The sequence below is a fragment of the Notamacropus eugenii genome, chromosome 1 (assembly GCF_028372415.1).
Source record: "Notamacropus eugenii isolate mMacEug1 chromosome 1, mMacEug1.pri_v2, whole genome shotgun sequence".
NCBI classification, from domain to species: domain Eukaryota; kingdom Metazoa; phylum Chordata; class Mammalia; order Diprotodontia; family Macropodidae; genus Notamacropus; species Notamacropus eugenii.
In genome coordinates, this window is record NC_092872.1 from 458,679,205 (window position 1) to 458,751,293 (window position 72,089).

Sequence of the window (72,089 nt, forward strand, 5' to 3'; positions counted from 1 at the left end):
AGTTTTTTAAAATTATTCATTAATTTATTTATTTTAAGTTTTCAACATTCATTTCCACAAAATTTTGAGTTCTAAATTTTCTCCCCATCTCTCCCCTCCCTCCACCCCATAATGCCTTGCATTCTGATTACCCCTTCCACCTATTTGCCCTCCCTTCTAACACCCCTCCCTTCCCTTATCCTCATCTTCTCTCTTGTCCTGTAGGGCAAGATAAATTTCTATACCCCATTTTTTGTTTCTCAGTCGTATGAAGGAACAATACTCAACATTTGTTCCTAAAACTTTGAGTTCCAACATCTCTCCCTTCCTCCCTCCCTACCCATTCCCACTGAGAAGGCAAGCAATTCAATATAGGCTATATATGTGTAATTTTGCAAATGACTTCCATAATAGTCATGTTGTATAAGACTAATTATATTTTGCTCCATCCTGTCCTGCCCCCCATTTCTTCTATTCTGTCTTTTGACCTTGTCCCTCCCCAAGAGTGTTTATTTCTAATTGCTCCCTCCTCCCATTTGCCCTCCCTTCCATCATCCCCTCCACTCTGCTTATCCCCTTCTCCCCTACTTTCCTGTAGTGTAAGATAGGTTTTCATACCAAATTGAGTGTGCATGTTATTCCTTCCTTGAGCTAAATGTGATGAGAGTAAGCTTCACTTTTTCCCTCTCACCTCCCCCCTTTTCCCCTCCATTGAAAAGGCTCTTTCTTGCCTCTTTTATGAGAGATAATTTGCCCCATTCTATTTCTCCCTTTCTCCTCCCAGTACATTCCTCTCTCATCCCTTAATTTTATTTTTTTAGATGTCATCCCTTCCTATTCAACTCACCCTGTGCTTTCTGTGTGTGTGTGTGTGTGTGTGTGTGTGTGTGTGTGTGTGTAATCCCACCAACTACCCAGATACTGAGAAAAGTTTCAAGAGTTACAAATATTATCTTTCCATGTAGGAATGTAAACAGTTCAACTTTAGTAAATCCCTTATAATTTTTCTTTCCTGTTTACCTTTTCATTCTTCTCTTGATTCTTGTGTTTTAAAGGCAAATTTTCTTTTCAGCTCTGGTCTTTTCATCAAGAATGCTTGAAAGCCAGAGCTATGGGGGGGGGGGGAGGGGGGACCCTGTTCCCTTCTCAGCCAGCTGAAAAAGTCTTCTCACTGACCTTTGGCACCTGTGGGTTGAGGAATCTGTAAACCACCAGCTGTGACAGACCTTTCCCCTGAGCCTTCCAGGTCACCCTGGGGTGGAAGTCTCCTCCACTCCATTGTTCTGTGGCTTCTGCTGCTCTAGAATTTATTGAGAGTCATTCTTTACAGGCATTTTATGTGCTGTGGGGGAAGAGCTAGAGTACATGCATCTTTCTACTCTGCCATCTTGGTTCCACCCCCCCATCTCTGCAGTTCTTAAGGGACCATTTCCTCAGAGTCAGAGGACTGGTTAAGGAGGAAAAAAAACTTCTTAATAATTAGAGCTATCCCAAAGTAGGAATTTGGGAAGCAATAGCTTCCCTAACACTGATGGTCTCTGGAAGGTGTGTATTAACTTGTGAGAGGGGTTGATTACAGTTTAGAGAATGGTTTCCTTGGTCTTTTTCAGTGCTTTCCACCTCTGTTTCCCTTTCCTTCCTTTTCACAATCCCAAGGAATTAATGAGCAGTGAAAAGTACGGCAACTAAAGATAAAAGAAATACCAGGGCCCTGAATAAGTCCATTACTAGCTAGATAATCAGTCCCTAAATAAAAATAAAAGGAGGTTATTTGATCCATTTGGTAAACTGGAAACAAAGAGTACTCCTTAATCATTGCTTCTGAATGGGGCCGAAATGGGAGTATGGTGATAACTCTAACTAGGACCTTTGATCCAAGACCAGTTTGCCAAAGGAAGAATTTTGCTCCAGGGCTAGAGATTTAAAAGGTAGCTGACTGCAAATGTACCTCTGCTAGGAAGGAGTCAGAGTAGAGATATAGCCAAGCAAAGCTGATAACAGTAACAGGCTGTTGACAAGAGAAGCAAGAAAAGGCCCCTGCAGGGGGACCAAGGGATATCTCTTAGGATTTAAGATTGGTACTGGTAGAACCTAACCTCTTGACATACCTTGGGATGGGGAGGGAGGCTAAGGCCTAGGAAAGCCTCCTCCTCTCTCTCCTTCCCAGTCCAGTGAGATCATCCACTCAGTAGCAGGCCTCTGCCTTGTTCCTTCAGACAACTTGCTATGTGGGGAGCTAGGCCAACTCAGTGATTAACATCAGTCTTAGAAAGGTTCTCCCCTTCCTTCTCTTCCTCCCACCCCCACCCCCCCACTCCCCATGGTCATTGACTACTCAAAGAGTGGGGCTGTGACAACAGTGTTTCAGATATGGGCAAGGTAGGGAAAGGAAGGCAGATAATAGCAACTAGCCTTTATATAGTGCCTATTATGTGCCAGGCATTATGCTAAGTACTTTTTTTTAAATGATATTATCTCATTTGATCTTCAAAACAACTCTTTTGAAATAGATGCTATAATTATCCCCATTTCATAGTTGAGAAAACTGAGGCAGAGGTTAAATGACTTGCCCAGGGTCACATAGTTAGTAAATGTTGGAGACTGGATTTGAAATCAGATCTTCCTGACTCCAACCACAGTGCTTTAACCATTATGCAACCTAACTGCCTTTTCTGCTGGATATCTCCACCTTTCTTGAGATCACTTCTGCCTTCTTATCCCAGGCCAGGAACACATCTTTTCCCTATAGTTTTGCATTCCAGGGCAAACTCTACTGGTGCCAGATTTAGAGTGTAGTCTGAAACCCTCTGAGAGGAGAGGGAAAGAGGAGGGAGAACATATTCTCTTTCTGCTGAAAGAGAAATGTCTCCCAAGGCTTAGGAGTTCTCCTTCTTTCAGCATGGTTTGTCCAGGGATGGGCATTAAAGGCCTAGGACAGGAGAGGGGAAAAACCAACCCCTGAGTCCCATATTCTTGAGATTTTTCTTTCTCTCAAAACTTTAAACTTTCCTGGAGAGTGAAGGGGATAGAACTAGAGCACCAGAGTCAGGGTGGCCTGGAAGTGTCTAGACACACCCCAAACCCATCATCTACCACCACTCTTAGCTGTTTGAATTTAGTGAAAAGTCTTAACATGGTTTCAAAAACTCATCTTCACAAGAATAGAATGGGGAAATGTGGTTAGATAATTGTTTGAAAAAAAGATCTAAGAGTTCTAATGGATTGTAATAAGCTCAATATGAGCCAGCAGTGTGATATGGCAACCAACTCCTCCCCCTGGAGCAAAATTCCTCCTTTGGCAAACTGGTCTTGGATCAAAGGTCCTAGTTAGAGTTATCACCATACTCCCATTTAGGCCCCATTCAGAAGCAATGATTAAGGAGTACTCTTTGTTTCCAGTTTACCAAATGGATCAAATAACCTCCTTTTATTTTTATTTAGGGACTGATTATCTATTATGTTCTGTTCTGGGTGCCATGGTTTGATGAGGAAATGAATGAAAAAGCATTTAGTTAGTTTTGTTTTGTTTGTTACAAGGTACTAAGCACTGGGGGAATACAAATGGAAAAGTCCCTGCTCTTCATCAACTTACATCCTAACAGGGGAGATGGTACAGACAAGGTTTGGCTTTAGTGCAGATGGAAAGGCCCTGAAACCCTTAGGATTCAGAGGCTGTGGAACAGATAGCAGTACCCAAGATCTGGAGATCACAGGGCATGATAAGGCATGGTGGTCCAGCATCTAACCAGAAGGATTTTTATTGACGACTCCCAGGTCACCAAAGTGGTGTAAGCAGTCATTCCTGCTCCTACAGCCAGGGGGCCTACAATGGTGGGGAATGGGGGAGTGGACCTTAGCCCCAGAGTAGGCCAATGTTCTAGTTTCTCTCTTGTGGGAGAGATGGGGAAGGTCCTCATCCATCCAGGGAGGGGGAAAAGGAAAAGGATATTGGCATCAAGGTTGTAGGAGAGGCAGGGGCAAAGACAAGGGAAGGTTTCCTCTGCCTGATCCTTTCCCCTTCATTCTTGCTATGATCAATTCATTGGTGTGCCAGAGAATATACAGAAGTCAAGTGAGACTTCCATGTCATATATAAAGAGTATCTGAAGGAATGAGGAATGTTTAGGCTGGAAAAGAAAAGACCCAGGTCAGAGATCACGAAAGCTGTGCTCAAGTAGCTGAAGGGCTTTTGTGTGGAAATAAGATTAGACTTGTTCTGTGTATCCCCAAAGAACAGAAGCAGGAGCAAGTGGGTGGAATTAGACTTGGATGGGGAGGATAGGGATAAGATATATTTGTTTCCAGTCCTTTTCCAGTTTCTCCCAAAGCATCTATCTCTTTGCTAAGGATTACCACTCTACCCCTAGTCAGGCCTTGAATGCCAAGTATGAGGAAGCAACAGATCTTAGCTAGTTCTGAAGAGTGATTAGTTTAAATATCAAGCTACCAAATGATTTCGTTCCTCTGGGGAGTGGAGGAGGACTGTATCCCAGAAGTGATTTCCTAGTATCCTGGGCTTCTCCCCCTGGTAAGCTCACCCCTTCCTTCCCTCCAAATGACGCTGCCTTTGGTGCAGTAGGATGGCTGTTCCTGTCAAATGACCGCATTGTTGAATTAAGAAACAGAAAGTGAGAGTACCGTACAAAGCAAAAACTGTCCTTTAGTAAAAAGCTGTGGCCACCTGGAGAGGTTCTCACCTTGTTCCTCTCTCTTCAGAATGATGAATCTCTTCCCTGGACCAATATTTCAAGACTTACCCATTCTGTGTTCACTTCATTCCCAGCTCTGCTTCACATTCTTCTGACTTCTCTGCCCTCAGATCCACATCATCTACTTTTAAGTGTTATCTTCCTCCATTAGGATGGAAGAAACTCAAACAAACTCCTTGAGGCTAGGCAATATCTTTTTTGCACAGCACAATGCAAACAGCTCCTACCCGGAGCTAAGTAAGTGCTTAATAAATATGTTTAATAAATGTGCTACCTGGAACTAGGTAAGTGATAAATAGATCTGTTATCTGTCCATCCATCCATCCATCTCTAGGGGCAAAGCACATACAAATGTGATTGATGGCAAGAAGAGACCAGTGGAATACCCTGAGGCCACTAGGGGGTGAGTGAGGAGGGAGGGGTTAGGTTGTCTGACAAGGGGTGGTATAAGGGGATGTAGATGGGTAGTCAGACTGTGTGAGCTCCTTGAGGGTGGGACTGTCATGTATCTCCAGCCTTAGCATAGTGGATGGCACATTTGTTGAATCATTTTCAGTTATGTCTGACTCTTTGTGACCCCATTTGATGTTTTCTTGGCAGAGATACTGGGAGTGGTTTGCCATTTCCTTCTTCTCCTCATTTTATAGTTGAGGAAGCTGAGGCAAACAGGGTTAAGTGACTTGCCCAGGGTCACACCGCTAGTAAGTGTCTGAGGCCAGATTTGAACTCACAAAATGAGTCTTCCTGGTCCTGCACTTTTTCCACTGACTGACTAGTCTGGTAGACTTACTATATCTCATCATTCTTGCTAACTAGGTGCCAAAATGAGTTTGTAGCTGCTGTAGTAATCCTAGTAGGGTATGGGCCAATGAATTTCGGTGCCCAAGTGAAAAGCCCCACCCTAATCAGAACTTTGCCTTCATGCTTCTTTAATTAAATTCAACAAACAATTTTTAAAATTTTAATTTAATTTAGTTTTTATTATGAACTTAGAAACCAAAGTAAGTGAGTATTTCTATATACATTGTAGAGCAGAAAGAAAAGATTGTATGTAAATCAGTGAATGTCTATTACATAGAATTTGCTTTTATTTTAAAATATGTAATAAGTTGAACATGTAACTTTCAAAGCTGTCCAGCTCATTTGTGCTTCCTTCTGGTCTTCCTGCTGTTTTCTTTGCTATCCCAGCCCCCTCCCCCCATGCCACCTGCCTCCAAAATGGGATAAAGAAAAAGAAAATCCTGAAACAATGAATAGTCAAACAAAATGGTTTGCCACATTGATGAATCTTGTCCAAAAAATTGTCTTCTTCTTCCTCTTGAGTCCATTACCTTTTTTTTTTTTTGCATTACCTTTCTTTTGAGAGGTGAGCAGCATGCTTCATTGTTCTCTGGAGGGGTGGTTGGTCATTTCATTGATTGGAGTTCTTAAAATCTTCCCAAGTTTAGTCAAATGTCCATTAAGCATAAACTATGTACAAAGATCATAGGATAAAAAAATCTAGATATAGGTAGAAGGGACTTCAGGGCTGACAGTTCAGGTCCCTCGTGTTACAGATGAAGAAACTGAGGGACAGAAAAGTGAGGCAATTTTGCTAAGGTTATATGGCTACTACCAGTTCTCCTTCTATGCACTAGGGGCTAGTACCTATGCCCTTAAGATGTTTGTGTTCTGAGAAGAGGGATACTAATGCACATGTATATGTAAATTCAGGGTCAGATTCCCTGGATGTTTCATCTCTGTCCTAGCACCTATAACAACTGACATGTAACTGACCTAACCTGTATTCCAAAGAATGCTGTGCTTGCTGTCTTCTTTGGTGTGGTCACATTTGATAGTGAGCTTTGTCTGTGATAATGCTCCTTCCTTCTCCCTCCCTTACTCCTTATATTTCACTGCTGCTCCTGTCTACTGGGACCCAACTGCTAAGTGCAGAACTCCTCCCAATGACTCTAACCCAGAGAAGATTCTAGACCCAGCTCTCTGTCTTTTACCATTCTGGTAATGGTAAGCCTGTGAAGGTTACCCAGCTGTTCTGGTCACTGCTTTTTGTTTTGTTTTTTTCTGAGGACTCAGAGAATGGATGTGACAGTTAATCAAAGCAGCTTTGCTACTATTCTAGACAATCTAGAACTAGCTTCAGAAAGCAAGCCAGTTGCTAAAATTTAGGATTCTTAAATGTAGGTTTATGACTGTAAGTAGTTTGTGCTAGAGCCTCCTTCCCAGGGGTCTTTACCCCAGCCTTCTATTCCATAATCTTAGATCCTCATGCAATCACATAATCTCAGAATTTGGAGGAACTTTAGACCCTACCCCATGCAGAGGTCCCCTCTACACCATCCCTGATAAGGCCTTCCAGCCCCTATTTAGACAATGGCTCTAAGGATAGGGCACACCTATAGATGCAGCTGACTTTGTCATTGGACTGCTCTGAGTAGTTAGGGAGTTTTCCTTTTTATTGAACCAAATTCTGACACCCTGTCACTTACCCCCACCCCTCAGTTGGCCCTAGTTGTGCTTCCTGGGATCCAATAGAAAAAGTTTGCTTTACCTTTAAAGAGAGGCAAACTGGTTCTCTATAAAAATTGTTGCATATAAAGTTATAGGACCTTGGTATGATTCCTGGTTCAGCCACTTATTACCTACATGACCAAAGACAAATCACTTCATATCTTTAGACATCCTTGGAAAAGGTACTCATTTTCTTCATCTGTAAAATGAGACTAATAATAGTTATAACACTGACTTTACAGGATTTTTTGAGGATTAAATGTTAAGTACACTGCAGACCCTCTTTCTCTTATTACCTTTGTGACCTTGGGCAAGTCATCTTCTAGGGCCACAGTTTTCTCATCTGTAAATCTATAATCCTGTGGTTTTCCCCATGATTTGTCTTTAGGTTCATGAAGACAGTTATCATATTCCCCATATATCTTTCCTTTAGGCTAAACATCCCCAGTTTCCTCCAATGAATTTCTGAATAGTGTCACAAACAACTGAGAGTATAAATACATCTGGGCCACAACAAAATAATTTAGTGACAGTAATTGTACTCATACCCAATTTACAGAAAAAGCAGCTATTTAAGGCAACTTTGCCTTGTTCTCTGAGTTGATGTTTCCTGGTCAGACCATACTGTCAAGAATCGTAGTGTAATGTGAGGGAGAGCAGGGATGTGAATGACCAGGGCCAAGATGCTGGCAGCAGCTTTATTGTACTGGCTGGTCCTGCTTTTTACCTCCTTTCTGCTTAAGGCTTATGGTGAGAAGCCCTGACTGGTTTGCTTCCTTAGAAAATAGTCAAAAGCTTTGGTGGTACATATGTGTTTATCTTCATCAAGCTTACTTTGCATCATCTATGAAGTTAGACAAAATATATCTGAAAGGGGACAAGTAATGGTGTGTTTCATTGGTTTGTCCTGAAAGCTGTGCCATGACTGAGCTCAACATCCCCCATTCCCTCTACTAGGAAAGACTGTCCTGTGATCAGCTTCTTTGTGACATATGTCATCATTTTGAATCCCCTCTCCCATCCTGATTACCCTTCTTTGGCCACACTCCAAAGTCCCTAGAACTGAACATTATATTTCAGACAGGGCCAGCCCAAAGCAGACTACAGAGGAACAGCTCTTCCCTCCCTCTGGATGCTATACTTCTACCAGTGCAACCTAGCTTTACACCAGCTTTCTCAGCTGCCCTACCACATTGTTGATTGACATCAAGCTAATAGTCAACTAAAAATCTCCCTCATTTGATGGAAGCCTGAGGATCCTTCACCTCACATCCAGACCCAGGCACAAACTCATGTTGGCACTTAACAATTGGGAGATAGACCTGTAACAGGTTCTATCCTACTTTCTGCCACCCAAGTTTCCTTTTTTCATACTCTGAAATGCCTCCAAGTTCTTTCCCTTGACACCTACCCTTTCTTTCTTTGCCTGCTTCTTTCCTGCCCCACCCTATCCAAGGTATGGAGTGAGGTCTGATTCTCCACTCCCCAATACATTTCATAACCTTGGTTTCTCATGTAGGTCTACTCTTGTACATTTCTTTACCAAAAGAAGCACTAATACTATATTGATTTCAAGAAATTTACCAAGGTGATGTTGATTCTTTACTTGTTCATAATTGAACAAGGGAAGTAATGGGAAGATAAAAAAAGATCACACTATGAGAGATTTGTTCAAGAAAAGAATCATTTTTGTATCTTAACCCCAGAGAGCAGCAGTCTGGCAGGTTGCATGATATGATCATTGGCAAAGGACTTCACCAAGAAAAGCCGAGTTTATCCCCTGTCTGAGGTCCCTTAAATCAAAGATGAGTCATTCCGCCAGACAATCATTCAATAAGCATTTATTGAGTATATACTATTTGTAAGGTATACATAGTCATTGCCTAGCTTATTCTTACAATCTAGTTGGAGAAATAAGATATACGCACAAAATAACAATATAGATAACACCACAGCGTGATATACTAATACATAAAGTGCTAAATTACATGATAAAAGCAACTAGAAAAGAACAATGATAATAGTAACAATAATAGCACGCACACAGTGTTTTATAGTATGTGAAGCTCTTTGCTTTTCTCAAAATAATGCTACAAGATATAACAGGATAATATATAATAAGGTGCTAATCGTGCAGTACAGGCATCCTAACAGAGTGCTAGGAAGCATTGACAAGGAAACAATTGTACTCAAATCAAAAATTAAACATTGATTAAGCGAATACAGTAGTATTTATGTAGCAGAGCAATTTGGTGGGTACTAAGATAGATAGTTCTTGCCCTCAAGAAGTTTACAATCTAATAAAAATGTGATAGATATATGATTATGATATGATACATTTATGATTTTAAAAAGACAGCAAGAATTGTGAAAGAAGTGAAAACAAAGTGCGATGTGAGGTACTACGAGGGAAAGATCGATCATGGACGATGTTTTTCTCTCAATTTAACAAACACTGATTAAGCACCTACTCTGTGCAATTTATTAAATGCCTACGATGTGCAATATTTGAAAGCACCTACTCCGTGCAATGTTTATTAAGTACCTACTATGTGCAACCCAATAAGCGCGTACTACATTGCCACATGCAAAAGCTAGAAAGGAAGGCTTTCTCAACTATATTCCATATTGATCAGGCCTTATTCAGAGATGAAAATTACTTTTTTTTTGTGGGCCTTTGTTTTAAAAGAGTATGAGAACATGAGGAGTATAGCACCGGGTTGAAAAAAAATGGACCTTACTTAGTCTGGAAATTAGCAAGAAAATGCTGAGGAATAATTTGCTCATTGAATTCAAATCTAGGAAGACATAATTCACAAATCTACATTTCTGTTTTGGTGAATAATCTGAAGGTATGAGCTTATTTAAAACAAAAGGTGATATTATTAACAATTAAGGCTTTAAAACATTGGGGAAAAAGTTTTTCTGAGAGGTTGTAAAGCCTTATGCCCAATAAGATGACAGAGGACTGGCATGGCTTAGATGCGTTCTTTCTGAGGAAGGGCTATTTGTATGACATAGCTGAGCTCATAGAACTTAGATCTCAGGAAACTTTATTGGAATGATGACATGCCAAAGTTTCCCAATTCCATTTTTCTAGGCTCCCAATGAAATGAATAACCCTAAAGCATTTCTTTCTACCAGTCCAACAAAATTTTGGACCTCTCAACATTTGAAATTTATTATCTGTAAAATAGGGGTATCAGAAATGGTTCCTGTTAAATTGAACTAGGGGAGGTAAATATACTTTGTAGCAAAGAAAAGGAAACAACCCAAGTGCCCTTTAGCTCAGATGTGGCTAAACAAATCAGTGTCAATACTATGCTAATGAAATTGTTCTGAATTAAAGGATATGTTGTATTGAAATAAAGGATATATTGTACTGAAATAAAGAATTCTGAGCACCATGAAAAGATGTATATGAGATGATGTATGGTGAATTTAGCAGAAGTTAAAAAACAGGAAAAATAAAAAAACACAAAAGACAGAACTAAATTAAGAGAATTGAAATGAACAAAAACAGAGTTCCCGAGTTGAAAGAATTAAACATGCCTCTTATATTGTCCTGAGAAGATGAAGAACCTTTGAGTAAAGGGGATATTGGTATCACTTTAACATTGGGAGTGGATTGTAAAATTTCAAACTGTAAGGATATGTGATTCTGCCATCAGTAAAGTACAAATCAGATATTGTTTTAATATTCTTTTGAACAAAGAAAGTTATAAAGAAATGGGTAATAGAAAAGATAAACACTTGAAGTACATAATTTTCTTTTAATTTATTTTTGAAATAGGGATGGTTAAGTGACTTGCCCAGGGTCACACATCTAATAAGAGTCTGAAGCTGGATTTGAAGAAAAGTTCTCCTGACTCCTGTGGCTGAGCTCTATCTACAAAGTATGCAATTTTAAAGAACCAATTGCTAAGCATTTAAAAGCAAACTCATAATTTGACTCCAGTGTTGAACCACGAGCCAGACAGTGATATACAACTGGAAAACCAATACCTAATTATATTTGTGTATGAAAAGGCATGGTTCAATGTGAGTGAAAGAAAAAAGCCAAATTGTGATACTGAGATAGTACATGCATGATAAAAAATGTAAAATAACAACGGAAAATGATGTCCAAGAAAGAGTAAAGAAAGGAGGTAACATGTAATGAAGAATACCATATAGAAGAATTAATTCGAGTCCTAAAAAACAACAAAAATAACAACAAAAAATGTGCAAAATGAAAATCTCCCAGGCAATCAGGGTTACTATTAAGCAGCTTGTTGTTGTAGTGAACTTTTTTTGACTACAGAGTTCCAGGAAGGAGCAAGGTACGTTGGGCTGCAACCCAGTGCTCCTTCACCCTTACCCTGGGTGGAATGGATACCCTGGCTAACCAAATATTGGAAATAAACCAGGAGGACTGTTGAGGGTAAATGGTTGAACAACCAAGAACCATATATATATATATATACTGCTGATATACCAGTCACTGACCAAAGGAGACAGAAAACCTGCCCTCTGATTGGATTTCAAGACCCTCCTTGGCCTCAGAGAGCAGGTTAGCATGTTGGGCCCATCTCTGTGCTCAGAGCTGGGACACTCAGGGTGAAAGGTGGTGACTTCCCTGGTGGACAGGGTCAGCTTGGAACTCACTGGTGATCTCTGTCTGGTCTTTGCTGTAGAGCCAATGCAAAGAGGAACTTACATGGAGGTGGACCCCATATTCATCCCACCTTGATCACAATGTAAGACCTGCCCTCATTAGAAAAGCCTGAAAAACAAACAGGGACATCCTTTTTGTGGAGAATGGCAGACCAACCCTTGACTATACAGCAATGGAAACCCTGCAAGTGAGAAATGGTGTGAGAAGCCCTGCCCCCTGACTCGATATCATGACCCTGCTTGGTCTCCAAAGAGCAGGGTAGCAAATGGGTTTCCAGACAACTGTACTTAAAAGGAGGGCAATAATGAGTGAAATGGGGTGCCTCTGCAGACAGACAGGTTCACCTTTGAGCTAGCTCTGGATTAAGTAGGTTTTCTCAGTTAGAAGGCCCAGGCAAGGGGCAAAATAGATGGGGGTGATATCCCATGCCCATTCTACCTGCATGGCAGTAGAATGGAAGCTGTCCCTAGCAAAGAACTGGTGAAAGAAATGGGGCCTATTCTGGGACTGGAATGTCTAACAAACCAGGGTCTGTACAGAGGACTTTGTTCTGTGTCACTGTTTTTTTCTGATCCTTTCTGAGAGTTTCTGTGTATTTTAATGTGTATCTGTATTTCATAACTGAAATCAGAAAGATAAAATTGATGTTTTGGCCTGAGATTGAGTGAGCACTAAGAATGTCCACTCCTGGGCTGTGAGGAGGGGAATGAGGGTGCAGTGTGGTACCTGCCCTGACAGAGAGGGTTCCCTTTTATCTGACTGTTGGGAAAGTGAGTTTTCTTTGGTGCAGGGCTGGGTCAAGGAGCACCATACATGAGGGCAGGCACTCATGTGGATTTACCCTTGATCCAGGTGGAACAGAAGCCTTATGTAACAAAGAAGTTGAAAGAAACCAGAGGCCCTGCAGATGGAGAATGGTTGAGAAACTTTCATAATGAGGCTGAGGATTTTGTGTTGAAGGCCAAAGCAGAGAAAGAAAGTTTCTTTAAGAATCACTGCAAGGACTTGTAAGGATATGACAAAGATGATTAGAAAGTATACCCAAATACCTGGAAAGTGAGATGAGGAACTACAGGTGCATGATAGTCTTTACCCTATCACAGAGGGCCTTTTTATATTTAATTACTGTGAGAGTGAATTTTATTTCAAAGAGAGCTAGCTCAAGGAGGATCACATAAGGTGGCAGATGCCTGCCAAATACTGGGAGAATGGAAAGCCCAGTATATCAAGGAAGTGAGTACAAATCAGTGGCTGTGGAGGTGAAAAATGGTTGAGAAACCTTTCTCTCCATGCAAGGAATAGTCTGTTGGAGGCCAAAGAACAGAGAAAGAAAAACTGCATGAATCAACATAGGTACACTTTAGGATAGCAGAAAGGTGATAGCATACATCAACATCTGGGCTGCCTGGAGGAACACTATAGTTGCTGTATGGGATTTACCCAGTCAGAAAGGGTTCGCTTTACATTAACCATTGAGAAAGAATTTTCTATGCAACAGGACTGCCTTAAGGAAGATCACACATGGTAGCAAACCACCAGCGGATTCCTACTTGATCCCAGTGGAAACGAAGGAAGTTATAACAAAGAAGTGGGAACAACTGGGAGGCCCTAGGGGTGGGAAATGGGTGAGAAACCTTTATTAGGGTGCTGAGGGTTCTGTGTTGCTGGGCAAAGTAGATTAAAAGGATGCCTCCACATAAATTCCACAATATTGGGAAGAGTTACTGTAGCACAAAAGTGATTTGAAAACATGCCTGTACCCTAGGGCTGCAGGGTGGGGTCTACAGGTGCTTGGTGGTATTCCCTGTCAGACAGATTCCCTTTTGGTTAACTGTTAGGAGAGTGAATTTTCTTTCCTACAGCGCTGGTTTAAGAAGGATCCCTAAAGGGGTAGAGAGGCATGTGGACTCTCTCTCCATGCTGGTGGAATGGAATGCTCTTGTAATAAACAAGTGGGTACAAACTAGGGGTCCTATGGGTGGAGAATGGGTGAGAATCTTTTACAGGGGAACTGAGGGTTTTCTTTTGGAAGCTAATGAAGAGAGAAAGCCATTTACCTGAGTCAGTAAAAAGACTGGTAAAGACAGCAGAAAAGTAAATGGAAAACATACCCCTACCCCTGGGCTGCAAAGTGGGGCACTGCCAATGCTTGGTGGTATTCCCTGTCAGACCGGGTTCCCTTTTGGTTAACTTTTAGGAGAGTAACTTTTCTTTCTTAACAGTCTTGCTTAAGAAGGATCCCACATGGGGCAGACAGGCATGGGGTGTCCCTCTTTGTCCCCCTAGAATGGAATGCCTTTGTAATAAAGAAGTGGGTACAATTAGAGGGGAATACAGGTAGAGAATAGCTGAGAAACCTTTACTGGGGTACTGAGGGTTCTGTGTTATAAGCCAAAGTATAGTCAAAAGAAACCTCTACTTGCATCAATAGAATGAGTAGTTAGAATAGCAGAAACCTGATCCAAGAGATGCCCCTACCCCTGGGCTTTGAGGTGCGGTTTTACAGATGCTTAGGTGTTTACCTGGTTAGACAGGGATCTCTTTTTGTTATCTGTTGGGAAAGTGAATTTTCTTTGCTACTGGGCCGACTTAAGAAGAATCTCACATGGAGCACACTGCCACTTGGACTCACCCTATGTACAGATGGAATGTACAGTCCTTGTAACAAAAAGATGGGTACAAACAGGGACCCTATGGGTGGAAAATGGGTGAGAAACCTTTGTTAGAGTGCCGGAGATTCTGTGTTGGTGCATGAAGTAGAATAAAGAATGGCTCTGCATGAATCAAGAGTGGGAAGAGTTAGGGTAGCAAAAAAGTGAATTGAAAAAAATGACCCTACCCGGAGCTTCAAGTTGGAGGTCTTTAAGTACGTGGTAGCATTTACCCTGTGACACAGGATTCCCTTTTGGTTAGGACATCAGAAAGGTGAGTGGAAAATATGCCTTGTCCCCTGGGCTGCCAGGTGGAAGACTACAAATGCTTGATGGCATTTACCCAATGAGACAGAGTTCCCTTTTGTTTAACTGTTAGGAGAATGAATTGTCTTCATTAGGAGACTGGTTTAAAAGAATCCCATCTGGGTCAGAGGGGCATGGGGATAATCTCTTTGTGCTGCTCGAATGGAATGCCCTTATAATAAAGAAGTAGGTACAAACCAGGAACCCTACAGGTCGAGAATGGGTGAGAAACCTACACTGGAGGACTGAGGATTTTCTTTTGGAGGTGATGAAGAGAAAAAAGAAAGTCACTACATGAGGCACAAGAAAGATGGGTCAGGACGATACAAAGTGGAGTGGAAAAATGCCCCTGGGCTGCCAAGTGGGGAACCACAGATGCTTGATGGTCATGGAGTTCCCTTCTGCTTAACTTTATGGCAGGACTAGCTCAAGAAGGATCCCACATGGAGCACACAGCCATGTGGATGCCCTCTTGGTCCCTGTGTTGTGGAAGGTCTTTGTATCAATGAAGTGGGTTCAAACCTGGAACCCTACAGGTACAGAATGGGTAAGAAACTGTTACTTGGGAAGTGAGGGTTTTGTTTTCATGGCCAGTGAACAGAGAAAGAAAGCCACTACATGACTCAGTTAAAAGATTACTGAGGACAGGAGAAAGGTGAGTGGAAAAGAGGGCTGGGCTGCCAGTTGGGAGACTACAGATATTTGATTATGATTACCCTATCAGACAGGGTTTCCTTTTGCTTAACTATTAGGTAAATGAAGTGTCTTTGTTACAGAGCTGGCTTAAGAAGGATCTCAGAAGGGGCAGACAGACATGTGGACTCCCTCCCAGTCCCAGTGTTGTGGAAGGTCCTTGTATCAAAGAAATGGATACAAACCAGGGGCCCTATGGGTGGAGAATGGTTGAAAACGTTTTACGGGGGAACTGAGGGTGTTCTTTTGGATGCCGATGGAGACAGAAAGGAAGCCATTACATGAGTGAGTAAAAATATTGTTGAGTAGAGGAGATAGGTGAGTGGAAAAGAGGCCCCTACCCCTGGGCTGCAGGGTGGGGGACTACAGATGCTCGGTAGTCACTACCCTATGGGAGAAGGTCCCCCTTGGCTTAACTGTTAGGAGAGTGAATATTCTTTGACACAGGGCTGACTGAAGAAGGATCCTACATGGGGCAGACAGGCATGGGGACTCCCTCTCAGTCCTGTGGTGTTGTGGGAGGCCTTTGTATCAAAGAAGTGGGTACAACCAGTAGCCCTACAGGTGGAGAATGGGTGACAACCTTTTACTGGGGAACTGAGAGTTTTATTTTGGAAGCCAATGAAGAAAGAAGAAAACCACTAGATGTGTCAGTAGTATAACAGGTCAGGAAAGCAGAAAAGTAAGTAAAGAACAGGCCCCTACCCCTGGGCTGCAAGGTGGGGGACTACAGTTGATTAATTGTGTTCACACTATCAGACAGGGTTCCCTTTTGCTTAACTGTTAGGAGAGTGAAATATCTTTGACAAAGGGCTGACTTAAGAAGGACCCCATATGGGGCAGACAGCCATGTGGACTCCCTCTCAGTCCTGGTGTTCTGGGAGGCCCTTGTATCAAAGAAGTGGGTACAACCAGTGGCCCTGCAGGTGGAAAATGGATGAAAACCTTTTACTGGGGAACTGAGGATTTTCTTTTGGATGCCAATGGAGACAGAAAGGAAGCCATTACATGAGTGAGTAAAAATATTGTTGAGTAAAGGAGATAGGTGAGTGGAAAAGACGCCCCTATCCCTGGGCTGCAAGGTGGGGGACTACAGATGCTTTGTGCTCACTACCCTGTAGGACAGGGTTCCCTTTGGCTTGACTGTTAGGAGAGTGAATTTTCTTTGACACAGGGCTGACTTAAGAAGGATGCCATATGGGGCAGACAGGCATGTGGACTCCCTCTCAGTCCTGGTGTTCTGGGAGGCCCTTGTATCAAAGAAGTGGGTACAACAAGTGGCCCTACAGGTGGAGAATGGGTGACAACCTTTTACTGGGGAACTGAGGGTTTTCTTTTGGAAGTCAATGAAGAAAGAAGGAAAGCTACTACATGAGGAAGTAGAAAGAGAGGTCAGAAAAGCATAAAAGTCAGTAGAAAACAGGCCTCTACACCTGGGCTGCAAGGTAGGGGACTACAGTTGATTAATTGTGTTCACCCTGTCAGACAGGGTTCCATTTTGTTTATTTGTTAGGAGAGTGAATTATCGTTGACACAAGGGTGAGTTAAGGAGGATCCAACATGGGGCAGACAGGCATGTGGACTCCCTCTCAGTTCTGTTGTTGTGGAAGGCCCTTGTGTCAAAGAAGTGGGTACAAACCAGTTGCCCTGCAGGTGGAATATGGGTGAAAACCTTTTACTGGGGAACTGAGGGTTTTCTTTTGGATGCCAGTGGAGACAGAAAGGAAGCCATTACATGAGTGAGTAAAAATATTGTTGAATAGAGGAGATAGGTGAGTGGAAAAGAGACCCCTACCCCTGGGCTGCAAGGTAGGGGACTACAGAGGCTTGGTAGCCACTACCCTATGGAACAGGGTTCGCTTTGGCTTAACTCTTAGGAGAGTGAATTTTCTTTGACATAGGGCTGACTTAAGAAGGATCCAACATGGGGCAGACAGGCATGTTTACTCCCTCTCAGTCCTGGTGTTGTGGAAGGCCCTTGTATCAAAGAAGTGGGTACAACCAGTGGCCCTACAGGAGGAGAATGGGTGACAACCTTTTACTGGGGAACTGAGGGTTTTCTTTTGGAAGCCAATGAAGAGAGAACATCACTAGATGTGTCAGTAGAAAGACAGGTCAGGAAAGCAGAAAAGTAAGTAGAAAATAGGCCCCTACCCCTGGGCTGCAAGGTGGGGGACTACAGTTGATTAATTGTGTTCACCCTGTCAGACAGGGTTCCCTTTTGCTTAATTGTTAGGAGAGTGAAATATCTTTGACAAAGGGCTGACTTAAGAAGGATCCAACATGGGGCAGACAGGCATGTTTACTCCCTCTCAGTCCTGATGTTGTGGAAGGCCCTTGTATCAAAGAAGTGGGTACAACCAGTGGCCCTACAGGTGGAGAATGGGTGACAACCTTTTACTGGGGAACTGAGGGTTTTCTTTTGGAAGCCAATGAAGAGAGAACATCACTAGATGTGTCAGTAGAAAGACAGGTCAGGAAAGCAGAAAAGTAATTAGAAAAGAGGCCCCTACCCCTGGGCTGCAAGGTGGGGGACTACAGCTGATTCATTGTGTTCACCCTGTCAGACAGGGTTCCCTTTTGCTTAACTGTTAGGAGAATGAAATATCTTTGACAAAGGGCTGACTTAAGAAGGATCCAACATGGGGCAGACAGGCATGTTTACTCCCTCTCAGTCCTGGTGTTGTGGAAGGCCCTTGTATCAAAGAAGTGGGTACAACCAGTGGCCCTACAGGTGGAGAATGGGTGACAACCTTTTACTGGGGAACTGAGGGTTTTCTTTTGGAAGCCAATGAAGAGAGAACATCACTAGATGTGTTAGTAGAAAGACAGGTCAGGAAAGCAGAAAAGTGAATAGAAAATAGGCCCCTACCCCTGGGCTGCAAGGTGGGGGACTACAGTTGATTAATTGTGTTCACCCTGTCAGACAGGGTTCCCTTTTGCTTAATTGTTAGGAGAGTGAAATATCTTTGACAAAGGGCTGACTTAAGAAGGATCCAACATGGGGCAGACAGGCATGTTTACTCCCTCTCAGTCCTGGTGTTGTGGAAGGCCCTTGTATCAAAGAAGTGGGTACAACCAGTGGCCCTACAGGTGGAGAATGGGTGACAACCTTTTACTGGGGAACTGAGGGTTTTCTTTTGGAAGCCAATGAAGAGAGAACATCACTAGATGTGTCAGTAGAAAGACAGGTCAGGAAAGCAGAAAAGTAATTAGAAAAGAGGCCCCTACCCCTGGGCTGCAAGGTGGGGGACTACAGCTGATTCATTGTGTTCACCCTGTCAGACAGGGTTCCTTTTAGCTTAACTGTTAGGAGAATGAAATATCTTTGACAAAAGGCTGACTTAAGAAGGATCCAACATGGGGCAGACAGGCATGTTTACTCCCTCTCAGTCCTGGTGTTGTGGAAGGCCCTTGTATCAAAGAAGTGGGTACAACCAGTGGCCCTACAGGTGGAGAATGGGTGACAACCTTTTACTGGGGAACTGAGGGTTTTCTTTTGGAAGCCAATGAAGAGAGAACATCACTAGATGTGTCAGTAGAAAGACAGGTCAGGAAAGCAGAAAAGTAATTAGAAAAGAGGCCCCTACCCCTGGGCTGCAAGGTGGGGGACTACAGTTGATTCATTGTGTTCACCCTGTCAGACAGGGTTCCCTTTTGCTTAACTGTTAGGAGAATGAAATATCTTTGACAAAGGGCTGACTTAAGAAGGATCCAACATGGGGCAGACAGGCATGTTTACTCCCTCTCAGTCCTGGTGTTGTGGAAGGCCCTTGTATCAAAGAAGTGGGTACAACCAGTGGCCCTACAGGTGGAGAATGGGTGACAACCTTTTACTGGGGAACTGAGGGTTTTCTTTTGGAAGCCAATGAAGAGAGAACATCACTAGATGTGTTAGTAGAAAGACAGGTCAGGAAAGCAGAAAAGTGAATAGAAAATAGGCCCCTACCCCTGGGCTGCAAGGTGGGGGACTACAGTTGATTAATTGTGTTCACCCTGTCAGACAGGGTTCCCTTTTGCTTAATTGTTAGGAGAGTGAAATATCTTTGACAAAGGGCTGACTTAAGAAGGATCCAACATGGGGCAGACAGGCATGTTTACTCCCTCTCAGTCCTGGTGTTGTGGAAGGCCCTTGTATCAAAGAAGTGGGTACAACCAGTGGCCCTACAGATGGAGAATGGGTGACAACCTTTTACTGGGGAACTGAGGGTTTTCTTTTGGAAGCCAATGAAGAGAGAACATCACTAGATGTGTCAGTAGAAAGACAGGTCAGGAAAGCAGAAAAGTAAGTAGAAAATAGGCCCCTACCCCTGGGCTGCAAGGTGGGGGACTACAGCTGATTAATTGTGTTCACCCTGTCAGACAGGGTTCCCTTTTGCTTAACTGTTAGGAGAATGAAATATCTTTGACAAAGGGCTGACTTAAGAAGGATCCAACATGGGGCAGACAGGCATGTTTACTCCCTCTCAGTCCTGGTGTTGTGGAAGGCCCTTGTATCAAAGAAGTGGGTACAACCAGTGGCCCTACAGGTGGAGAATGGGTGACAACCTTTTACTGGGGAACTGAGGGTTTTCTTTTGGAAGCCAATGAAGAGAGAACATCACTAGATGTGTCAGTAGAAAGACAGGTCAGGAAAGCAGAAAAGTAATTAGAAAAGAGGCCCCTACCCCTGGGCTGCAAGGTGGGGGACTACAGCTGATTCATTGTGTTCACCCTGTCAGACAGGGTTCCTTTTAGCTTAACTGTTAGGAGAATGAAATATCTTTGACAAAGGGCTGACTTAAGAAGGATCCAACATGGGGCAGACAGGCATGTTTACTCCCTCTCAGTCCTGGTGTTGTGGAAGGCCCTTGTATCAAAGAAGTGGGTACAACCAGTGGCCCTACAGGTGGAGAATGGGTGACAACCTTTTACTGGGGAACTGAGGGTTTTCTTTTGGAAGCCAATGAAGAGAGAACATCACTAGATGTGTCAGTAGAAAGACAGGTCAGGAAAGCAGAAAAATAATTAGAAAAGAGGCCCCTACCCCTGGGCTGCCAGGTGGGGGACTACAGCTGATTCATTGTGTTCACCCTGTCAGACAGGGTTCCCTTTTGCTTAACTGTTAGGAGAATGAAATATCTTTGACAAAGGGCTGACTTAAGAAGGATCCAACATGGGGCAGACAGGCATGTTTACTCCCTCTCAGTCCTGGTGTTGTGGAAGGCCCTTGTATCAAAGAAGTGGGTACAACCAGTGGCCCTACAGGTGGAGAATGGGTGACAACCTTTTACTGGGGAACTGAGGGTTTTCTTTTGGAAGCCAATGAAGAGAGAACATCACTAGATGTGTTAGTAGAAAGACAGGTCAGGAAAGCAGAAAAGTGAATAGAAAATAGGCCCCTACCCCTGGGCTGCAAGGTGGGGGACTACAGTTGATTAATTGTGTTCACCCTGTCAGACAGGGTTCCCTTTTGCTTAATTGTTAGGAGAGTGAAATATCTTTGACAAAGGGCTGACTTAAGAAGGATCCAACATGGGGCAGACAGGCATGTTTACTCCCTCTCAGTCCTGGTGTTGTGGAAGGCCCTTGTATCAAAGAAGTGGGTACAACCAGTGGCCCTACAGATGGAGAATGGGTGACAACATTTTACTGGGGAACTGAGGGTTTTCTTTTGGAAGCCAACGAAGAGAGAACATCACTAGATGTGTCAGTAGAAAGACAGGTCAGGAAAGCAGAAAAGTAATTAGAAAAGAGGCCCCTACCCCTGGGCTGCAAGGTGGGGGACTACAGCTGATTCATTGTGTTCACCCTGTCAGACAGGGTTCCCTTTTGCTTAACTGTTAGGAGAATGAAATATCTTTGACAAAGGGCTGACTTAAGAAGGATCCAACATGGGGCAGACAGGCATGTTTACTCCCTCTCAGTCCTGGTGTTGTGGAAGGCCCTTGTATCAAAGAAGTGGGTACAACCAGTGGCCCTACAGGTGGAGAATGGGTGACAACCTTTTACTGGGGAACTGAGGGTTTTCTTTTGGAAGCCAATGAAGAGAGAACATCACTAGATGTGTTAGTAGAAAGACAGGTCAGGAAAGCAGAAAAGTAATTAGAAAAGAGGCCCCTACCCCTGGGCTGCAAGGTGGGGGACTACAGTTGATTAATTGTGTTCACCCTGTCAGACAGGGTTCCCTTTTGCTTAATTGTTAGGAGAGTGAAATATCTTTGACAAAGGGCTGACTTAAGAAGGATCCAACATGGGGCAGACAGGAATGTTTACTCCCTCTCAGTCCTGATGTTGTGGAAGGCCCTTGTATCAAAGAAGTGGGTACAACCAGTGGCCCTACAGATGGAGAATGGGTGACAACCTTTTACTGGGGAACTGAGGGTTTTCTTTTGGAAGCCAATGAAGAGAGAACATCACTAGATGTGTCAGTAGAAAGACAGGTCAGGAAAGCAGAAAAGTAAGTAGAAAAGAGGCCCCTACCCCTGGGCTGCAAGGTAGGGGACTACAGCTGATTCATTGTGTTCACCCTGTCAGACAGGGTTCCTTTTTGCTTAACTGTTAGGAGAATGAAATATCTTTGACAAAGGGCTGACTTAAGAAGGATCCAACATGGGGCAGACAGGCATGTTTACTCCCTCTCAGTCCTGGTGTTGTGGAAGGCCCTTGTATCAAAGAAGTGGGTACAACCAGTGGCCCTACAGGTGGAGAATGGGTGACAGCCTTACTGGGGAACTGAGGGTTTTCTTTTGGATGCCAGTGGAGACAGAAAGGAAGTCATTACCTGAATGAGTAAAAATATTGTTGAGTACAGGAGATAGGTGAGTGGAAAAGAGGCCCCTACCCCTGGGCTGCAAGGTGGGGGACTGCAGATGCTTGGTGGTCACTGCCCTGTGGAACAGGGTTCCCTGTAGCTTAACTTTTACGAGAGTGAAACATCTTTGACACAGGGCTGACTTAAGAAAGATCCCACATGGGGCAGACAGGCATGTGGACTCCCTCTCAGTCCTGGTGTTGTGGAAGGCCCTTGTATCAAAGAAGTGGGTACAACCAGGGGCCTTGCAGGTGGATAATGGGTGAAAACCTTTTATTGGGGAACTGAGAGTTTTATTTTGGAAGCCAATGAAGAGAGAACATCACTAGATGTGTCAGTAGAAAGACAGGTCAGGAAAGCAGAAAAGTAAGTAGAAAAGAGGCCCCTACCCCTGGGCTGCAAGGTAGGGGACTACAGTTGATTAATTGTGTTCACCCTGTCAGACAGGGTTCCCTTTTGCTTAACTGTTAGGAGAATGAAATATCTGTGACAAAGGACTGACTTAAGAAGGATCCAACATGGGGCAGACAGGCATGTGGACTCCCTCTCAGTCCTGGTGTTCTGGGAGGCCCTTGTATCAAAGAAGTGGGTACAAACCAGTGGCCCTGCAGGTGGAAAATGGGTGAAAACCTTTTACTGGGGAACTGAGGGTTTTCTTTTGGATGCCAGTGGAGACAGAAAGGAAGCCATTACGTGAGTGAGTAAAAATATTGTTGAATAGAGGAAATAGGTGAGTGGAAAAGAGGCCCCTACCCCTGGGCTGCAGGGTGGGGAACTACAGATGTTCGGTAGTCACTACCCCGTGGGAGAAGGTTCCCCTTGGCTTAACTGTTAGGAGAGTGAATTTTCTTTGACACAGGGCTGACTTAAGAAGGATCCCACATGAGGCAGGCAGGCATGTGGACTCCCTCTTAGTCCTGGTGTTGTGGAAAGCCCTTGTATCAAAGAAGTGGGTACAATCAGGGGCCCTACAGGTGGAGAATCTGTGAGAACCTTTTATTGGGGAACTGAGGGTTTTCCTTTGGAAGCCAGTGAAGGGAGAATATCACTAGATGTGTCAGTAGAAAGACAGATCAGGAAAGCAGAAAAGTGAGTAGAAAACAGGCCCCTACCCCTGGGCTTCAAGGTGGGGGACTACAGTTGATTAATTGTGTTCACCCTGTCAGACAGGGTTCCCTTTTGCTTAACTGTTAGGAGAATGAAATATCTTTGACAAAGGGCTGACTTAAGAAGGATCCAACATGGGGCAGACAGGCATGTTAGTCCCTCTCAGGCCTGTTATTGTGGAAGGCCTTTGTGTCAAAGAAGTGGGTACAAACCAGTTGCCCTGCAGGTGGAATATGGGTGAAAACCTTTTACTGGGGAACTGAGGGTTTTCATTTGGATGCCAGTAGAGATAGAAAGGAAGCCATTACATGAGTGAGTGAAAATACTGTTGAATAGAGGAGATAGGTGAGTGAAAAAGAGACCCTGAGCCCTGGGCTGCAAGGTGGGGGACTACAGATGCTTGGTGGTCACTACCCTGTCAGACAGGGTTCCCTTTGGCTTGACTGTTAGGAGAGTGAATTTTCTTTGACACAGGGCTGACTTAAGAAGGATGCCATATGGGGCAGACAGGCATGTGGACTCCCTCTCAGTCCTGGTGTTGTGGAAGGCCCTTGTATCAAAGAAGTGGTTACAACCAGTGGCCCTACAGGTGGAGCGTGTGTGAGAACCCTTTATCTGGAGAACTGAGGGTTTTCTTTTGGGAGTCAATGAAGACAAAAAGACACCACTAGATGTGTCAGTAGAAAGACAGGTCAAGAAAGCAGAAAAGTGAAAAGCAAACAGGTCCCTGCCCCTGGGCTGCAAGGTGGGGGGCTACAGTTGATTAATTGTGTTCACCCTGTCAGACAGGGTTCCCTTTTGCTTATCTGTTAGGAGAGTGAAATATCTTTGACCCAGGGCTGACTTAAGAAGGATCCAACACGGGGCAGACAGGCATGTGGACTCCCTCTCAGTCCTGGTGTTGTGGAAGGCCCTTGTATCAAAGAAGTGGGTGCAAACCAAGGGCCCTACAGGTGAAGAATTGATGAGAACCTTTCACTGGATACTGAGAGTTTTCTTTTGGAAGTCAGTGAAGACAGAAGGACACCACTGGATGTGTCAGTAGAAAGACAGGTCAAGGAAGCAGAAAAGTGAGAAGAAAACAGGTCCCTACCCCTGGGCTGCAAGGTAAGGGACTACACTTGATTTATTATGTTCACCCTGTCGGACAGGGTTCCCTTTTGCTTAACTGTTAGGAGAATGAAATATCTGTGACATAGGGGTGACTTGAGGAGGATCCAACATGAGGCAGACAGGCATGTGTACTCCCTCTCAGTCCCATTGTTGTGGAAGGCCCTTGTGTCAAAGAAGTGGGTACAAACCAGTGGCCCTGCAGGTGGAAAATGGGTGAAAACCTTTTCCTGGGGTACTGAGGGTTTTCTTTTGGATGCCAGTGGAGACAGAAAGGAAGCCATTACGTGAGTGAGTAAAAATATTGTTGAATAGAGGAAATAGGTGCGTGGAAAAGAGGCCCCTACTCCTGGGCTGCAAGGTAGGGGACTACAGATGCTTGGTGATCACTACCCTGTGGGAGAAGGTTCCCTTTGGCTTAACTGTTGAGAGAGTGAATTTTCTTTGACCCAGGGCTGACTTAAGAAGGATCCAACATGGGGCAGACAGGCATGTTTACTCCCTCTCAGTCCTGTGGTGTTGTGGAAGGCCCTTGTATCAAAGAAGTGGGTACAACCAGTGGCCCTACAGGTGGAGAATGGGTGACAACCTTTTACTGGGGAACTGAGGGTTTTCTTTTGGAAGCCAATGAAGAGAGAACATCACTAGATGTGTTAGTAGAAAGACAGGTCAGGAAAGCAGAAAAGTGAATAGAAAATAGGCCCCTACCCCTGGGCTGCAAGGTAGGGGACTACAGTTGATTAATTGTGTTCACCCTGTCAGACAGGGTTCCATTTTGTTTATCTGTTAGGAGAGTGAATTATCTGTCACAAGGATGAGTTAAGGAGGATCCAACATGGGGCAGACAGGCATGTGGACCCTTTCAGGCCCATTGTTGTGGAAGGCCCTTGTGTCAAAGAAGTAGGTACAAACCAGTGGCCCTGCAGGTGGAATATGGGTGAAAACCATTTACTGGGGAACTGAAGGTTTTCTTTTGGATGCCAGTGGAGACCGAAAGGAAACCATTACATGAGTGAGTAAAAATATTGTTGAACAGAGGAGATAGGTGAGTGAAAAAGAGACCCCTAGCCCTGGGCTGCAAGGTGGGGGACTACAGATGCTTGGTGGTCACTACCCTGTCAGACAGGGTTCCCTTTGGCTTAACTGTTAGGAGAGTGAATTTTCTTTGACACAGGGCTGACTTAAGAAGAATCCAACATGGGGCAGACAGGCATGTTTACTCCCTCTCAGTCCTGGTGTTGTGGAAGGCCCTTGTATCAAAGAAGTGGGTACAACCAGTGGCCCTACAGGAGGAGAATGGGTGACAACCTTTTACTGGGGAACTGAGGGTTTTCTTTTGGAAGCCAATGAAGAGAGAACATCACTAGATGTGTCAGTAGAAAGACAGGTCAGGAAAGCAGAAAAGTAAGTAGAAAATAGGCCCCTACCCCTGGGCTGCAAAGTGGGGGACTACAGTTGATTAAATGTGTTCATCCTGTCAGACAGGGTTCCCTTTTGCTTAACTGTTAGGAGAGTGAAATATCTTTGACACAGGGCTGACTGAAGAAGGATCCAACATGGGGCAGACAGGCATATGGATTCCTTCTCTTTCCTGGTGTTGTGGAAGGCCCTTATATCAAAGAAATGGGTATAAATCAGGGGCCCTGCAGGTGCAGAATTGGTATGAACCTTTTCCTGGGAAACTGAGGGTTTTGTTTCATGGCCACTGAAGAGAGAATGAAAGCCGCTACAGTAATCAATAAAAATATTGTTGAGTACAGGAGGATGATGGGTGGAAAACAGGTGCCTACCTGTGGGTTGCAACTTTGTTGGACTAGAGATAGTTGGGGGTCAGTCACTTGTTGGATAGGGTTCCCTGTTGCTTAACTGCTAGGAGAGTGATTTATCTTTGTTACAGGGCTGACTTAAGAAGGATCCCACATGGGGCAGAAAGGCAGATGGACTCCTTCTCAGTCCCGGTGCTATGGGAGGCCCTTGTCTCAAAGAAATTGGTAGAAATCTGGGGCCCTGTGTGTGTAGAATGGGTGAGTGGAAACTGAATGTTTTCTTTTGGAGACTAATGATGAGAGAAAGAGAGCCACTATATGAGTCAGTACATAGATTATTGCGTACAGGAGAAAGCTGAGTGGAAAACAGGCCCCTTTCCCTGGGCTACAAGGTAGGTGACTATAGATGCTTCATGATCACTACTCTGTGAGACAGTTCCATTTTGCTTAACTGTAAGGAGATTGAATTATCTTTGTTACAGGACTACTGGCTTAAGAAGGATCCCACATGAGGCAGACAGTCATTTGGACTCCCTCTCAGTCCCGATGTTTTGGAAGACCTTTGTGTCAAAGAAGTGTATACAAACTACTAAAGAGTGGTTGAGAACCTTTTAGTAGGGAACTGTGGGTTTTCTTTTGGAGGTCAATGAAGAGAGAAAGAAACCCACTACATGGGTAGTAGAAAGCCTTGTCAGGACAGCAGAAAGATGAGTGGAAAACAGGCCCCTCCCCCTGTGCTTTGAGGTGGGGTACTCCACGTTTGATGGTGTTTACCCTGTCAGACAGGGTTCCTTTTCCTTCACCATTAGGACAGTGGATTTTCTTTCCTGCAGAGGTGGTTTAAGAAGGATCCCCCATGAGGTATGCAGACCTGGGGATTCTCCCTTTGTCCTGTTGGGATGGAATGCTCTTGTAATTAAGAAGTGAGTACAAACTGAGGCCCCTGATTGTGAAGCATGGCTGAGAAACCTTTGCTAGGATATTGAGGATTTTGTTTGGAGGAAATGTAGAGAGAGAAAAAGGCACTACCTGAGTCAGTAGATAGACTGGTCAAGATAGCAGAAAAGTAAATGCAAAACATGCTCCTACCCTTGGGCTGAGAAGTGGGGGACTACAGCTGCTTGATAGTGTTTACCCTGTCAGACAGGGTTCCCTTTAGCTTTAGTTTTAGGCGAATGAATTTTCTTTGTCACAAGGCTGGTTTAAAAAGTATCCCACATGGAAAAGACTGCCATGTGGATTCCCCCTATGTCATTGGATGGACAGCCTTTGTGACAAAGAGGTGATTTCAAACCGGGGAATCTACAGGTGGACAATGGATGAGAAACCATTACTGGGGTATTAAGGGTTTTCTTATTGAGGCCAAGAAAGAGAGAAAGAAAGCCACTCCATGAGTTAGTAGAAAGACTTGTCAGGACAGCAGAATTGTGTGTGAAAAACATGCCCCTACTTCTGGGCTGCAGGGTTGGTGTCTACAAGTGCTTGGTGGTTAAGTGTTTGGAGATTGAATTTTTTTTTTGCTACAGAGTTGGCTTAAGAATCCCATATTGGGCAGACGGGTGTGTGGACTCTTCCTCTATCCTGGTGTTATGGAAGGCCCATGTAATAAAGATATGGGTATACCCTGGTGCCTTATAGGTGGAAAATGGCTGCGAAAGCTTCATTAGGGTTCTGAGGATTCTAGGATGGATGCCAAAGAAGGAAGAAAAAATATTCTGCGTGGCTTCATGGAGAAACTGGTTTGTGCAACAGAAAGATGATTTGAAAAAATGTTGGTACTATTGGACTGTAAGGCAGAGGACAATAGGTTCATGATCATATTTACTCTGTAAGATTGCATTCTTTTTTACTTAACTCTTCGACCCCAACCCCTGAGCTGCGTGGTCCTGTATTACAGGTACATTATGCTGTTTACCATATCAGACAGGGTTCCCTCTAGTGCAATTTTTATGAGTCTGAATTTTCTTTGGTCCTGGGATGATTCAAGTATGATTATTCATCTTGGCAGCTAGCTAAGTATACTCCCTCTTTGTCCAAGTGGAATAAAAGTCCCATGTAACACAATAGGGCATACAGTCTGGGAACTCTACAGGTGAGAATGGTTGAGAAACCTTTGCCTTTACTCTGAAGATTATATGATAGAGCAAAAGAGCAGCTCGAGCAAGGCTCTGATAACTCCAGAAGAGCCTTAGGGCAAATAGATAGATGGTTATACCTGTTGACCTGTTTGGCAGAGAGGTGAGGTGGGACTCCAATCGTAATGTGGTACCTTCCCTAACAATAGGGGTTAATGTTGGGTAGATTGTGGTTGCAGTAAGTTTTTTGGGCTACAAGGTCCCAGCATGGAACAAGGTATATTGGGTTGCAATTCAGTGATCCTTCACCCTTGCCCTGGGTGGAATTGATGCCCTGATTAGTCACGTATTACAAACTAGAGGGACTGCTGCTGGTAAATTGCTGAACAACCAAGGACCATCACTGCTGAAATCCTGGCCACTGTCCAATGGAGAGACCTGCCAGAACCTATGACTGTATATCACAACCCAGCTTGGTCTCCAGAGAGCAGATTAGTAAGTGAGTTTCCAGACATCTGTGCTTAAGGGAGGGCAGTGATGAGTGAAATGGGGTACCTCCTCAGACAGACAGGTTCACCTTTGAGCTAGCTCTGGATTAAGTAGGTTTTCTCAGTTAGAAGGCCCAGGCAAGGAACAAAATAGATGGGGGTGATATCCCATGCCCATTCTACCTGCATGGCAGTAGAATGGAAGCTGTCCCTAGCAAAGAACTGGTGAAAGAAATGGGGCCTATTCTGGGACTGGAATGTCTAACAAACCAGGGTCTGTACAGAGGACTTTGTTCTGTGTCACTGTTTTTTTCTGATCCTTTCTGAGAGTTTCTGTGTATTTTAATGTGTATCTGTATTTCATAACTGAAATCAGAAAGATAAAATTGATGTTTTGGCCTGAGATTGAGTGAGCACTAAGAATGTCCACTCCTGGGCTGTGAGGAGGGGAATGAGGGTGCAGTGTGGTACCTGCCCTGACAGAGAAGGTTCCCTTTTATCTGACTGTTGGGAAAGTGAGTTTTCTTTGGTGCAGGGCTGGGTCAAGGAGCACCATACATGAGGGCAGGCACTCATGTGGATTTACCCTTGATCCAGGTGGAACAGAAGCCTTATGTAACAAAGAAGTTGAAAGAAACCAGAGGCCCTGCAGATGGAGAATGGTTGAGAAACTTTCATAATGAGGCTGAGGATTTTGTGTTGAAGGCCAAAGCAGAGAAAGAAAGTTTCTTTAAGAATCACTGCAAGGACTTGTAAGGATATGAGAAAAGTGATTAGAAAGTATGTACCCACCCCTGGGCTGCTAGGTGGGGGCTACAGGTACATGATGGTGTTTACCCCATCAGACAGGGTTTCCCTTTGGCTAGCTATTGGGCAAGTGAATTTTCTTTGCTACAGAGCTGGGTTAAAGTGGATCAACATGGTGGCCATGTGGACTTCCCCTCAATCCCAGTGGATTGGAAGCCATGTAAAGCAGAGAAATGGATGCAAATCAGGGGCCCTCTGGGTGTTGAATGACTGAGAAACCTTTGTCTCTACTCTGTGGATTATGTGATGGTAGCAAAAGAGCAGAAGGAACAAGGATCTGCTTGAGTCTTTGGAGTGAGCAGTAGGGCAGAGAGCCAGCTGGTTAGGATACCTCCTGCCCCTGCTTGGCAGAGGGGGGCAGGACTCCAGGTGCAATGCCGCACCTCCCCCTTGTGTTTTCCACTCTCATTCTTATGGAAGAGAAGTGCTTTTCATGAAGAAATGGAAACATATTATTGGATGTTCTGAGGTAGAATGACTGAGGAATCTTCATCTCTACACAGACAACTGTGTGATAGAGGTAGGAGAGTTTTAAGAGAAGCCTTTAAATGATATATTAGAGTTAGTAATATGCCAGTGAGGAAAGTGTTTAGAGTATTTGCTGCCTGGTTCTTGTTTGATTTGTGGGGAACTTAGGTTCAATAAAGTTTACCCTCTAGGACAGGGTTACTTTTTCCCTTGTTATTTTTGAAATGAATTTTTGTTGTTAGAGAACTAATTCAAGGAATATTATATAGGAGTTCAGACCTCTCTTTTCCTTATTCCTTGAGCTAGACTTAATTGAATGTCCTCACTATCAAGGAGACTACTTCTATCTAGTGACTTTCTATATTTATTTTTGTTTGATAAATAAGATCAGAGAGTTGCTGGATTTCATTGTTTATAGTTACCAATATGGTTGTGTATGAGTAAATTAGGAATCATTTTTCCTTCTATGTCCAGAGAGCTAAGGCAATATGAATCCAAATAATGCCTTCTCTTTCACACATGGTCACTTTTTGTTGAGTTAATCGATTATTCTTTTTCCATCTTTTTCTATTCATGCTCAAGGTGTCACTTACATAAGTATAAACCACCATGCTCATTTTACTTTTTTATGTCAGAATTGATATAATATCTAGTTACAATGTGGAATGGAGCTGGAGGCCCTACAACTGAATAATTCTGGACAGCCAATTTTTATTGTCTCTACAGTGGTTGCTTTTGTCAGTGGATAAAGAGAGGAAAGAGCAAACTGCTGTCTGAGTAATTGTGATGATCTCTAGTTACCAATATAGTGACCCGTTCATATATGATAGAACAGATAAAAAGTAACCAGGGTCCCTCCTCTAGAATGACAACTGGGGTTCTGTCATTTTAAATTGTGGCACCTTTTCACTTCCATTTAGCTGTGATCTTTTCTCACATTTTTTATTTGTTTTGCTAAAGTGCAGGTTCGTGGTAGTACTTACATAAAAGTGGCCAACCATGTTCTCTCTTGCCTGAATCAAAGTTTTGTTAATGTACGCTCAATCATAGAAATGGAAACAAAGCAGTAAGTCTTTCAGATGAGACATGACGGACAGATTTCTGACCATATACTGACCACAGTCTTGAAGAGAAAAAGAGAAGAAAGAAGAATTTCTTATCTGTGTATTTACAAAGAATAAATAAGAAAACATGACACCTCCCTCCCTAGACGTTGAGACTTAGGTGGATTTTTGTTCACTTTTTTTCTAAAACTATTGTCAGTTCAGTGAATACAGTAAGTATGTAAAGGAAGAGAACATTTTGAGGAAGACTTTCTTTATGATTATAACTCAACACTGTTTTATAAGAAGAATATGTAAAGGTCAGGAATTCTGAGAATCCTTGGAAGATTTTTAACAAATTTATGTAAAGAAAATCTGTCTAAAATAAAAACATATTCACCATTTACAGTATGTATAAGAAAAAAGAAACTAAACTCTGAATAATTTTCAAGACCAATTTTTTTCCCCAACAATAGATACTGAACCATGCCTTTTTCTTTTGGTCTTAGAGTTTGGGCTCTACAATTTCACTCTTTTTACATTCGTTGCCTGACAGGGTCACCCTTTGGGTTGTTGTTGCTTCAGTTTTTCTTTGCTACAAGGCATGTTCAAGGTGGATTTCCAGTGGGGACGACCATACCTGCTCTTTCTACCTTTTTATAGGTGCTGTCAATATACTTTGTAGTAAAGAATTGGAAACAACCCGGGTGCCTTCCCCTAGAGGAATGGGTGAGTAAATCATGTCCTCACGTACGAACGTAACATATTATTGTACAGGAATAAAGGAGTAATATTAAGAAATTAAGAAACATTTAAAGACGTTTTCGATCTTATGAGTGAAGTAAGCTCAATCAGGAGCAGAATATATACAATGACTACAATAATCTAAATGAAAAAACAAAAAAATGCTAAAAAAGAAGCTAACCTCTGGCTAATTGTAATGATCTGTCTTGACTGTAGAAAGCAGATGATGCATTATACTTCCCCTCCTTGGGATGAGAGGTTTGGGTCTATGGCTGCACATTGTTGCCTGCACTGTCAGCCAGGGTGATCTTGGAGTTGCTAACACCTGACTGTTTTCCCCTACTACAAGGCAGACTTATTGTGGAACTGCACTGGTTCTGATCATACCTGTTTCACCTAAACCTGATATAGGTGCTATATGTGTGTGTATGTATATATGTACATGCATGTGTGTATATATGTATATGCGTGTGTGTGTGTGTGTATTTTAGCAAGGAATGGAAAATAAACCAGGTGTCCTTCATTTGGGGAATGACTGAACAGATTCTTTTCCAGTACCCATGTAAGGTAGTATTATTATTGTGTCATATGAAGGGATAAAGGTGAGGAATTCAGAGAAATATGGGAAGGCCTATATAAACTGATGCAATCAAGTAAGCATATTCAAGAGAAGAATATATATGTATGTGTGTGTGTATATATATATATATATATGTATATACAATAAATGAAAAGAATGAAAAAAGGATCCCAAACTCTGCATAGTTATAAATGACTCTTCTGGTTCCAAAGACCAGCTAATGAAACAGGCCTTCCTCTCTTGGCTGAGAGTTGGGCACCTACAGACACAACATGTTGCATTCCCTCTCTGAGTCACCAAATTAGTGCCTATTGTTTGTTTCTCTTTCTTACAAGGAATTGTTTAACACTGAAACAGAACAAGACTGACTGTTCCTGCTTCTTCTACCTTGAAGCAGGTGTTGTGACTATCCCTAAGGTGGTAGGTATGAACTTGATGCATTCCCTGGATAAAAGAAACTCTTTGAATACAAGTTGCAATACTATTGGTGTATACAACAAAACCCCTATATAATGCTAGTGTGGTAAAGGAAGGATAGGCTAAAACCAGCAGTATAAAGGGGGGAGGCACCAAGCTAATACTTAAGTTCTATACTAATCCTATCTTACCAAATTTTTTCCCATTGCTGGCACCAGGAGGCATAGTTTGACTTGCAGTTTTTGAAATAATGAGCTCTTCCATAATGGGTTCTGTCCTTGTCACCATCAGATTGCCTTTCAGGGCCAGGGGAGGGCTCTTTACTAGACAGGAGAGTTTCCTGCTCCTCCCTCTTCTTTGCTACTCATACTCCTGGCCCAAGAAATCTTGCTGCCTTTTCAGTCACCTGGAAAGTCACACATGCTGGTGCCACAATATTCCCAAAGAGGGGCAAGAATCACATCTCTAATTGCAGAGGCTTGGTTACAGGTGCCTTGGGCCACATTCTAGCCAGTGCCTTTTCAAGCACAGCCTCTGAACAAATTGGAAAGTCCTTCCAAAAAAGGAGCTCATCCAGGGAAGAGCGAGCAAAGAGGAGGAGGGAAGAAGGAGAGAGAGAGACCTCCGGCTGTCAGCGCTCAGGCAACAGCAGCAAACTTGGTGCTGTTAGAGAGATTTTTTTTGTCCTCCTAAAATGTGATCCCCTTCCCTTATGTTAGAGTCTAAGCAAAGCCCTTGGCCCATGAACTTTCCTTCCTATGATGGCCCACAACCACTAAATTACACTCTGTAATGGGTCCCTTATTATAAAATCTGAGACTCTCAGGACAGGCTCCTGCGCAGTACCATAGGTCTGTTGATGGAGAAACATCTTACAAATTTCCCCACAGCAACTCTCTAAAGACCCGTTTCTAAGTTTGTAGAGGGGTCACAACCTGTGTTTGGAATATCTACAATGTTCCTGAAGTGTTTAAGTAAAGACTCAGAAACAGGAGGGATTTTTGAAGTGATCTCATCCACCCCCCCACTCTGTGATATTGCTGTGGGGAGAATGGGTGGAGGGGCAGTTTCTCTGAGTCTCTGTTGAACACATCCAGTCAGGAAACTCTCACTCCCTTCTGAGGCCTACTGATCCATTGCAGGACAGTTCTGATTGTCAGGAATGTTGTTCCTTGTGCTAGGCTACAATTTTTCTCCCTGTGACTTCCACTCAATGGCACTCATTCACTAGACACAGTTATCCCACTGCCATTTTCCCTCCATTGTATATGCCTCTCTTGCTGTGAAGGAAGGACTCAATCCCAAAGGGGAATACAATTGAGCAATGTTGAAAATTCCGAAGGCTGAGATGTTTGTGAGCTTCTCTAAGGTCCAGAAGAAAGTATTTTACTTTTAGGACCTTAACCAAAGAAATAATAACCCAGCCTAAAAAAAACAAAAAACAATAAGTACCAACCCAAGAGAACTATGTGCCTAGCCCAATGCTAGACTACATTCACCCTGGGAGCTACAAAGACATATAAAGCACATTCCCGGCCCTCAACACAAGCTCGAGCTCACCATTTGGCAAGGGAGCCCAGGCTAACACATAGGTTAAGCTGAGTAACAATACAAAACAACAACAGAAGAACACTCACTGGACACTATATGACGTGAGTGCCAATCAAACAATACAGTACAGACAAGTGCTGTTTGAGTTCAGAAGAGGGAGAGGTCCCCTGAGACTGTGTGGGTCAGGGAAGGCATCATGGAGGATGTAGGGCTTGGGCTAAGCCTTGGAAAGATGACAAGGTTCAAGTCTCATCTCCTGTGTGAAGCTCAGCTCAAGTGACCCTCTTCAGAGGTCTCATTGTGGTGTGGAGAAGGTGACTGGGAATCCTTGAAGTCTGTGCCCCAGGGGGTAGGAGAACAAGCTCCCTTGCCAGGTCTCCAAGGATGGGTCAAGGATGGACTGTTGTATGAGGACCAACCAAGCTAAGTTCATAAAGACTTAGGGCCAGGTTGACCTCAGGTGATGAAAGTTTTTGGAAACAGTACCTCTCAAAGAATATCAGCTAAGCCACAGAAGGGGTTACAACCTCTATCAGTGAAATGAGTTCCCACACCAGTAAAATTACAGATCCTTGAAGTGTTGAATCATTTGAAGAATGGGAGATAGGGTTGGAAAAGGTAGTATGGGACTGGAATGTGGTCACCAGCCTAATGAATCTGGATTTGATCCTATCAGGAGTAGGGAACCACTGGAAAGTTTTTGAACAGGGAAGTGACATAATGAATGAAATCAGTAGTCTAGTGACAGCTCTGGCATAATCCCTCCCTCTCCCTGAGCAACCGACTCTTTAACAGGCTTCACTCAGCCATCCTAAGAGGGAGTTCAGCCTACAGTGTCTGTGGCTCCAGAGCCCCTCCAGGAGCGTACCTGGAGCCACTCGGAGCCAATGCTCCGTTAGGCACAATGGTTTCTAGGAGCCAATGCCCCATTAAGCACAATAGTTTCTAGGAGCCAATGCCCCATTAAGTACAATGGTTTCCAGGAGCCAATGCTCCGTTTAGGAAAATGGTCTTGGGCCAAAAAATAGGGTGTGGTTCCCCAGAGAGACCACATCGCTCCATGGTTCTGATTACTTTCACTGCCTGGCAGCTGCCTGAGCCCAGAGCAGCAGTTACAACAAAGCTGCTCACACAGTTTGGACAAAATGATCTATCTCTGTCTATTATTTCCTCTTTAGAAATGCCAGGAAATAAGATGTATTAGACCCAGGTACATGAATTATTTGCAAGCATGCTGGGATGCTTACTTCTTCTACATTATAGCTAATTAGTAGTAGACCAGGAGCTCAGGCAATTTGCCCTCAAGGCCTCAGTTTCACCAGCTGCAAATTTACAGAGCAGGACCAGAGTATCTCTAAGGTCCCTTCAAAAGAACCTTGGACTTGAAGTCAGAAGACTGAATTCAAATCTCATCTTTGCTTCTTTTGTGATTTTGGGCAAGTACTTCCCAAGATGGATTCTCCATCTGTTAAATGTAGGGGTGGACTGGATAGTTTTGTAAGAACTACAGAACAGCTCTCTAACTCTGAGGTTTGCTGGCCATATTCTCCTGAGGGGTTACAGAATTCACCCCTCAACTTGTCAGTGTAGAAATCACCTGCTAAGTTTTTGTAGGATTGTAGGGATGCTTCCCCAAATCCTCCTTATATTTCTCGTCCTCCTTTTGATCTTCTCTCAAGACCCCAGATGAGATAAGGCTATACGCTAGGCATTGATTAACGCAACCGAGGGGCTGTTACTGCAGAATATTTGACCGACCTTTGTAACCATCTTCGAAGAATGTTCTTCCAGTTGGGCTTCCTTTTCCGCTTCCTCTTCCGCTTCTTCTTCCTCTTTCTTCTGCTTTTCCTTTTACGCATTCTGATCTGGATGACCTGGTCTCTCACATTGTTGACTTACTTCTGGTCCTGAAAGAAGAAGAGCAAATCATCAAAACAAAGTCTAACTGTACTGTTCTTGTATTGCCCAAGAGGCACAGCTCTTACTTTTCACAAGGTGATCATTTGTCCTGTGATTCTGGGGGTGGGGCTGTCACCCTTCATTAGGGAAAGTATAGACTGGAAGAAAAACGGAAATTTCTACAGTAATGACAACCTTACAGACAATGGCTTGGGACTGTTGGACTTTAGCATTCATTCTCACGAACACAGCTAAGCATGTTTATGAACTTCAAGGGAAAGAGATAGAATTGGGTTCAATAAAGGGACCTACATTACAGTTTAGCTAGAGCTGAGTTTTTCCTTTCCTCACACCCACAAAGGCAGATCTTTTGATCCTTGATAGAAAAAAGGAGGGCCAGGGTTCAGGGCTAGACATGTGGACCTAGATGACGTTACAAGTTGGAGGCTTTCTGTCCTTCAAGGAAGAGGTCCCTTTTGCCTGATAGGAGGGAGATGTGAGATTGATTCTAAATGGTCCTCATCAGTGATGGCAGGGCACTCCACAGGTGAACTTCACTTTGTGTGATCTCCACATTCCAAGAGAGTTATGAGTAAATAAATCTATAGTGGTGGAAGCAGCTATAGATTTTTCCAAATGAGTATTTTAAAAATAGGATCCTGTTTTACATGTGTGAGTGGAACTGATTATCTAAGGAGAACTTGCAGTGTAGAATTTGGCAAAAGAGGGGAATTTTGGAAACATTTTCTCCAAAATGTTGCTAAAAATTGGCAGCTTATTATCTAGATATTGGACTCCTAAAGATCTTAGGATTCAGTTTCCACATGGTCTGAGAACGAGGCAAGCTGGAAAACCATTTTTAAATGTAGTCTTGGGGCAGCTACGTGGAACAGTGGCTAGAGCTGGTCCTGGAATCAGGAGGACCTTAGTTCAAATCCAGCCTCAGATACTTATTAGTGGTGTGACTCTGGGCAAGTCACTTAACCCCAACTGCCTTCCCCCCCAAAAAAAAATTGTCCTCCATTAGGTTATTAGAGGAAGGGGCTGCCCTTGAAGACCTCACTGGGGTACACATTATCCCCAAAGAATGGTTTCCTGGACCTATGAGAGTCAATCCCACTGTTTTTTCTTGCCACTATCATTTTATAAAATGGATGGTTTGTCACCAAACACTTGAGTGGCTTCTTCATATGCTCTGTAGCTGCTTCTATATTTTGTAAAATTTGTTTCTCTTAAAAATCTGAGCTAGTCTGTATACAGTTAATAGTGAGAAAAAGCCAGGTTCAGAATATTTTTTTTCAGTTGTGCTGCATGATTTTTAGTTGTACAACAGGAAGGACCTCTGAAGGGGAGTTCCTGGCATTTTTCCCTTTAATAATAAGTGTGAATGCTAGACATAGAATGTAGTATTTTAGAGCTGGTGGAGACCTTAAAGGTCAAGGTATCCAAAGTCCTCTTTTTACAACTTGAGAAACGGAGGCCCGAGAGGGAAAATGATTTGCCCAAAGCCAATAAGTGGCTATACTAGCCAACAGGTGTGCTTACTCTAAAGTCCAGCACTCTTTCCATACCACATTAATTCTCTTTCCAGCCCAAGGGGACAGAAATCTAGTCTAAGCCCTTTCTTCTTTTCAGAAATGAAACCACTTAAAGTTTTTGACTTTTTAAAAAAATAAATACATTGTTCCAAAATGGGCAAGGGAAATATCAGGAGACCTAAGGATTTTTTTTGCATATTTTCTTTTCCAGCATGAAAATGTTGTCTTCTCTTGCCTTTCTTGTTCTCTTGCTCCACCCCAATTACTGTAAATAATTTTATGAGGAAGTTGATTATTTTTCTGAAATCACCTTTAAAAACATCTTAAAAACAAAGTAAACAAGTCTACACATGTCACAAGTCAGTGTGTCTCCTTGCAACCCACCCCCCACCCCCAGTGATAACAAAAACAAGCTTCACAAAATGTGAATGAGTAGTAGAAAATGCACTTTCAAACCAACTTTTTAAAGACAAATTCAGTTAGGGCATAATGGCTGGGACATATTCAATCTTTTGAAGGAGGAAAACGGAACATGAAAGGAACTTACCTAGCATCCAGCAGCTGGGGGGAGTAAAGGAGTACCTTATGATAACTTTCTAGTTTGGGTTGTGCTTACAGTTAACTAGATGGTAAACTCAGTCATATCTATGGTGCTGAAGGAGCACAAATGCTATTGGTGCCCTCTAAATGTTACCTCTATAGAGCAAAGCTCAGACTGTCCCATCCTAGTTATGTCTCTGAAATCCATTCTCCTTTTCTAATACTGTTTTGTTTTTGTTTATTTGCTAAAATACTAGACTGCTTTAGGTTCTCCTTGATTACAGGAAAGGGCCTGAAAATGACCTTAGATAAGAAAAGCTTTCCTTCCTTCAATGAATAAACAGGATTTTAGGATCAGGGCTCTTCAGGATTTCACTTTGAGGTTATCATACAATAGTGAAAAATGCCTTGGATTTGGCTTCATTTTTGTTTTTGAATCCTCAATGTCCAGCCTAGTGCCTGGCACTGAGTGCCTAGATTTAATATATTCTTCTTAATATATCAGTTGTTGGAGTCCAAAGACCTAGATTAGAATCCCACTTTAATCAGGTTATTCTCTGGACTTCAATTTCCATGTCTGGAAAAACAGGAGGTTGGACTGAATCTATAAGGGTCCCTCCCTATAATGAAGGAGCAATCAAAGAAGAATGAAAATATTCTAACAGAGGTGGGGAACCTGCATTCTCGAGGCCACATGTGGCCATCTAGGTACTCAAGTGTGGCCCTTTGACTCAATCCCAAGTTTTCCAGAACAAATCCTTTTATTAAGGGGATTTGTTCTGTGAAGTTTGGATTCAGTCAAAAGGCTGCACTTGAGGAATTAGAAGACTACATGTGGCCTTGAGGACACAGATTTCCCCAGCCCTGTCATCTCAGAGGAGGCCCATTTTAAATTTCCACTACAAAAGAAGAACAAATTTGTTCTGGGATGATTGGATATAGAGTTGTACCCACCAATATGGGGTGCCTGTTCCTGGTGATTCTTCATCCTGTGAAGTCTGTAGTGCTAAGACAAAGGTCCTGTTTCTTAAAACTTACTATAGTGTCTGTAGAACCTAGTTTACACTGATGAGGAAAATTTTCTAGGAGAAGTATTAGCCCTTGAAGAGAGTGAAAGAGCTGAAGACTGGAGAATTAGTAGAACTAGGTTGTAATCCCTACCCTACCACTAATCTACTGTGCATCCTTGGATGAATGAGTCTCTTCCTTTCTCTGGGCCTTAGTTTTCCCAAACTGTAAAAGAAGCAAGGATTGGACTAAATCATTTCTAAGCCCTCTTGGGGCTCCAGCATACTATGACTATTAATCTGAATTTTCCTCTTAACATACTCGCCCTGCATCTACTTCACAAGGTTGGTCTAAGAAGCAAATGAGACCATGGTTTCCAAAGTGGTTTGTAAATATTCCTGACCCACATTTAAATAGTGCTTTAAAGTTTGCAAAGTACATAGAGCAGTGCAAATGTAAGATATGTTATTATTTTTCTAAAAATCTGACTTTCAAAGCAAGTGACCACCTAGCCCAGAAACTTTGATCAAAAAATGATTGCAAGTTTGTGATCCACCCCTCCCCCAATCAGATTGCTTTAGCTTTGCTGCGGGGGGGCCTTGCTCTCCACCCCGCTCCCCATCACCTCCTGGTAACTATTGAGGTTGGGGTGAGAGTTTGGAGGATATAATTTGCTGTTTGGTCAAGGGGTGTTCCCTTCAATTAGGTTTCACCCACAAAATAGTTACAGATTGACACTGGCCAAAGTAGCATTTTACTTTCCATCCGTTAGCTCACCACCCAGGGGAACACTGGAGGAGTAGTTTCTTTTGATATTTGGGGCATTGTTTACATTTTTGACCCTTGTATACAAGTAGCAACTACAAGTAGTTATGTATTCCTGTTTCTATCATCATTCATCGCAACCTTTCTAGGAAGTTTCTGGAAGAATTTAAGGACACTGTAGAAAATAACTGTGGGCTCCTTGAGAACAAGGCTTATTTGGAGGGGCAGTTTTTTTGGGGGGTCTTTCTTTGTATTCCAAGGGCTTAGAACAGTGCCTGGCACATAGATGGTGCTTAATAAATTCTTCTTGATTTAAATTAACTTGGAAGGAGAGGAGGATAAAGAACCATAAGGGAAATAGAAAAATTACTGCTTCCTTTTGAAAAAAACAAAAACAAATAAGGGAAAACAAGTGGAACAGATATCCTATTCCTTGTTTCTACTCCCTTAGATAGAGATGTTGCAAGATTCATAATGGAATATATGATAGGGGATTAGGGCAAGATATCCTAATACATGTACCCTTAGAAGGGATGAAAAGCTTGTCCTATGAAGAATATTTGGGAAATAACTATTATCTTAATGAAATTAATTAATCTTCTTATTTCTTTTTTAATTATTTATTTCTTATGTGCATATGAGTTATAAACTCTAGCATTTATTTCTTTTCACATTGAAAAGGGGGTTCAGGAAGAGTTGCTAAAAGCCAAGGGGGTATCCAAGTAAAAAAGGTGGGAATCTCTTACATAAATTAGCAGAGACAGAAGAGTGATTAGTGATCTTTGGGTTGCATGGTGCACATTGGGCTTTGGGACTGGTTGGATCCTTGGGAACCTTTTTCATTGAAAGCACCTCTGGTGCTTGGGGACCAGAGGGTCCAGGGTGTGGTCCGCTTGATGAATGTCAGGCATTGGCTCTTAGGGCTAATTTTTGGCTCTAGGCCTTGGTGGGGGAGGAGTGTGTGTGTGTGTGTGTGTGTGTGTGTATGTGTGTGTGTGTGTGTGTGTGTGTGTGTGTGTGTGTGGAGGGGGAGTGGGAGTCATGCTTATATTTCCATTCTTAATTTGTAAATTAAGATTTACAAAGTTCTTTTTCTGGAAATCATCTATTTAGGTGGACAGAAGTAAACGATTATTATCCTGATTTTACATAAGAAGAAACAAAGATTCAGAGAAATATTCAGGGTCTCGTAACTAGTCATGGCCAAGATTCAAACTCAAATATTTTCCAGAATCTAAATCTAGAACTCTTTGCACCATGCTAAAAGGGATATTTTGTTTCTTTCTGGGTTTTTCAGTCCAGTCCCCCAGGATAGGAAAGGAAAAGGGAATTGGGAACAGACTGACTAAAACTGTGTCCCTCAGGAACCTGAGCTCAGTGGATTAAGTGTGAAAGAGTGAGAAGTCCTTCCAGTGGCCAAAATACCTACCCCACCATCCTATTATGGATATCTGAAACTCCATAATTAAAAATCCAGTTGACCGAAGAAACTGTCCCCTGTTAAAATGCATGTTAAGCTCTTACCAGATCTTATTTATCATTCATAACTTAGCATGAATTAGTCCAAAAGATTCTTTTCCAAAGTGAGAACTGATTCATGACAATGCCCTGCTGGAATGAGATACTGTATAGTTTAGTTTTAAAAAAGGAGATTGTGGTGAGCTAGGTCTAGAATATGGGTATGGTACAGGTAAGGTAAGTGGATACCAAAGAGACAGCTGGGCAGCTTTGCCGATGACCACACCCTAGTTGGCCATACTCTTAGATCTGACCAAAAGGAGAACTATTACCTTTGAGTCCCTTGTGTCCCAAGAATAGACTTGGCAGCTCAAAGATGGCCAGAGCTGGGCAGTGGTAGGGGTAGGGTGGAAAGGGAGGAGATTTGACTTGGAACAAGCTCAGGGAGTCAGTCCTTTGTTCGGTGCTACTTCTCACTTCACCAACATTTCTAACAGAACTATGTACAAAATGGGGAAGCCTTAGCAGGTATCCCATGCCCTGAATTCACTGCCTCTTTCTCAGGGATTTCTTGACTTCTGCTCATAGAGCCAAGGGGGCTAGTTGTAGCTCACCTGAACTGCTGAGCTAGGTGGGGCAGATGTTTCTATGCAGTTTCAACACTCATTTTCAGAGCAGCCGCTCTAATTTTATCTGCCAACGTGGATGATTTACTCTGCCAACGTATATGATTTTCTGTGTCAAAATAGATGATTTTCTCCATTCAGGAGACCTGAAGTTCCTATGAAGAAGAAGAAGAAAAAAGACCTTTAAAATCCTCAGGATAATAGCCCCTTCCTCTGTCCCTTTGTGAGTTATCATTAAAAACATAGAGATTCAACAACGATCAAGTCATCTGTACACACAATGGAGAAAATATTGTCTTTATTTAATGTATACATCACCAACTGCTAGAATTATTCACATTATCAGTCCTTCTCATAAGATATCTCACTTAGCTTCAGGTTATTTAGAACAATCATTTTAGCCATACTACATGTACAGAACACCAGGACCTACTATAGGTCTCTATAGCGTGACCTTGTATTTTTTCAGACGTGGACTTCTCTTTGTATTTTACTCTCTAACTCAATGTCAGTCGCCTGATAGAAAAGTTACATATTATTCCCGTGCTTAACAGAATTCAAGGGCTCCAGTTATGAACTCTACAGAGTCAAAGGGCAAAACTTTTTTTTTTCAAAAAGTGTATTGTATTGACCTAACTCTGGGAGCTTTCTGACCTTCTCTGCACATTTATTATCCATGGTATTGTTGCAGTCCACACAATCTATCATGATATGTAAAAACGGCTATGGAAATGCATTTCCCACATTTCTCTTCTTCTGTTTATGTAAGACATTTCTAAGAAGATGGAACTCCACACCCTCAGATGAACTCAGAAAACATAACAGAATCTGTGAGGGGGAGCCAGAAGACAGGAGCATTTCAAAATAAGATTTATGCCCCTTTTGCAGATGAGGAAAACTGAGGGCACTGCCACATTGAATGATTTGTTTGCCAAATGGGTAAGCAACCTCTAATGTTTCTTCAAACAGAAGAGACCAAGGTTCTGTGTGGGCAAGTCTTCCCGCATATTACTCTGTAATTCCTAACGAGTTTGGACATCTGGACTAGAACATTTCTGTTATATTGTGGCACCCCGCTATTGTCCAGGAAATTGCCAAGATTATTCTACAGATGACATTAACTGACTTCGTTAAGGATGCTTGCTACACAGTATTATACGGCACAAATTTTACATAGAAAATAAGTTTCAGACCCACTCCCTACTAAAAGAATATTGTATTTTTTAAAACCAAATTTAAACTTTATGCACTTTATGAGAACTAAAAGGCCTGGCTTCTAATTCTATCAGAGATTTCTCTTTTTAACCACTCCGAACTCATTGAAATAACTATTTACTTTAGAGCGGATTTGGTGGGTTCATCTTGGATCCCATCCAAGAGTTTAGTTACTAAAGTAATTTTAAAACACTCTCTTATAAATATGTCTTTGCTGTAAAGTTCAGTACCTGGACCCCTACCTCTAAAACAATGGGATTATAAACTCCCCAAGGGCAGGGACCTTGCCTCCTCCTTCCCTTCCTCTACTTTCCCCCACAGCGCCTAGCACAGCCAGCGCTCCGTACATACTTATTGACGGGTTGACCGCGTCTCCGATGCATAGCACATCAGTTTCGCGAAGTTCCTGGAGTGTCCCACGAAGTCACAACTCGCCGAGGAAGAGAGGGGAATTCGGCCGTGGTCTAGATGTTCTTCTGTAGAGTGAGCTGCAGCCGAGTCACTGCACTCTTTGCAGCCAGAGGGTCTCTGCAGAGATGAAACAGGAGACTTTGGGAGAGTCAGGGGCTGGTGTTCGCCCCGTGAAATAACTCATCCATCCTAGCGTCTCCGCAGACGCAGGAGTTGCTCCTGATCTCAGCAGTGGCGATTCTGCTCTGTGCGCAGCCCCTTTTAAATGCTGGGTCCTGACTCACCTTCCCTCTTTCCTCCCACAATGTCCAATGAGAGACTGTTAACAAGACGAGATCCCAGGGTCTGTTTTCCGAGCAGATGGAAGCCTGCCAAACACGGAGGAGAGACTCGGCTTGCCTCCCAGCTCCACACAAGCTCACTGTCCCGGCAGAGCCAAACACCAACAGCAAACTCCGGCATCCTCCCTCCTCCAAACTCCTCGAACTTCCAGCCCTAGTCTCGCAGCAAATTGGACCCCAGGTGAGTTCTCCAGTCCCCACAGCAGCAACAAGTCAGGCCCTTAGAGGTCAACTCCTCTATTCAGAACCTGCTGGGGAAATGTATGAGCCTCCCTTTGCTAAGAGAGGCCTCCATCTGGCTGGAAAAGAGGGGGGATCTGTTTTTTAAAAATTAACTTAGGCTTTATTGTTGATTAAACGATAGTATATTAGAGAGAGTGCTTGCAGAAGAAAAACCAAGCCCTGTTGCAGTCACAGGCTATCTGCCCAAAGATGCTGAAGTAGCCCCTCTGTGTCATTAGTCTCTTACAGGGTCCTCACACACAACAAAGAGGATGTATGTTGCCTTAAAAGGTATATAGCTGTATACACTGGGAGATGCACCTTAATAGAGGAAGGACCACAAAACCAGGAATCAGGAGATACAAGTTCATTAGAAGTTCTGCCCCTAACTTATGTGATTCCCTACTTGCTCCTAACTCACAGTGCCTTGGACAAATCACTTCCCTTCGTTTGCCCTCAGTTTCCCATTATGCAAAATAGGACATTGAACTAGATAATCTCTCTATTCCCTTCCAGTTCTCTGACATATGATTCAAAGAGTCAAAGCCATTTCATTCTTCTGAGCCTCAGTTTCTTCACCTGTCAAATGGGGATCATATGACTTCCTGCACAGTTTTTGGGAGGATCAAAAGAAATGATAAATGAGAAAATGCTTTACAAAACCCTTTGCACTTTGTATAGACCTATGTAGGTATACACAGCCATCATTTCTAAGTCCTTTTCAAGCAGAAGAAAGACCCCTAATAAACGGCTGATCCAACTAGTAGCTGCCTAGTTCTAAGTTCCTTCTTAGTTTTATGCCCTGGTGATGGAGAACCAGAGATGAAGGATAACTTTATCCTTCATAAAATCTTAGTAAATGAAACGATGGGAAGATTATTACCCAGTACTACTTCCTTCCCCTGTGATCAGAGACGCTCCCTTGGGGCTGCAGCTGCAGTGGGGTGTTTCCCAAACTTTTTCAATTGGAGCCCCACCTGTGAACATGCTGGGACACACTATGCCCCTGCCCACCTGTCCCAACGTGTCCATCCTTCACCATTCCCTGACACCTATCTATCCACACTTCTTACTGATCACACATATAAGGCCATCCTCAATCCTCTCCTCAAAATAGCTGCTATCATTCTTCTGTCCTCCCACCCCTCACCACCACCATTCCCCAACCACTCAAAAGCTGACAGATGGATACAAGGACATAAACCTTACCCGTCCTTCAAGGACCAAGAATTCTCGATGCCTCTATGAAGGCTTTCCACTCTAACTCCCACTAATTTCTCAGTGTAGACTACTCATAATATTTAGAGTCCCTGACACACAGCAGGACTCTTAATTATGTTCTGTCTGTATTGCTTTCTGTTGTTTAAGGTTACAAGTCCTGTCCCTACAACTATATTCAATGATCCTTGAGGACACTGACTATCCCTTATATTTCTGTCTTCACAAATATAGGCTAGCACAGGGCTAGATGCATGGTGGGTACCCCTCTTCCCACAAAAAAAAAAAAAACCAAAACCCAACTTATTGGATTGATTCATTATAATAAACCAAAGTGTCCTAGCACCCTCTTTTATCTTTTTCAGGTCATGTCCCTAATCTAAAATGAAATAAGTTTTTCAGATTAATTTCTTCCCTGATAAGATAGGTGAGGCAGGAACCTAGAGAAGAAAAGTGTTGAAATAGAAGGGTGGGGTGGGTGATTAAATTGGTAAAAACAAATTTATGGATTTTCCATAATGTCCATAATTTAAGTATTGCTACAGCTTCAGGACTAGAAAAATCGCAAGATTTGCCATTTTGCATTTTGTGGTGGGGGAAGTTGGGGTGTAGAAGGTATCTGATTTGAAATGAATTTTTAGAGAGTAGTGATGACATTGGCATTTCAAGGTTCTGAGAAACTTGGTTGAGAGTGCCTGCTTTTATCCCAGCCTGAGGGTATGGTCAGATTTGGATCAACTCATCTAGACAGTTTCCTCAAACCTACTTCTTCAACTGTTACCTCAGAGAAGTGGTTCTTAACTTTTTTGATGTTTCACGAACCCCTTTGCACGCCCGATGAAGCCTGTAGACCCCCTTTGCAAGCCCGATGAAGCCTGTAGACCCCCTTCTCAGAATGATGCTTACAAATGCATATAAATGAATAAAATAAAATAGGATAACAAAGGACACCAATTATGATTAAATATAATGGTCAACATATTTTAAAAACAAGCTCAGGGATCCCGTGCTAGGGAAAGTGCTGCCTCTAACAGAATGCGAAGCACCACGGGCGTGCCAGGTTGACTATAAGAGAGTTAGGTATGTGAGTCCAAAACTGACCCTTACAAGATTACATGTTCAACATATTAGTTTTATTAAGTTCCCCTGAGCCATATTTCTACCTTTACAACCCACCTAGTTCCTCTTAATGAAGCCTGCAGGACTCGCAATCAGGCAGTCAAGTCGGGAAATGCCCACCTTATTAGAAATTTTCTTTTGGATTTGATTGAATGATAAGTCTATGAGTCTACGAACTGACCTCTTGGATCTGATGAAAAAGACTAATATTCATTACCCTAGTAAGGTCCCCGTGAGCAGAATGGAATGAACACACTTGTAATCTCTGAACATCTTATACTAAGTGTCAGGCTATGATCAGCTCTGGTTTCCCCATTGAGGCAGGGTCCCTATTGCCAGAGAAACCGGCTAGTATGTATGTCCTTGGGAAGAGTGAGAAGAAGAACAGAAAAATCAAAGGAAGCTCAGTTTTCTTGCCTCTTCAGTGGAAAAGCACTGGAAGGGTGGTGTCGGGAATCAGCACATCAGCCGACTTAGCAAGTCCAAGCTTCAGCTATGATTTTCAAAGACTAAGGTTCCCAATCTTTCATAAAGATGAGCATGCGGAAGAGTCAGAAAACAGATTTTTTTTAAAAGCACTTAAATACAAAAGTACAAATATAGGGTCATGAATATGGAAAATCATCTTATTTGAATGAACTGAATGATTGATTATGGAAGTTTTAATTTCCTGTATATGAATTTACGTGAAGACCGAAAATTCAGGGAATCCTGTTTAAATCTTTTAGGGGAGCTGATCCCTTTTAAAAAAAAAAAAAGCTAACTCATTTTTTAAAGTGACTTAACCCATAATTTTAGGTTTTAAACTCTAAGTATAGATTTTGTAAATATCCCATACATTTTCTATTAAAAATTTTAAAAATCATATCTACAGTACTTTAGTACCTGACTTGTATATTTATGTGACTATTGTTAGAAGTGACTAATTGGGTTTGATTAGCTTCATCATTAATATTCTGTCCATAATTTAACATGCTTCAATAAAATACCCTAAAGCAGTATAATGATTAGATTTCAGGAATATGTGTTTTGCAATTAAGTTGCTCTTGATTTTGATATGCAGATTAAGAAATGGTGGTCTCATTTAAAAAAAAACTGCCCTTATTAACTCAGCAGTATACTCTGAAGATTAGGTAAGAAATCCAAGATTTTCTCTTTGTATATGCTAGTTAAAATGTATTTCAATCAAGCGTATGTGGGCAAATCAGATTTGATTAGTTTAAGTTCACAGTCATTCTATCTAAATGAATAATGTGTCACCTAACATTGCAAAAATTTGATTAATAGTTTATCAGTTAATTAAAAACGAGGTTTAATTTTTCTTTTTTAGGAAAATGCAAGGTAGATATTCCTTGTGTTCATCATAAATGCAAATTATTTCAGCTCGAATCTATTGTTCCTTGTTCCCTCCTAAGCCAACTAGCAAGAAAAATAGAGCTCTTCAAATTATCTCTTGCAGGGAGTAGTAAAACTTTGTTTGCTTCCACATATGGTTGCCACTTGTCTCAGGCTCAGAAAAGATTTTCATTGTGGGCTGAGTCCGAGCAACCTCAACTTTTTCCTCGAGCTTTTCCCAGTCCCAGCCCCATAGCTCCTTCTGTCTCCTTGCCTTTCCTTGTTACCACCAGTTTTTGTTTGTTTTTGTTTTAGAAAGACATTTTCATCAAGCTATTTTGTTTGCCTACTAGTATTGCAACCCTCTCACACTTCACCAGTTCATGGGATGAACTTTACCTCTTAGAAACAGCAAAGAATGACACCTTGACCCACCAAAATATATATATATATGTATGTATGTATGTATGTATGTATGTATGTATGTATGTATATGTATATATGTATGTTTATATATATTGATACCTTCTGAATTTGGAGGCTGATTTTTCACTATTTGGCATCAGAGAACAAGTCACTAAATCTTCTCCATTTTTTCATTTGTCAGATGAGATTATTCATTTCCTTCCAGCTCAGATTCTGTGCTCTACCTGGGCTATTCCTAAAATCATCCAACTGGATCAACCAGAACTAGTCATTTGACTAAGAGGCTTTGTGAATTGTAATAGCTTAGCACAAATGTGGTATCCTTCTAGTTACTGGTTATTGATTTGCACATGATCCAAGGCATCTGTGAGTAAATTATATTTGATTTTGTCAATGAGGTGATCTGAAACAGTCAACATTAATTTTTACTTAAGCCTTTGGTATCTGAAATCTGTGCTCAGGGAGGGATATACAAAAACAAAGTAAAACAAAGAACCCAGCAAGATGAGCCCTCAACCCTCATGCTAGAATGTAAGCTCCTTGAGGTCAGGGATTGTTTAATTTTTTTTAAAAATTCATATAGCCAGTACAGTGCCTGGCACATAGTGGGTGCTGTGTAAATGTTTGTGGAATTGAAGTGAATTAAATTAGGGGAGATTGGATATGGGCATGAATAACTATAATAAAAGGTGCCATAAAAAGAGGTAGAAACAGTTATGGATGAGGATTCAGAGATGGGAGAAAAAAATGGGGTGGGGTGGGAATAATTGTTTAAAGCCCTTAACTTCCTTCCATCTACCCTCTGGGCTATTTTTCCATTAGTTAGGTTAGTTAGATGAAGCATATTGGAACAACACAGAATTGGGATTTTTAGAGTCCTTTAGATGAAGGAGGTCATTTAATAAGCAGTAAAAGAGCTGTGACCACTGGGATGGTGCCATGGCAGAGAAAGGCTGGATCCTCAGGTAATTACCGAAGGGACAGACAACAGAGCTCAGGAACAAAAGAGAATGTCCTTCTTCCACTGAGAGCTGGTCTCAATAAATACTTAAGTGAATTTAATTTCAAATAAAAGAGGTGATGCCTAATCCTCTCCCTTGAAGTCAGGGAAGAGGCTACAAAGATCTACAAAGATCCTTCTGCCCATCTTGGAGTCTCTCCGTGGCCACAGTAGCCACCCACAGCCTCTTGATATCATTTCAAAACCAGATGACTGAATCCTTTCACACACACACACACACACACACACACACACACACACACACACACACACACACACACACACACCTCTGCCCCTTCTCCCTCTACCACACCTTCCAGGTCTTCTTACTGGATCAAGACACAGGCAGAATCTGTGGGATATTTCCCTGCCTACCTCAAGCATGAAGCTGCACCTCTCCACTTAGCAAAATCTATCCTTCAAGGCCCAGTTCATCTCACACCTGCCAGAAAGTCTTCCCTGATTTATAGCATCATAGAATTAAATCTGGAAAGGACATTAGAAGCCAATGAGTCTACTCCTCTCACTTTACAGATACAGAAACTGAGACCCAGAGAAGGTTAAGCAACTTGACCAGAATCACACAGCTAGTAAGTATCTGAGACACAATATGAACCCACTTCTTCACTCCAAGTCTAGCGCCCTATCCATTATGACACACTACCTTTCCAATCCACCTTTATTTCTTATAATCAGTATCCCACAACCCAGGTGATATCCTTCCTTGTATTGTGCTCTAATTGCTTTTGTGAGAATCTTATGCCCTAGTTAAACATCACTGAGAGCAGGACTCTACCTTCTATTCCTGCTTTCCAGACTGAGCACTCAGTGGGGGATTAGGAAAGACTTGTTGCCTTAACTTGAATTGATTTGTACAATTGCCCTGCCCCCAACCTCCCTGTAAACTAATGATGCATAGAAGCCTGATTTTCCTGCTGAGGAAGAGAGAGGGTTAGAAGGTTGAAGGGAAGAAAGAAGAAAATAAATTTCAGAGTAAAACAAATCATTCATTTTAAAATTGTTTGTAAAAGCGTATTCAAGGATAAGTCTCCAACCTGCTGTGAGATAAAAGATGCCCACATAGTTTTGTTTTCTTTTGGGTCCCAACCTGTAATTTTCATCAATGTAGGCAACTCCTCTATAACTCCCAGTCTTAGAGATTTTTTTGGGCCACCGAGAGTTGAAGGGCCAGCATGTTTCAGAGGCAAGATTTAAGTCTAGGTGTTTCTGATTCTGAGGCTGCCTTTCTCCAGGTCAGTGGCCAAAGAGTATCATTTTTAAAAGTCATCAAAAACTTCCACAAGATCTTTTGCCCACTACCACCCCCTCAAACAAAAACATTCCATACCAAGATTAGGGACATACTTGTGTCACCTTTTGGAATTTAGAACTTCCGAGCAAATATTTCTTTTTTCCCCTAGAGAATGAATATCCATTTTTAAAAAAATAATGTGGGAAAATTGACCCAAAGCCTTAGAAAAGAACTTCTAAAATTTCTGGTGTTATTAGGTGCATTTCTGATGAAATTTCTATAAAGATTTCAGAGTATAAAACCCATCACCTTAATATAGAATATTATAGAATATCTATAGAATAGATAATGTAGAATAATATAGAATATCTATAGAATAGATAAATTCCGTAAGTTGTTTTTTAATTTGCATTTAGCCACAGCACTCAAAGAAAACCATTCCTGGTCTCACTTCGGCAACGGCCTTTCTAACTGTACAGAAGCCAAACTTCCAAGTGCTCATCAGCATCTGGTTATAATAAAGCCTTTATCCAGCATCTAGAATTCAGGCATACACCGCTAAATTTGCAGGATGTATCTGGCCTGGGAGAGAAGTGCAGCTACATAAATGAATAGATAAAATCCTATCTATTTTATCTTTGGAAGTAGACAGAACAAAGGATAAACTGTATCCCTGCAGCGTCACAGATCAGTCAGCACCTGATCAAAGATGAGTCCACTTAAATAAGGGTCGTATTTTCAAAGGAGGGCCAAATTTCACTATGAGATGTGACTAGAGAGGAGTGTGTGAAGGAGTCATGTGTTAGCATCCAGGGGCAGAATTAGCACCTGTGTTTGTAGCTCACGCTGTCAAAATCTGCAGAAGTATTCTGAATTAGGTTTGAGATACCCTTCTTTCTCTCAAGACCCAAGTATGATATGTGTGAATTGCACACAGTAGGCAATTAATAAACACTTCTCTAGCAGAATGTTGAATCTAGGCATGAACACTGCTGGAATAAAGGAGGATCAGCCTAAGGATTTAGGGAAGAGAGCAGAGATTGAAACGTTATCCTTTGGAGCTGATGGCTGGGCAAGCCATGAAGCTTTCAGCATTGATACTTACGATGGCTGAAATCATCAGGCTGAATACATTTCACCTTGTTCAGCTATATTTCTGATGCCAGGCATTTTTCCTTTTCCATGGAATTGGCCTGGTTATTTTGGTATCCTGAAATGTGATCACCTAAGTCTTCACAAACTATCTTATATATGTTAATAATAAAAATAAATAAGAATAACTAACATTTATGTAGCTTTTTAAGATTTACAAAGCACTTTCCATTTTATCTCATTTGATCCTCTTAACAAGACAAAATTACGACTACTGCTTAGCCATCAGATTTCATCCATTTTCATAGCTTCAACTATCACCTCTGTGAAAATGACTGTATCTTCATCCCAGACCTCTTTGCCAAGCTCCAGTTCCACATTTCCAACTACCTACATTCAATCCATCCACAAACATTTATTAAGTTTGCCTAGCACTGTGTAAGGTGCTAGGTATAAAAAGACAATGAAGGAATCCCTTCTTTCAAGAACTTATATTCTTTTGAAGGAGACAAAGCATACATAAAAATATAATTAAAATAAAACTGGGCAAATTTTGCAGGAGGCTACTGGCAGCTGAGAGAAACAGGAGAGGCTTTGGGTAGAAGATGGTTCTGGAGTAGAAATCTCTGTTTCCCTCTACTCCAGTTCTAAATCCATTTCTACCATTCTTGTAGTTTTCCAGGGGCCTGAGTTATTCATCCTTTCAATCTTTCAGCTCCTTTATCCTCCAGAGCTAACTTGTCACTATAACCTGTCCATTCTTGCTTTGACTCATTGAACTCCATTCTTGCTACCGCTACTGTAATCTAAGTGCCCATTACCCTCCACCTGTCTTCCTACCACAGGCTGCTAGCTAGGTATCCTGACTCAGCTTTCTTTTCTTTTCAGTATATCTTACATATTTCTTTCAGATTAGTCTTGCTCCTAAACGACATCTCTCTCCTCTTACTCCCCTATTCTAGCTTGCTGCCTAATGCCTTAATGAGAAGGCCTTCCAAATTTGGCTTGGCTTGGTTTGGCTTCCTTCCGAATTTGGTTGAATGTGCACCACTTTAGTCCAACTAATCACTTCAATAGTCTGTTCACAGAGGGGAAAGGGGACCAGTTATAACAACTTCCCACCCCTTGTAGTAAAGAGCAAAGAACCCTGGCCTTGAAATTGGAAGACTTGGCTTCAAGTCCAGATTCTGACGTTTATTAGTTATATGACCCTGGGTAAATCATTTAATATCTCTGGTCCTGATTTTCCTTATCTGTAAAATTAGAGGATTGAAAAGGAAGGTTTAAAATTCTATAAGTCTACGTGGGAATTTTAACTGAGTTCCTTTTCTTATATCATCTTCTCATTCTATTTCTACTTCCACCCTCTCCCATTTCTGGAATTCCCTCATTCTCCCACTTTCCCAATACAAAGCTTATCAAGGTTCCTCCTCAATCCTCACCTCCTCCAGGAAGGATTCTTCAACTGTTCTGGCACTTAGCTCAGTCAGTGGCTGACAAATAGTTGGGGCTTAAAAACAGATGATTACTCCACGTGGTGCTGGTATGTCTTTTGAAGTTGATAACACACAGTTCAGCATTTGGTTATTCTCCAGTTGTTGGGTTTGGCTTGGTTTTTTTGGTAAATGAGTAGATAATTAACTTCTCCTAGAGTAAGATTGTGTCTGATACAGGGAGTTGGCTAGAGCGCTGGGCCCGGAGTCAGGAAGACTAGAATTGAAATTCAGCATCAGACACTTAGTAGCTGTGTGACCTTGGACATGTCACTTAACTTCTATTTGCCTCAGTTTCCTCAACTGTAAAATAGGAATACTAACAGAACTTACAGGTTGTTATGAGAATCAAATTAGATAATATTTATAAAGGACTTAGCATAGTGCTTGGCACATAGTAGGTGCTGTATAAATGCTTTTTTTTCTCTCTTTCCTCCTCTTCCCTTTCCCTTATTTTCCCCTTATCATCTAACACAAGTCAAGGCATAAAGTTTAGGAGAGATAAAAACTTTTTTTATTAAAATTGGGGAAAAGAATAGGGAGATAATTGGGCCATACCCCCTCTATGGCACCAATCATTGGGGATGCTTGGACTCCAGTGAGAAATGCTCCTTTCCTGTGATTGATCCCTGGGAAGATTCACCCTTGAGCTGTTATTGACATTTGTATGTACTCCATAGCTATTTTAGGATACTCATTAGTACCAAATCCTTTTGTGCAATCCTAGAGAAGAGAGAAGCAGAGAGGAGAGGGGAGGAGACGAGAGGAGAGGAGAGAAGAAGAGAAAAGAGAACAGGAGAGGAGAGTTTACTTTTAATTCAATACTTAACCTCCTTTGAAAAATCTAAGGACAAAAACCTACTGTTAATGGGAGAAATATGAGCCTGAAACAACTAATAAAGTTGATGTCAGTCCAGTCATAAATTGCCGGAGATTTGTTGGGCTTCAGAAAATGAAGTCCCTGGTCCTTCCTTAGCCACATTTTCGAGAGGAAAAGCATAGAGTTCAGTCAGTCTTCACAGGATGCATTGGGTTCAGCTTATTGAAGCCTTTTGTGCTGTTTATGGACCATTTCTGCATGTAAAACAGGAAATTAGAGTACTAAAAATGACTAACGGGCCAAATTAGCCTGTTTTCATCCTCACAGAATCCCCCCAAGGCCAAATTAACTGTGACCCAAAGGGTCACTTCAGGAGCCAGGGAGCCGCCTTGGAGCCAGGCTGGGGGAAAAGGGGCCCTCCCACCTCCCAGGACTAGGATCCTAGGCTCTGTTTCCTCTGAAAACACAGAAGGATGGGTAATCCCTTCCTCTCCCATGAAAGCTCATTCAGGGATACTGCACCCAGTGCACAAACACAGTGAAGGCCCAGAGCTTTGTCTTAAGCCCTTCTATCAACTACATTCAACTTCATTCAATAGGCATTTATTTATTTCTATTATGTGCAAGAACCATTCTGGGCCCATTCTGAGTCTCTAAGCATCCAGAAAATGGGGTAAGGGGATGTGGTATAGGACAGCAGTACAATGACCTTTGAAGAGAAGGTGACAGTAGAGATAAGCAGCATCTGTATAACCTCTTCCCTTCTCCCCCTAGCAAGCGTGGGGATAACAATGATCATGAGACAGCTCTCATTTATATAGCATCAAACAGTTCACAGGGCACTCTTCTCATGGGAAACTTTCAAAGCAGATGGTGCAAGTATTATTACTTACCTATATAAATAAGGGAAACTGAGGCTCAGAGAGTTGAAGTAGTTTGTCAGTATTCACACAGTTTGCAATCCTTAAAGATAAGCCTGGACGACTATCCCTGCCCCATACCCCACTGACAGGGGAATCCTAATATAAACTCCTTGTGGGCAAGAGACAATTTGATGCTTCTATCTTCATATCTGTAGGACTTAGCACATAGCAGACATTTGTTGAAACTGGAAATTTCAAATCATAGATGGGAAGGAATTGTTTCATAACAAAAGAATTCTTTCACTTTGCAAAAAGATTCCTTTAGGAATGCATTTAGGTATTTGTTTAAACACTTGAGAGCATAGGCAACCCTAAAATGGTGGTGTGGAACTGTGGATTTATAAGAAAACCAGAGGCAGCCTGGTCTGTCAGGCTTTGGTACTGATTTGACTACCCATGTATCAGGTAACCTCCCTTGAGTCTCTGTTTCTTCATCTGTATAATGAAAAAAAAGAATGCCTGCCCTCACCTCACAGGTTCATCATGAAGACCAAGTGAGAGAATAGATTGGAGATCACTTTGACGAATAAGAAGCATTCCCAGGATCATTTTCAGCTAGAAGAGACTTTAGGTATCATGGAGGCAAAGTCTTCACTGTACAGATGAGAAAACTGTATAGAAATGACTTTCCAAGGTTATGGTCACAATTCATTGTTATTAAGAAGACTTCAACTTGTATCGCTTCAGTTGGACGGAACTCTTCAGGAAAACGAGACCCTTTGTTGTTAGCCCTGTCTCAGACTATTTCTTTCTTTCTCTCTAGTTTTTATTCTCTCTCCCTTCCTCCACCCTTTTTATGCCCTCTGAACATAGCTATTTCTCAATAACCACCTCCTTGGGTTTCAGTGTCTCATTGGTGAGCATGAGAAGGTTGATGTCTGCAGTGATGTTTACTGTGTAGAATGCACAGAGTACCAATAACTCACCGGTGGTACCTCTCCTAATGAGCAAAGACAAACACCATAACAGAGACCAGTCACGATAAACCCAATAGAGCAAAAAATATGCAAAAATAACATCAAAATTCACTTTGCATTAGTGGGGCATATATATCACCACTAGATTAAGGAAATTAGAGCTTTTTCTTTATGAAACTGGGGTGAATTCTGTCATGGTGGTATGGATGCAAGGAAATAATAAAGACAGACCATCCAGAAGGGAAATAAATCCCAGTTCTTCAATAGAACCAGGAATGACTCTTACAGAGCTAGGCTGATAGCTGGAGAATCTGGGTCAAAGTGTCATAGAGTAACAAAGAGACGGTCTGCAGCTTCAGAGATCATCTATTCCAGGGGTGAGAAACCTCTTGGGATTCAATCAAAGGGCTGCACTTGATGACCTAGAGGGTCACATGTGGCCTCAAGGCCAAAGGTTTCCTACCCCGGAATCCAATCTTTTAATTTTACTGATAAGGTAGAAAAAGAGACACAAGGAAGAGGAATAACTAACTGAGGGAATATATAGATCAGAATTAGCAGAACTAACATTGAATCCCTTGCCTTCTTATTCCAAGTATGACTTGAAAGTACTTTGTGAGTGGTTAAAAAAAAAAAAAGGTGTAGTGAGATAAGGTATTCTTTCCCTCTGACCTGTCATAGTGCCTTTATCTCAGATCCATTTCTTTCTCAATAACCACCTAGGGAGGTAGGTTATCAAAATATAATTGCTCCCATTTTACAGGTGAGGCAACTGAGACTCTGAGCAGCTAAGTGCCTTTAGTGATGTAACATTAAGTATTTGGGAGCAAGCTTACACCCAGCTCTCGTCTCTTGACTCTAGGTCCAGAACTCTTCCAGTTGTACCACACTTCCTCTTTTATTTGATCAAAGCAAGCTTCACCTTGGTAGTGTCTGAAATCCTCTCTTACTTCTGTGAGAGTACAAACTCCTCCAGGAAGAAAACTCTTTCTTAGCCAAGTCTATAAGTTTCTCACTACCTGCCTGGTTTAGGGTCCCACATAGAGTAAGCGACTCAGTGAACATTTGATCATTAAAGACTCTGCTTGGTGTTAAAAAAAAAAATACATTCCCTTTGGAGGGATCCCAGCTGCTGGCTCTCCAGGGGAGCTTCCCATATTGGCAGCAAAGATGGGGAGAAGCAGGAGATTCACAGGGCTCCAGGGAGGGACCCCAGAAATGGAGACACAGTAAGATGCCAGAATCCTTCTCCTTTGAATTCCCACCCATGGGTATCTGGCAGCCTGCTGTTCTGCAAGATTGTTATTCAGATAGATGGATCATTTTGTGAATGTGTGTGTGTGTGTGTGTGTGTGTGTGTGTGTGTGTGTGTGTGTGTGTGTGTGTGTAAGAAAGGAGCACAGAGAAAAGAAGCAGAGCGAAACAGAGAAAGAGAAGAGAAAGCAAAAAAAGGGAAAGAAATAGGTTGAAAAATGAATCAGAGAAAAGAATAACAACTCTCATTTCTATAATGCTTTAGGGTTTACAAAGCATTTTCCTAATGACAGAATGGGAAAAGAAGGCAACCACCTCATCAGATAATGTGATATTCGTAGCATCTTTTGGGATGGACCTGCCTGCCTCCATTTTAGAAAGCAACTCAGTAAGACCTGAAGCAAAAAGTGAGAGAAAAGGACATGAGATGGTGAACATACTTTCTCAGCTGGAGAAATACAACTTGGTTTGTCCAAAGACTTTTAGGCAAATCCACTGGAATGGTTACTGGACCATGGGTTTGCACATAGTACACATTTAATAAATATTGAGTCAAATTGAAGTAAAAGAAAAGGATTGCCATCCCACCCCAAAGATAGCCAATCTAAGGGAATAGACATCTTTGGGGATGTTGGGTCTTGTCTCTGGAGGAAGCCAGGCAGGTGATCCCAAGACTCTGAGTTTGTTTGACCCCCAGAGTTGACTCTGTCGCATTAAAACTAGAATGATACATGGGCTCTGTTCCATGTATAGATTCTTTTGAGTTGGGGACTTAGAAATCCAAACTAAAAGTCTGAGATCTGCAAATAGGAAGCCAAGAAACCTAAGCTGAGCATTCCCAAAATCCAGTGTGAGTGAAAGGGACTCACTCTTCGCTCTAGCCAATGAAATTCAGACTCTACTATGTGTAGACCACAATTTGATGTGCATGAAGATAGTCTGTATATCTGTCTGCTCTGAATGAGACAGAGAGCTTTTCATGAACAGAACATCTTCTCTAGATTCTACATCCTCATCCCAATCTGTCTAGGAAGACTTTTCCTAGGAAGCCACAGTCAGGCAGGATTATGCACCAGTCCTGCCAAGGTCAGACACCAACAATCCCAGAGTAGGAGACACATGGCCAGATTCGGGGAACAAGAAAAAGACATGAGTCAGGGATTAGGCAACAAGCAAAAACAGATAGATTGCAGTCAATGACCTATCTGGCTCTTGGCCTCCCTCTCATGTCAACCCTGGCCAATTTTTAGAACTCTGGGAAATGGTCCAGGCTAGAGCCCATGACTAGGCCAAGGGACAGAGTTTGGAGACCAGAACAGGGGCAATATTTGCCTTGGGTCCAGGCACAGATATCAAGATGAGGAATCTAGGTCAGAGGCTAGACAGGCCTGGACACTGCAGCTCCTCTGTAAATATCTGCTGCTGCTATTGGTGGTGGACCTTTTTATCTTTGGCTTCCTTTAAGTGAGTGACATCCTACCATGACACCTAAATGAAGTCAGAAGACTCAATGTTGAGACCACTTTCCCTTTTGAATATTAATGTTTAATCTAGACAGATCATCCCTTGGGATTTCCCTTGGGAACAAAAGAGAGAAAATATTATGGGGGTCTGTTTCAGGATTCCTGATCAAATATAAATGGATATTAATTTTATTTTCCATTTCAATATTTCAAGGATCAAGTTTTCATCAGTGTGGATACTCCTTCCACAGTAATGGGTCACTAACCCTTCATGAGTTTCTTTGGCAAAACATCATACAGTGACCAACTTTCTGGAGATGAGCTCTCCGAACATGGCTAAGCTGGTACTTTGGATGGAAGACAACATAAATGGGTGCCAGATCATCCTCAAAGTTTTTCCATCTTGGATTACATCTACCAGAGTTTGGTTGACACCATCATAATATTGAGAAAGACTATATTACCTCCATGCCATGATAAGGCACCAGAGAAGGACTTAAGCAGAAAATTTTCATTTTCCTCTGAAGACATTCTGTCAAAAAATACTTCTGATTCCTGCCAAATACCTCTGCCAAAGCTCTCTGAGTAGCAGAGATGACAATTCCTTAATCTAATTCACTTCTACTCATAAGCATATTTTCATAGTTCAGACTAGTATAAGATGAATGACTCTGTGTGCACCTCATCTTATATCTCCTTGAAGACTCTTACTGGCTGCCCATTACCATAACCTTGAATGATACAGTACCTACATCACCTAAGTGATCTTGGTCTTCTCGTCTGTAAAATGGGAAGACTAGACAAGAAGAATCCTTAAAACTCTTTCCAGCTCTTACACTCTATGGTCATCTACATTTTTAGTCTCATCCTCTGTTTGTCCCTGCCTTCCAGCACTCACAGTACTTGCTATAAGGCTCAGCCCGTGTTGGCTCACCCTATTTTGTACCCCTTCAGCATCAATAAAGGGTTATTGTCTGTATTTTAAAACCTTCCCAACTACTCTAGTTCAGAGTGACCCTTCTCTTCTTTGGCCCCCAATCACACTTGCAGTGTGAGCCACAAGACAGACTGCAGATAAACATATCACCACCCCAGTTAGGCTAGGAGCGGGAGCCAGAGCTTCTTTTGGTTCCCACATACCACGTAGTACAGACTTTGGATTACAGTAGGTGTTCAATAAATTCATGAATAATTACAACATAGACCAAATTGGGAATTTCCTGTAGTCCAGGAAAAACTAAAGTGCCCTTTGCTTCCAAACTCTGGCAGAGAGAGCATGTGGGGGAGTAAGAGGCACGACAGACATGGCTAGGAACAGCAAACTCTGCAGCTAATTCTAGGCCAAAGGGGAAGATGGATAAAAGTAAATGTATGAGTGAGCTCTTGAAGTAATGAAGTGAAAGTAATACTGATTGGCTTCATTTAGAATAGTTCAGAAATGGATTGCCACCACTGAATAGCAGAGAATCAACTGACAATCATCAGCATGGCCCAGCAACCACAGCTACCTCTACCAGTCGATGGAGAGATGTAATTAGGGACCATTTAAACTGGATCACTTAGAAAAGGTGAATTTTCTTTCCCTACTAGTAAAGTACCATGGAAAGGAAGGGAAAGATAGAGGTGCACAAAGAGAAACTGAGGTGCACAGAAACAGAGATAGACAGAAATAGAGTTGCAATGCTTATCATGAAATAACTTATTAAAATGCCAAGGTTAGGAAGCTCTTTTCCAAACTAAATAAGAGTATGTCCTTTATTGAGCATCAAATCTTAACCAAGCTTTAACTGCCACCCAAAGTGGCAAACTTCAAGGGGGCAGCTCACCACTCACTGTCTCTATGTAGCAAAGGCCAATGAACATAAAACTCTCCCAAGACAGTCATCTCCCTGTATCAGGATTCAAGGGATTCAGGTTTGAGAGTTAGGGTTCTTCGATAGGAAGTACATGACTGCCCTTCTTACCTAGAGAACCTTATCAGATGCCACTCGTGCTGTGGCTGTTTGTTAGCAAGCAAACAAAAATGTAAAAATGTGAGGACTTCTGTGCACATATGTACGTGTGTTCATGTCTATTATCCTAGGAATTATTATGAGGATGTAAGATAACTTTCTTCCCAGAATATATATTAATCCAGAAGGGAAGCTTGGGAGAAATAACGACACTGAGTTTGGATCTGAATTAGCTCATAGTATATTATTTGAAGAAACGTTGAACAGCTTGGCAAATATTTGATACTTTGGGGTTTGAACGTAGCCATCAAGTCAGATGCTGAGTTGGTGTTTTCAGAGTCAAAGCAAACGTTACTTCTTGAGACCCTCTCCTCTTTTGCCTCCCTTCTCAGTGATGTATCAGGTTATTATAATCTGCTTTGTAGGCAACCTCATGTTATATGCTGAGACATAATTACAGCAGCCTGCCTGATGGAATTGTCTGTGACATACACATAGCCTGATTCATCAGCCCTGATACTCAGGAAAAGGTCTCAAGAGGCAGAGGGCGAGGTAGGGATAGATCAAACATATGTCCTTATCTACATGTAGATAAAGATATATATGTGTGTGTGTGTAAATGTGTGTAAATGTGCATGTGTGTATATCTATGTATTTACATGTATACATGTGTTTATTAACTTCCTTACATTCCTCAGTCCCATTCAAGGATTAAAGCAAGTGTCTTCCATTTCTGACTGATGCTTCTGTTGAAAGAGGTCAGAATGTCATGGAGAGAAACTGCAGGATGGACATCTAGTTTGGCCCCTGATGAATAGTTTGTCTGTTATCATGTGGCCTTCTTGGGTGTCCTTCCAGAGCCAGTGTGTTGATTTACTTCCCCTTGCAAACAGACGCTTACCCTCAAGGAATGAGTTATGTCTGCTGATGATTTAATTTATCATATAATTGAGTCAATTATAGGTCCTCTGGGAAGAGAACAGGGTGGTAACTCATTTAGGTGGGCTGGTAAATTCTTTGCCTTTATTTTCAAGACTGAATTAAATCATCATTGTAAGCCCTGACTTTGTTTATCACACACAGCACTATTTTTATCCACCTCTTGGACCCTTACCATGTTCTCTTTTGTGTTATATGTTTATTTCTCTCCGTCTCATTTGTTCAGCTAGACTACAAGCTCTTTGAAGATGATACCTATGACATTCATCTTTACATTCCTAGTACCTAACAAAGTGCATTGCACATTGTAGGTGTGTTCAGTTGAAGAACTTAAAGATAGAATACCTGCTACTGTGTACCAGAAAGGCATATGAAAATAGAGGATTTTATATGGCTTTTAAATATGACATTCTTTCGACATGCTACATGTAACATGTGCTGATATGAAGCAATTGCCTCCATATAACCCGAAATCTCTGCAGATATATTTCTGGCATGTAGTTTTCTAGGCTTTACTGGGAAGAAATAACTAAATGTAACATAACTGGTAGGAGAAGACTCTCTTAGCATTTCCCCTATCCAATAGGAAGGTTGAGGGAGAGTTTTCAAATGGTATTTTGGAGACTGATTCAACAGCTTTGATACTGGTTCTGCTAGATTTTTTTTTCTGTTCAGGAAAAATAAATTAATGTAAGGCCTCAAATGAGACCATTCAAGTCACCAACTTAGAGTGTCTTCATATGTCCTGCAAGCCTTTGGGCATGTTTAGCCACTAATACTTTGAGGATAGAGAATGAACCTTGTACATTCTGCAGTGACCTCTGTGCAAAACTTTGTAGGTGTCTCCACAAGATGGCAGTAGAATCTTTGGAATCTCCCAATCCGAGACAACCTAGCACTTACCCAAATTTAAAAAAAAAATACAGAAAAAGGATGGCGGTCCAACAACTGCTGAGTCCCGGAATCTTAAACCTTAGACCAGAGACAGAAGTGGCTTTATTTGGGACCATGAACCAGGGTGGTGTCAGCTGTGCCTGGAACATTCTGTCTTGGAATCTCGGCCTCCAAGGCTGGCTGGGGGAGCAGAGCTCACTAATGCCGTTGTTTGGTTGTAAATCAGTCTCTCCTCCAGTTAATCAGCGCTACTAATTCCCCACCACCCCAAAGCTCTCATCTTCCCCAGTGTCACTGCCTCATGCTGTTTCAAACAGTAAGGATGCTGATTGGCTCCTGCTGAACTCAAAAAAAAGAAAAAGAAAGGAAAAAAGGCGAAAGGAAATTAACCCGCCTGGGAATAGAAAGCAAAAAAGGGAAAGTCTGAGAAGGCTATGGTATGGTCTCTGACTCCTAGCCTCAGGGTTTCATCCACCCATCCACCCATCCATCCATCCATCCATCCATCCATCCATCCATTCATTCATTCAAACACTTACTATGTACCTATTGTGAATAAAGCTCCATGATGGGCACTGGATAAAACATAAAGATATATAAGATAGTTTCCTCCCTAGGCCTTTGGGTATCAAGACCAGTATTTCAGTCTAATTCAACTTGACAAACATTTACTAAGTACCTACTGTGTAGAAGAGAGTGTGTGTCCTGGGGATATTCAGATAAACACTATACAGTTCCTGCTTTCAAGGAACACAAAATCTAATTAATAGTGGTAATACAGCATGTCCACGATAAATATGATGCAAGATAGACTATGCTAGGAGCAAAGGAGAATCTAAAGTGCTCTAGGAAAACTGGAAGGAGAAATCACTTTCAGCTCAGTGAATTAGAGGAGGTAGAGCTGGAAAAGAATGACAACAGAAGGAAATGAGAAAGGAACACCATAACATGAATTGTACCTGAACACAGATCACCCAACAGCATAAACTCTCATTTGGTCTTATGTCCCTATGCACGCACACAAACACACACACAGACACACAGACACACACACACACACCCCTTACGCCTTCCTTTGTTGCAAGAACTAGATTTAAGAGAACTCCTATAATATACTAGGACCTCAAAGGGAAATCAACTATCCTGGCAAGAAAAACCAGGAAAAAATATGGCATCCTCAAAGAACCTGGGTTCTAGTCTTAGATCTGCCACTAACTTGGCCTGTGACCCTGAGCAAATCCCTTCCCTTCTCTGGACCTCAGGCTCCTCACCTATAAAGTGAGGTGCTTGGGTTAAATGAACTATCTCTGGAGTCCTTGCCAGCTCTAGGACCGCATTATTCTTTGATTCTGCAATGAAAGGCCCACCCAGGATGGTGGCTGAGCCTGAAAGTCAGGGAAAGGAGTTAAGAGGTTCTGTGGTGTTTTGCTTTTTTTTCCTCCTTGAGTCAATCACACCCACTACCAATCGTCTCCCACCCACTGAAAGTCAATCTATGTACGTCTCTACGTTGCTCCTACTCCCTGAGAACTAGATGATTTAAGAAGTACTTCTAAAACTCATTGATGGCAATTTCCCCCAAATAGCCCCTTTTATCAGCAGTTGGGACAATCACGGATTCCTCCATCTATCTATCTATCCATTCAGTGAAAACTTAGTAATTACTACATGTAAGATCCTGCTCCAGGATAGGTGTATGGGAGACTAAATTTAGTTTCTTCAACCAAGAGGGGGCAGACAGCCCCAAGATAACAACAACACTGTAGAAAGAGCACTGGACTGGATGTCTGAAGACCCCCATTCTAGTTCCAGCTCTGTTGCTCACTACTTAGGAGATGTGGAACAAGTCAGAGGCTATCTTAAGTTGGAAGAAACATTGATACAGATCATCTCAGCCAAGCCCCTTAATTTGCAGGTGAGGAAAGGGAGGTCCTGAGAAGTGCAATCTTGCTGAAGGTTACCCAACCAGCTAATAAGAGCTGATACTTAAGCCCATTTCTTCTGAACGTAAGTCTGGACTCTCTTTTTATTATGACATACTGCTTTGTACCCTTCCTGCACCTTCATTTTCTCATTTTTAAAAAGGAAAGGAACAGACAAGGTAACATCTGAGGTCCTCTCCAGCTCTCTCTTTTTGTGAATCCAGAACAAATTTGGGTGGGGATGAAGAAAGAGAAAAAAGATGGGCAAGCAGGGGATAGGTAGACAAGGAAAAGGAAAAAAAGGGAGTGACAAAGAGAAAGCAACAGTTCCTTTTGTTGTTTCATTTTAGGGAAAAAAATATGAAAGTGTTTCAAAGGGAAAGTTGTAAAATTCACTAATAAAAATGAACTCAGGGCTTGCGCCTATAAAAAGTCCATCTGGCTTCTGGTATGTGAACACCACGAGGAATGAGGTCCTGGAAGTCCAGACCCAGTCCAGTAAATGTGCCCTCTCACACACCCCATGTCCTCAACTGCTGAGCTGCCTCAGGTCTCCTCTGTTCTATATCCTTCGACTGGTCAGGAAGATGGAGAGGCTAAGTATGAAACAAGGAAAGAGATATGACCTTGGCAGATCATGGGAAAGGAATAAGTACAAGCCCTTGGAGACAAATTGATTGTGTGGAAGAGAAAGCAGAGACCTTACTCCTTCACTTCAGTGACCTGCTTCCCTCCCAATATTTCCCCTAGGGTCCAGTCAAGAAGCCTAAAATTTTGACTTGGGTGAAACCTATTCTTTTATTTTGAAATCCAGGAAGTTCTTAAAAATCTCTGTATGAATGAATTTAGCAGATCGATCCCCTCTCACAAGAGAGACCTTTGTCCCAAGAGACAGGGAGAGAGAAGGGATGAGAAGGTGGGAAAATAGGAAGGCTGAGACAAGCTTCCCCAGCTTGGGGCAATGCTCTGATAACCATCTGACCACAAAAAATCTCACCTTCAACTTCATCTAAAAGATGGATCATCCCTTTGGCTTCAATAGAAAGCTAACATTGAGCAGCCAAGGGATGAAGAGAGCACTACAAGACTTATGCTGCCCACCTCTTTGAGCCTCAGTTTCCTCATTTGTAAAAGAAGAGGTCTCTTTCAGCTCTAAATCTTAAGGTTTTGTGATCTGGTAACACTATCTCTTCCCCATTCTTTATTTTTCATTCTACGATTTCTGACAATTGGGACCCCTGGAGCACCATGCTCCAAGATTCACTAGTCTACTCCATCCCCAGTCCCCAGCTGGCATGTACCTAAAATGATAGACAGAGCAGGTCTCACTTTCCAGGGACAGTAAGAGCCCTGCTTCCCTTATTAGCCTCTTCTAGAGTTCTGACACTTTCAACCCTATATTCAGAAGTCAGTTTTTGAAGCCTGATGTGAACTCCTTGATTCTTTTCCTTTCCTCTGTCCCTGGTGATGTCAAGGGTAAGTAAGCCAGCCATGGAGGGCCACAGGGAGGGTAGGCGCTAGACTCAGCATCTAGAAGGTCTGAATCCAGGCTCTGCCCCTTCATAGGTGGGCAGTCTGTGTCATCTCTTTGAGCTCTGATTTCCTCATCTATAAAAAGAAAGGTAAGGATCTTTGTGTTACCTCCCTCTCTCAACTGTTGTAAGAAACAGGATGGACCACAAAGATGGAAGCTATCCTTGTCATGGATGATGATCACATTAGTAGAAACCTTCCTGAAAAAATAAGGAGCTGTGTGAACCACTGAGTCTTAGCTGGAACCGGAAAATCATCTATCTATCCAAGCCTCCATTCTGAAAAGTAATCCTCTGTACATGTCTCTTAGTTTGGACAAGACACTTGCCCTCTCTTGACTTTAATTCCCCATCTCTAAAATGAAGAGGTTGAGCTAGATGATTCCTGAGGTCCCCTCCAACACTCATGTTTTAGAGGTGTACACCCACCCTCCTTGTTTTCATAAAAGGGAAACTGAGGCCAAGAGAGTGGAAATGGCATATTCGAGGTTGCACAGATAGTTAAGAGGAAGGACTCAGGCCAGAACCCAGTTTTCCTGATTTGAAGTTCAATGGAGGACCCCCTTACACATACCTTGCTACCTCCTGTAAATTATCCCAAAGGTTCTTTCAACCTTCAAGTCTAAAATCAATATATGGCTCTACAAAAATGCATTTGTCCTTGTGAGAAGCAGTATCCCATCCAAAAAACCCAGCTTTTTTCTACAGCCTCTAGACGCCAGACAGTGAAAGCATATTTGGGGGACTGGGAGGGGGGAAGGGGGGAACTTTTCATTTCTGGCTCCAGTGCCCTCATCTTTTATTGAATAGCAGAGTAAATATTTAAATAAAAAGTAGTGTAAACTGCTGGCAGGTATGTGCCATACTAACTAGTCAGCATTTGCTTTTAAATAATTAAAAGTCAACACACAAGTACAACGTTCTTTTCAATGAAGAATATGAACGGCCGTTGTGGGAAGTGGAGGGCGTTTTTTTGGCAATCTCAGGGACACACGTGCATGGGTAGAAGAGAGTCCCTGGTCTGGGACACCCATAGGTTCTTAGCCTTTGGGCTCCCAGGGTTGAAATTATTTACACTCGGCTGCTAAATTGACAGTACTTTTAGCCAGGAGGGTGTGGAGGAAAGAAAGTCTAGATTTCCTTTGAATTATGCATAGTGGAAGTGTCAGGATAGCTTTGATGGCATTTAATTAAATATTTGGCAGCATTTAATTAATTAAATATTTAAACCTTAAATACCAAATAGGATGTAACTTAGTAGACATTAGTTATATTTCAATAGCCATTAGCCATTCAATAGTTTTCAGATCAGCTCCCCCCTGCCCTCCCCTACAACTAAGGGAGGTCTTAAGTAGTCACTTAGGGAGCCTCATTAATTAGTTAATAACTGCAGCTACCCTTGAGTTCTGCTACCCAGAGCCCATCAGTCAGTCAAACCTGGATAGATGAAAATTTCAGAGCTGGAAGGGACCTCAGAGATGTCTCTGGTGTAAAAGCAAGCCATTTTACAGATGAGGAAAGTGATTGGGGAAGTGAGTTGCCCAAGTTCACAAAGAGAGCTATTGCCCTGGGTATAAGAGAGGAGAGGAGAGGAGGGGAGGGGAGGGGAGGGGAGAGGAGACAGAAGAGGAGAGGAGAGGAAAGGAGAGGAGAGGAAGAGAAGAGAGAGAGAGAGAGAGAGAGAGAGAGAGAGAGAGAGAGAGAGAGAGAGAGAGAGAACTTGATTTCCATGAGTTCCCAGTTTTTCTCAGGACTGGTTCTCCTCTTTCTAAGATCTCTCACCCTCCCCCAGATCACACAAGCTGCTAAAGGAAGGGCTTTTCCATAGGGCTGGGTTCCTAGCTTCTTGAACTTTCCTGGGAGATGAGTTGGGCTCTTGGCAAAGTTTTCACTGAAGCCAAAGTGCAGCTCCTATGGGACACTGGGGCCACATGTGATTAGAACAGTAATTATGTCTTACATCAACAATGCACTCTATAGCTACAAATAATCACAATAACTTACATTTATGTAGCACTTCAAGTTTTCTCAGAAAATGTCACATACATTCTCTTTTTTTGATGTTCATTACAGACCTGGGAGGTAGGTGCGTTTACGTCCATTTTACAGAATGAAAGCCAAGTTTTCTTGATGTCAAACCCAAGCCAGTCATCTGCACCATGTTGCCCTTTTCATCAATTATGGAATACTTTCCTGTTTTTCAGGAGTTCCTAGTACAGAAGACTGGAAAAGGAAAGGAGAACAGAAAAAAAAAATCCAGAAGAGGGCCAAGCCATATAGAAAGAAGCACCCAGCTTTTGAAACCTAGGCTCTCTGCAGGGTGTGGGAAATCAGGGAGGAGAGACCACTGTGGACTGGAATGATCGCAGCAAAAGGGGCTTCATAAATGAGCTGGGACTTGAAGAACAGATTTATTTGGAAAAGTGTTGAGGAGAGGGAAAGACATTCAAAAAGAAGATACCAGGTAGGAAGGTAGCCATGCTCATGTTCCATGTAAGGGAAAAGAGCTGACCAATCTGGCTAGAGTGGGAGATGAGTTATATGCCCAGAAATCATGCCTTATGAGGATCAGTTGAAAGAACAGGAGAGGAGACTTAAGGGAGTTGGTCACTGTCTTCCATTCAATTCAATTAAAAAAAATTCCTTTATGAAATACCTGCCTAGCTGACCTGTAAGAAAGAAAGAATACTGGTTCTAATTCTGCCTTCTGAGAAGAATTAACCTAACAGAATCTAACAGAAATTAAAGGGAGGAAGGTTTGGAAGCTTGATATAAAGAACTTCCTAACAACTCAACTTATCTAGATATGATTGGGTTTCCTTAAGTGGATCTGGGTTTCCCATCACTAGAATGCTTCCAGGAGAACCTGGGTGACCAAATGTCAGGGACTACCTAGAGAGTGAATATTCTTTCTCAGGTATAGGTTAGACAAGATGGTCTCTGAGGTCCTTTCCTACACCGAGATTGTCCAATTGAACAGATAGTGAACAGATAGGGTCGTCCTAGTGGAGGAGGCTGGATTCACAGTGGGAGGCGAAAGGAAGCTAGACAAGGCGTGTGATGTGATGGAAGTACTGTTAATGGTCTGACAATGGAGGGTGGAGTATCGTCAAAGTCAGCAAAACTTGATTCCACCACCCTCTGCCTCTCCTATACCCTCCCTATTCTCTGTAGCACCCTTATTCTCCTTTCAAGTGTTTTGCTATTTCTTTCCCATCACCTTTCTCTTATCCAAACATGGATAAGAGGAGTTCAGTCTTGGACACTAACTACTTCCCTTCTCTATGAACCTCAGTTTCCTCATCTGTAACATGAGGGGGTAAAATGAATTATTTGACTTCTATAGTCCCTTCCAACTGTAACACTCAAGGCGTCCACAATCCTAAATCCATAGACTGAAGGGACTTCCCCCTGAGCCATAGAATTGGACAGTGGTGGATGGGTGGGGGCAACAATTCAGGGGCCCTCCTCTCCTCAGCAGCTGCCCAGAGCAGCTGCCCTGAGCAGCTGTTAAACACACAGACCCACCAAACAACCTAGAGATTGTTTGGTTTTATTTTTTATTTTCTTTTTAACATTTGTTTGCCGTGCTACACAGTTGACAGTGTGGAAATTCAGGGTTGAAAAGCAAAACCCTTCTGCCCAATCCATCTTCCTGTGGCCAGAGCCAATTTAAGAAGTTATGACAAGGGTGGGCACAACCCACCAGTGCTGGCCGGGCACAGCCCCAGGAGGCCTGGCCATGGAGCAGAGTATCCAGGGGCTCCAGCTGCTTCTTCTTTCCTTCCTCCTTCCCTCCCCCATCTCCTCTCCTTCCCCCTTCTCACCACACAGGAACAGAAAGGGCCCCATAGGACAGCTTTCCTGTGTATTGGTCCCACTGTCCCCTGGTTATTGCGTGCTAACTGACCACTCCTAAGAAAGCCACTATTTCTTTGTTTCTCTCCTCTATGGGAATTTCTCACACCCCTGAGTCCCAGGTCTTTTCTAACCAGTCCGTTCCTGTGGCACGTCCAGCCCAGTCCCTGTCCTCATTCTCATTACCCCCATACCTTTTCTTCTTTGTCTTCTGGCTGTTTATAAATATGTATTGGACCTGAAAGATGGGGGGTAAAGCATTTGCTGTTCCCTTTTTTAAGGGAAAATTAAACATGACAAACTTAGTTATTCATGCAAACCATCAGCCTGTTATCTCTGATTATGCAGGATCCAAACTGTGAATATTTGAGTGGAGACGAACACTCATCAAAGGCTGCTGTCACAGGCGGCGGGCCTGCTCCTCCTAACCTAGCCTTACCTATTTTCCTTTGTACTCAGATTTCATCATCCACACCAGGCAGTTGGGGTGCCTCATACTGACAGTGCCTGTTCCCAGCAAACAGGCCTCTGTACAAGTGTATTTTAAAGGGATTAATTAACCTTGTGAGATTTGTGGGGAAAATCTCCACCTGGCTATCTATTGAATTAAAGCATCACTTCACCAGTGTATTTTAAGCTCACAGTGCAGAGCATATGGTATTTCAAAGAACAGAAGTTGAAAGTACAGTACATATTTATTCCTTCCACAGAGTGCATTAAAGGGGTTTAAGTATTTTATTAAAGCCTATATGTGTGTGTCTGTGCATGTGTGTGTCTCTCTCTGTGTGTCTGTATATGTATGTGTGTGTGTTTCTGTATATGTGTGGGTGAAATAAGCGGAAATATACTTCACGCATAGAAAAAATAAATTACAGATTTATTTTCATCTCTCTGCCAACCTACCCCATAGCAACAGTGAAAATTTGGTCTATGTAAACTTGAGAAAACAAGAAATATTTTATCAAGTCATCTCAATTTATGGCTATTGCCAAAATTTACTCTCATGTTTGAATCGAGAAGTTTCCTCAGTTCCAGAGCTGCCAGGGAAGGAAAAGAGTGGGTGTGAGATGAAGAGGGCAAGAGAACAGAACAGGAAAGCCAGCAGCACCTCATTCCCCCGCTTCAGTGAGGGGACCCTCTGGGAGCCATATCTACATTCCAATCCCTAGCCATAATTCTGCAGGGGGCTGGTGTCTCTGGCCTCAGGTGAACTTTCCTGGGGTGGGGTGTTGGTTCACTTTCAGGAGAAGGCAGAAGAATGAACATCTGATCTCTACTGCTGCCTTTGAAAGTCTGTCCAAGGTTAGGGTCTCACATGGCCCTGTGCACATTGTTCAGGGTCCGTTTCCTCTGCGGCTCCTTACAAGGGCAACCAAATGTTAGCTGTTGGGTTATTTTGGGGGACAGCTATTTCCAATCAATCAGTCATAGTATTTTAGAGCTGGAAGGAATGCTTGGGATCATCTAGGCCAAAGTCTCATTTTACACATGAGGGAGTAAGACCCAGAAGGTGAAGCAACTTTCCCAAGGTCACACAGGTAGTAAGTAGTAAGCTGGCATTTTTATTGGGGCCTTTTGGCTTCAATTTTAGTATTTTTTTTCACTACATCATGAATTGATCATTAAGGTTTTATGGAATAACTCAGCAGTGCCCAGCCCTATTGCTATGTGTGAAGGCTACAAGAAAGAGAAGACTGTCCATGAGAGACATGCAAACTAGAATCACAGAATATATGTGTTGTAAGGCAATGGCATCAAGCTGAAATAGAAATGGGTGCCACTAATACATAAGGATCCCTATGGACCTCACATTGACTTAGTCTTAAATGTGAGGTTATCTATGTCTTATAGTATTTTTATTTATTTTGTTAAATATTTCCCAATTACACCTTAATCTGACTGGGCCACATATTTGAAACCTCTGTTGTAAGGGATCCCAAAGGACTTTGAATCTAACCTATACCTGAACACAAATTGCCTTCACAGCATCGTTGACAAGTGAACATTAAGCCTTTCCTTGAACACCTTTAGTCAAAGTTAGCCTGCTCTTTTCCAAAGCTATTAACAGTTTTGGACAACTATATGTTGTCCCCTCTTACCACCAAAATCTTCTCTTGTCCAGGCTACACAACCCCAGTCCTTTCATGTGATCCTCACATGGCCCTTCACCATCTCCTCAGCATGCTCTCCATTTTAGCCATA

General features: G+C 42.3%; 1 long non-coding RNA gene across 1 annotated transcript; it reads right to left on the reverse strand.

Moving 5' to 3' along the window:
• Positions 1-9,024: 9,024 nt before the first annotated feature.
• LOC140519248 (uncharacterized) lies at positions 9,025-44,472 on the reverse strand. The gene is made up of 3 exons (XR_011972143.1): positions 43,856-44,472; positions 42,278-42,444; positions 9,025-36,362 (listed from the first exon to the last, which is right to left on the reverse strand). It is a non-coding gene; the product is annotated as an uncharacterized lncRNA (long non-coding RNA).
• Positions 44,473-72,089: the final 27,617 nt, after the last annotated feature.